The 61,424-nt window shown below is 43.1% G+C and overlaps 1 protein-coding gene across 1 annotated transcript; it reads left to right on the top strand.

Moving 5' to 3' along the window:
• The first annotated feature begins 3,231 nt into the window (after positions 1–3,231).
• On the top strand, positions 3,232–33,806 carry LOC308158434 (cytochrome P450 2M1-like). The gene is made up of 9 exons (XM_080532023.1): positions 3,232–3,517; positions 6,203–6,365; positions 8,718–8,867; positions 12,940–13,100; positions 13,665–13,841; positions 23,244–23,385; positions 24,981–25,168; positions 25,281–25,422; positions 31,135–33,806. Exons 1-9 carry the CDS (start codon positions 3,326–3,328, stop codon positions 31,323–31,325), a joined length of 1,506 nt encoding a protein of 501 aa, XP_080388149.1. The 5' UTR covers positions 3,232–3,325; the 3' UTR covers positions 31,326–33,806.
• The last annotated feature ends 27,618 nt before the right edge of the window (positions 33,807–61,424 follow it).

Here is a 61,424-nt window from a genome sequence, read left to right as displayed (position 1 = left end):
GACCCATGGACTCCTGCCCCATGATTATTTAAATGAGTTGGTCAAACAGGCTGGGGCAGAAATGTGTAGCCACCCAGGACTCGAGTAGAGAAATCCTCAACTAGGACCTTGGAAACCAAAATATGTGTTGATGAACATGAGAAGAAATGCTTTCAAAGGCAATATTCTACATTATATATCATATTATTCAACTATCTTAGACGACATTGAACGGAAGGCACAGTGGAGATGGGGGCTGTTCTCTCTACATTCAAATGAGAGCAAGTCTGTCATCAATGTCAGATTAATGATTCACTGGCCTTCCATGTCTCTGAGGGCTGCATCACGAGGGCTCTATCCCTGAAACGTATTACCCAGCAAAGTAATTTAATACACAGATGATATGTGAAAACATGTGAAAAGACCCTTAGGGGAAAAAAGAGCCAGCAAGAGAGAGAGAGAGAGAGAGAGAGAGAGAGACCATCATTAAAAGCCTCTAATCCCATTCATCAGCTGTATTACCAGTTGTCACTTGCACTCAGGGCCCAGGGTCAAGCAAGGAGTTGGGTAGAATACTGACTGTGATCTACAGTGATGCAGACGTCAGAACAACGAACCCAACCGAGCTATAATCCCGACCTCTATGCGACGGTCTTAGAGTTGTCTGTTTCTCTTAGTTGCATCATATTGAGGGTACCCTTCATTATGTCTGGCTATGGAACACTATGCCAGGTGAAACAGCCTGTATCCATTTAGGAGCAGCTGGCCATGTGCCATACTATGTTCAATTGCCCACAAGCCAGTGTTAGTCTTGTGTTTACCCATTTCCTGAAGTAGACCTTCTTTGATGCTTATAGCATGTCTACAACGATCTGTGTTTATGTTGTAATATTTATAGTGCAACATGATAGCAAAAATAGGATGTGTGTACAACACAGTATAATTTAATTTAAATTTGCCATTTAGCAGACGCTTTTATCCAAAGCGACTTACAATTACGAATTACAGGGACATTCCCCCTGGAGTAACTGAGGGCTAAGTGCCTTACCCAAGGGCACACTAGTAGTGGTGTGGCTTCAGGCGGGATTTGAACTCACAACCTTCCGATCACAAGTCCAACTCACTATCCACTAGACCACCACTACCCACACAGTATAATACATAGCCCCTACCATGGGTCCTGTGGGACGGCAGCCTGAGGCAACTATTATTAACTACTATTATACTCAGGCAAGGAGGAAAATCAAAACAAAAGCGAATTTTAAATTGATCAAATTCTACATCGTACAATTATAAAATCTATTAGCTCTTGGCCAATGGGGTTCCTGTGTCCTTTTCCTTCACTGGTTCTTCAGGCCCATGTGTAAACAGGGAGAGATACTCCATAATCTGTCTCACTCAAAGCATGCCCACTGATACTGTTAGGTTTGAGTATAATTAGTTGAAAAATATGTTATGTATTCAGTGATGGGTGACTAATTATTATCCAACAGCAACATCCATATGACTCAACAAGATGCATAAAAACACAAGGCAAACAGACCCACGACACAAAAGTGGCCAAGAACAGGTGCACTCAAATAGATTCAATAATTGTTCATAACATATTCTTTCCTGTTTAATATTCATTGCTAAATCTCTCTTGCAATGGAATTACTCGTATTTTAAAATGCTCTGAGACCATTCAGGCATGCCTATCCACACGGCCTCCAACATTTAGACAAAACAATAGGCCACAGAGCTCTTATCGACTAATTAAAAATAGCAACGCATTTTGGTCATCAAAGCGATACGGTCAAATGTGTTTATCACATTGTTTCAAAACGTGTATGGCAAGGCGAATTCGTGACTTGTGCGTAGGGGAGAGGGCGTGTAAACCGAACGGGAGAAAAACGCCCCATTGACAAACAATGAGCAACAAACTGAGATGTAGGCTACGGCTGTAGGACTATGTGCAGCTATAGATCTGATCACATCATCAGGTACACATCATCTCTTCCCGTGTATTTCACTTTCTACTGTACGTATAATGCACGAAAAAGACATCAGCCCGCCCCGTGACAATTCAGCCAAAAGCATTTCACATGATCTCCATCTTTGTAGGCTGCTGGCGCTCTCCACAACCAAACACGCAGCCAGGGAAAACAGCAACACAAATAAATCAATGACTTAAGCAACATAAAACGAAATGAGTCGTTTATATTCGACGTCTAATATCGATCCTACCTGAAAACAATCCTATATTGGATTATGTCAAGCTTTTCTTCACGATGGGTATGTTTTGGTCCAGCTAGAGAAGAGAACAGTGATGGAGCGGAGGATGCTGCTGCTGCGAAGGTCTTCTCTCTGCCTGCGTCAAGGCTGGAAACATGCGCAGACACCACTACAAGCTGTCACTCCAAAACAACCAATCAAGCTTTATCACACAGCCTGTTCTACAATTCAAAGTGCAATAAAGCGGATTCGATTGAATTGCGCTCTGTGTTTTGAACTCAAGTGTCTATCAGTGAATTGTCTATAGCAGCTATTGGAGGAGACAATGAATATTGGTATATAGGTATATTTGAGTAGATGGAGGTCTCAATAGAGGGGTAAGTGGTACGTTCTTTTATTTGTTATTTTCATGTTTTGCATGTGTTGCTAGAGATGCTTGTTGTGGTTATATTCCGATTTGACCTATACTTTCATACTAATGAACAAACATTAGTAATGTTTGCTTTCATAGTAAATTCATCATCTTCCCCTAGGCGGGCTAGGCCTACCCTTTAGGTTTTTACCCTTTGTAGGTTTATTTTATCATTACAAAAATACCAAAATAAATATTATTTAAATAATCCTGCCAAGTGTATGTTAGAGGTGGACGACTTAACTTAACGAACTTGACAAACGAATCAAATGACTGAGTTCTGCACAAAACCAAGCATGACAGAATGTGTCTTCGAGGAGTACCGGGTACCCAACAGTGCTTTACCAAACAAACAAACAAACAAAAGAACAACATAATTTTAACAATATGAACAATATGACCTGTTTACACATGTAAGACAAAATCTTCCAGAAATGTATTTTTTAATGGTGATTAAGTAGCGCAACCCTGGCGAAATCCCGTTTTCGCACGTCCTATGATAAGTGGGTGGACACGCAACTGCGTCATAGACTATTGGAGACCAATGAATATTGAGACCGGCCACCGGGAGGTATGGCTATAACATACTACATAAAGCAATGTATGGTAGAGAGGAAATGAAAAGAGAGAGAGGTGAAAATACTTTTTCTGTTTTTGTGGTAGTGGATTCCACACAGCCAAACACACACATTTGATTCCAAAGTCGGGGTGCGCACAGAAATGGATTTGCTACACTTCTTTCAGTCTAATATTATATCCATAATTATGGGTGTAGTGGTTATTATTTTACTCTGGAAGAGTAGGGGAAAACAAAGAAACTTTGATCGTTTGCCACCGGGTCCAGCACCACTTCCACTGCTCGGTAACCTGTTACAACTAGACGTGAAAGCACCCTACAAGTACTATCTGGAGGTCAGTGATCCATTATGTCATTTAGCTGACGCTTTTTATATATGTATATATATATATATATATATATATATATATATATATATATATATATAGCCCATAGGCATACATATATATATTTCTTTTTTTAGGGCATTTCTGCTTTCTGATTGGGATAGAGACAGTAAGGATAGGTGAGAGAGAGGAGGGATGACATGCAGGATAGGTCGATGGCCGGAATCGAACCAGGGACCTTTCACATTGCAGTGAGTGTATGAATTGGTCCCAGCTGGAATCGAACACACTTGCACAATTCTCTACCAACTGAGCCACAGAGGACCTCTTTTGTGTCATTGAATATGAAATAACCTGCACTACTATAGCTTATATATATATATACAGTATATAACTTCTACACACACACTGTACAAAGTTAAATCATTGTTATTATAATACCAGTAGATAAGTCACATTCATCTGTTGACATTGTGGCCCATTAGAAGATCTCAGTTCTTAGGAGAGGTGAAACCGAATTCACAAACATGTGTGAGAACCTCAGCACTGGAACACACTTTGATAGGCAGGGGAACTCGGTGGTGAAGGGGTGTTTTTTCCAGCTCCGGACCATAGCTAGGATTAAGGCCATTCTCTCCCCCTCAGACCTTGACCCTTTGAAAACTCGGACAAACAAACAACGCTTCACTGACAGTGACTGACTGACCGACCGTGACTGAATGACATTCAATGACTTACAATGGCGGGAGTTGGCAAATTTCAGATTTCTGATTTACCACAGTAAGTAATAGACATGTTTCCAAGAATATTTAGTTTAGAAGCTTTTCACCATCAGATATTAGCGAGTTGTTTGTCTGAGTTTTCTGCCTGTAGTGACTTTTGCTGTGATATGATTGGACAATTTCTATTTTGGGGCATGGCTTAGCGATAGGTCCAATCTACCATGTCAAAAAGAGTTGGAAAAAGATAGGCTGTGTTCGAAATGGCATACTAGCATACTGCATACTAGCATACTCAATGAGTATATACTGCATACTGCCTACTAAATTCATAATAAGTATGCCAAAACCAGCCGACCGTTTACACTGCAGTATGCATACTGCCTCCCAGAATGCATTTCGCACCGGCAGGCAGCAGGGAATTTAAATCCTCAATTTTAAACCTCCATTGGCTAAAAGCTGTAATTTTGGCTCTACAAGTCTTTACATGTCATTTTAAGTAAGTTTTAATATGTTTTCAGGCGAGAAAGTAACCATATTCCCAAAATGTGTCCAGTTTATCAAAATAACCTGTTTATATATCTGATCTGACGTTTTCCCCCCTCTTCTGTTCGCTAGCTACATTACGCCTGCGTTCGTAAATTCGCCCTGGAAATCTGATCAGCATTCATGGAATGCCTCTTGTCCCTTTATGAACCCAGTGTGCACTCTGGCGCTCTCAGAGCGAATTTACGAACTCCCCCTACGTTGCGTAGATACCTTCACTGCTGAGTTCAACAGAAACATGGTAACATAATTATAACAAGTTGTAAAATGATTTGGGGGGCCAATATCTTTAGCTAGCTCAAGTAACTAGCTTACTATATTGTTGTCTTAGCATTTGGTAAAAGAACAGGATTAAAATAAATATATATATGAGCAATAACATATCGTGGGCTTGCTGCAGCAAGCACAATAACAACCAACATGTCCGTCTGAAGCTACAATACTGGGATCATTCGTGATTGGGCTACAGGCAGTCAAATACTAGACGAACGTGTGTGTAGGACACGAATAAACTTGGATTTCATGCATTTCAAGCGGCATCTTTGTAATCATGATGACGTAGACATGTCTAAGATTGCATTTCACCATGTAGATTCCCAATAGTGAAAATACCACCGCTCATCCGTGATCAGACTTAGCTGGGGTGCTGCAGCTGAAGAGTATCAAATAGAGTGAAAAAAAACAGCACCTGCACACTCAAATCTGTGCCAAAAATGCGAGCGTTCGGTCTCCAGGCTATTGAATATGAAATAACAATGTAAACAACAGCTGTATGACGAGTTTGTATGACGCAGTTTGACGAGGCTGAAGAGACGCGCAATGCATTTTGGGGATTTAGTACCCCAGTAGTGTCCAGTCATATCATACTTAAATAATTGCGAAAATCTAGTATACATACAAAATGTCCCTGCATACTCAAATCTCGCATACTGTACAGTGTGAACGCTCTCGTATACTCAAATCGACGTCATATCTAGTATGAGTAGTATGCTAGTATGCCATTCCGAACACAGCCATCGGCTTGGAGGATCTATTATGTTTTTAGGTTGTTTTGTTTGAACTTATGTTTTTACGGTTGTCGTTTTTATTTTAATTTTTTTCTCTCTGTAGCACTCTGAGATTCTTTTTGAATTAAAAGTGCAATACAAATAAAATGCATTATTATTATTATTATTATTATGCTATTGCGACTGTCACTTTTTTGTCTTGAATTATTATTGCCTTATGTCTTTTGCTGCAATGCAATGTCAGGAACCAAAGCCTAAGAATTTTACTCCCTTAGGCAATTATTTCAGTTTCTTGTATACATAACACTAATAATAATTCACTAGATGCATTTCAGTTATACACATCGAAAAATATCTCTATTCTAGTAGATTATTTGATTGGATCTTACTACTGTTTTCTTTCCTCTTCTCCTCCCCATCAGCTCAGTAAGAAATACGGCTCAGTCTTTACCGTTTGGCTGGGCACTACTCCTGTTGTGGTGGTGGCTGGTTATCAGGGCCTGAAGGCAGCGTTTGTAAACCAAGGAGAGGAGTTCAGCGGCAGAGCCAACTACCCCATCCTCGTGAGAGTCACACATGGATATGGTGGGTGAAATGAATGTTAACGGAAAAGCGATACACACTATCCGTTGAAAAATACCTTATTTCATGTACATTAAGGTGGAAGACGTGGCGATTTGATCAACAATCACCTTTATTAGACATTAGGCTAACGGCTGGGTAACGCTACTTATGGTAGAACAAAAGCCACACACTAGAACACACTAGAACAGCCATGGGTGGGGTCATTAACACTAGAACAGCCATGGTGGGGCATTAACACTAGAACAGCTATGGATGGGGTCATTAACACTAGAACAGCCATGGTGGGGTCATTAACACTAGAACAGCCATGGTGGGGTCATTAACACTAGAACAGCCATGGTGGGGTCATTAACACTAGAACAGCCATGAGGGGTCATTAACACTAGAACAGCCATGGGTGGGGTCATTAACACTAGAACAGCCATGGGTGGGGTTATTTGAATAAGTGAGTAAAATGTTTTTTATACCTTTGCACTCTATCAAATTTCAGGACCCTCCTTTTATGACTTTTCCTAGATATGTTCTACCACCCAGTAAAAAAATGTCAAAATCACATCAGGATAAGCTACCGTATTTTCCGCACTATAAGGCGCACTTAAAAGCCTTTAATTTCCCCAAAAAACGACAGTGCGCCTTATAATCCGGAGCGCCTTATATATGGATCAATTGGTTAATTGGTTGATCCATACTGGTTGTACACGGCGCTCAAGGCGCTCTGTCAAAATGTTTCAGTACGACTGGTAAACTACAAAGCCGCACCGCTTGCAGCATTACGGTAATCTGTAAACACCGGTACTGTGCTTACTCACAGTCCCACACCACTTGTGTGTGTATAAAGACCCCAAGTAAAGAAGACTAAACAGAGTTTCCGAGGGAACAAAGCGAGATGGCCACAGTTAGAGGACAAACTCGAACAGCGCGTTGTTGAACAGAGAGCCGCAAGTAGAAGCGTCTCTACAGTCACTATTCGAATGAAGGCAACAGCGCTAGTATGGGACATGAACATCGATGAATTTCGAGGCGGTCCTTCTATTATAATACTTCTACTATTCTTGGTGCTTTCAACTTGAAGTTTTAAAGTACCCACTCGATATAATAAACAACAGTTTAACGATCACTAAACACTTATAATTTGTGTATTGGATTCATTATTCTCGTTTGCCGGAGGCTACCGGTAAGGGAGGGTTGACTTGTAAACATACTTTCGTTTTAGGATGTGTTCAAAAGCAAGAACTGTGTGTTCATCTAGTTATGTGTAGTTATGTGTTTTTAGCATGTCGATGTTCTCCCAGTATGTTGTCATGTTATTAAAATACAGTTTAGACCTTCGTAGCGATGTGTTTTGTTTGCAGCGTTCGTAGCTGTGGCTGCGTTCAGAGTCACTTTTCTCCCATTCAGTGTTTGAGGTGAACCAACATTCAAATACGCCTGTCGTGTTCAATCTTTCTCTGATTTGAATGTATGACACATCATTTGAAAGCTTACAATCTGTAGTTTAAGCATGTGTAAAAACTGAAAAATTACGTTGCACATTTCACCAGGAGCTGTCACATATTGGTTGTTGGTTATAATTGTATAGCCTATTGGTTGTTTTCTGGTGTTGTTTTCTTGTTTTGCTCTGTTTGTAGTCTACTTGATGTATTTTTATCAGCTGTTAAATCACCACAGCGGTTAATCCACTAATAGAGATAATACCAGATTGAAAATGCTTGTAGCTAACTACTCTATATCTCGTGGTCGCAGCTATTGCGAATTGCTATTCACGCGAGTCAGCTGTGAATCACCGCAGGTCCTTGACGCTTGTTGCAAAAATGGATGACGAACGGCTGATACTTGAGGTGGAAAAATATATATTTTTTACGTTGACGCTCAGGTGGAGCATGGACAACGGGAAGTTGACACAACACCGATGGAGAGGTGACGCAACGCAGTAGGTGGAGCTTGGGCGTAACGCAACCCCAGTCAAACGTTTGACTGCAGTATCTTCTATTCTATGCGCCTTATAATCCGGTGCGCCCTGTATATGAAAACAGTTCTAAAATAGGCCATTCATTGAAGGTGCGCCTTATAGTGCGGAAAATACGGTAGTATAAAGATATTTTGCAGTTTTTCTGTGTAGGAGGCAGGCTAATTTACAAGAGGCGCCAACTAGTGGTCTTTGTGTGTAAGTAGCAGATTCCCATTCTAAAGACTATGGTCATTTGACCCCCGAGGCAGCGCTTATAGTTACCACTACCATTACCACACACTTACTAGAGTACAAGAGAACAACATCTTAATAATATAATAACACAACCTAACCAAACCGTTGTGTTCTCTTTCTGTGTACCTCTGTTCTACTCATTACCCTAGGGGTGATGGTGAGTAGTGGTCAGAGATGGAAGGACCTTCGCAGGTTCTCCTTGAGTACCTTGAAAAACTTTGGAATGGGGCGCAGAAGCATCGAGGAGCGGATCCAAGAGGAGGCCAAGAGTTTGGTGGAAGCCTTTAAAGAAAGTGGAGGTACTGTTCTTTGTATTGGTCACTTGAATAGGCCTGAGATACATAGAATGTGTACTATATACTATAAGATATGAACAAGGTTTTGTATCTAAAAGGCAGGACCTAGAGTCTTCACTGGTTATGTGCTGGTGTAGTCGGGATGAACTCCTGGCACTGATGGGTACGTTACATTTTTACATTTTTAAATGTTTGGCATTTAGCAGATGCATTATTCCAAAGCGACTTACAATCAATACATTTAACTAAGTAAGCGAATCATCAATCCAACAGTCATAATCTAGCTCAGGCCAGCAGCCATTGGCAGTTGCTAGAAGAAGAAAGATTTTTTCCTTCTTTTTTCCCCCCTTTCTTTAGTAGACACTGGGGAAACAGTTTGCCCTGTCACTTTGTTCATGGTTTGCCCTGTTTGCCCTGTTTACTGTAAGCTCCAGTATTTTGGACTCTTGCCAGGACCACATTCAAGGACCGATGTACAGATTTACAATAGTGAAGCTGTGAACTGAATGAACTTTGGAACAATAGGCTGTAACTCTGGGGGGTATTCCACATACGTTGATTAGTATACACAAGCCTGAATTGGAAATTCTCGATTTGGGCGTGTGCTCGCAGGCAGAAGGAGCCCAGAATGAATGAATGATGAATGAATGAATGAATGAATGAATGGTCTTTATTGTCAATAATACAGTACAGGTACCATACAACGAAATTTAGGAGGAGGGGCTCCCCTGGTGCTTGGAAAAAATACTAAAAACAAGAGGCCACAGGTAAAATAAAAAAAGGGAAAAGAGCTGGTTTACATAAATAAAGGCTATGTACACTATCTACTATACTATACTACTATACTATACAATAAAACACTGTGCTGTACTCTATGCTATGCTATAAATATCCTAACTTTTTCCTATATCTGAACCTTATGTACACAAGGGTTGTCATATTGCACATAGTATTTGTTGCACATTCATTCAAGTGTCGCAGTTAGCAGGTTTAGAATGTTCACAGTTGTATTTCAATATTGCACTTATGTTTACAATCTAGTAGCTGCCATCAAATTGTCTAGATTGTCCAGGGCCTAGAACCTAGGTCTTTGCTGTGTTCAGGGCCTGAATGGCCCTAGGGTAGAAGCTGAGCTTCAGTCTATTTGTCCGTGCGAACATGGTCCTGAACCGCCTGCCTGAGCGCAGCCGAACAAAGTGTTCGTTCCCAGGGTGGGATGGGTCCCTGGAGATCTTGGAGGCCTTCCTGAGGCAGCATGTGTTGTACAGCTCTTCCAGAGAGGGGAGGGGGGCGCCGATGATCTTCTGGGCCGATCTCACGACTCTCTGTAGCGCTTTCCTCTCTACGGCTGTGCAGCTGGAGAACCACACGCAGATGCAGTAGGTCTAGTAGGTCTCTCCACTGTGCAGCGGTAGAAGGTCACAAGCAGCTCCTGTCTGAGGTGGTATTTCCTGAGGACTCTCAGGAAGTAGAGCCGCTGTTGTGCCTTCTTGATGATGACTGCTGTGTTGGTCCTCCAGTATGTGCACTCCCAGGAATCGGAGAGTTGAGACTCTCTCCACGCTCCCTCCATCGACGAGCAGGGCCTCAGATTTTTTCCTCCTGAAGTCCACAATGATTTCCTGGGTCTTTAACTGGTTCAGCAGCAGGTTGTTAACCTTGGACAGCTTGCCCAGCTGCTCCACCTCATCCCTGTACGCCGCCTCGTCCCCCCCCCGAGATGCAGCCCACCACGGTGGTGTCGTCTGCAAACTTTATGATGGAGTTGCTGGGGTGGACGGGGGTGAAGTCGTGCCGATTGTCGAAAAGATAAAAGATACTAGACTGGAACTAAAGAAGATACTAGACTGGAACTAAAGAAGATACTAGACTGGAACTAAAGAATATACTAGACTGAAACTAAAGAAGATACTAGACTGGAACTAAAGAAGATACTAGACTGGAACTAAAGAAGATACTAGACTGGAAAGTGACAGCGCAGTGGTCCTACTTATTGATCTTTATGGAGACGAAAAATACGATGTAAAATAGTGCAATACTGCCGCAATTAACAAGGCGAGGGAAATGGTTTGGCAAGAAATTGCTGACCGATTAAATGCGTAGCTCATACACGGTCAGATCATTATGATGGCATAGTGGTATTAACCGCTGCCATAGTATCAAATTGTTGTTTTAAGACGGGGGTTAAAATTCCTCTTCTGACACACTTTTTACTGCATTTCGTTGTCTGATGCTTGTACTCTATAACAATGAAGTTGAATCTAGTCTAAAAATGTCTGTTTAAAAGGATGGTGTAGGCTAATTTATGAGAACTGACATGATTACAATGGTGTTTGAAGCCTTTCTGACTAGTAAATGATGTTCTTTAAATGGACCCTGGATTTGGCATAGATTATTTTTTCTTATGATTACTGATGGATAGATGATTCACTTACTTAGACAGATGTATATATTGTAAATCGATTTGCATGTGCATTTAAAAAAATAAACATTAAATTATATCAAGTATCGAACCGGCAACCTTCGGACTTCTTGCTGGCTACCTTAACCCCAGCTTTTTACACCTTTTTATTTATCTATCTATCTATCACACTATATATCTAGCACAGTATCAAACTATCTATCTATCTAGCACACTATCAAAATATCAAATTATCTATCTATCTCGTAAAAGGTGGGAACTAATATTTCCCAAAAGACACTTGACGGAACTGTTGTGTCGCGATTTAGTTTTCGCCTGTGAGACATTTTTGACACGCATCTTACTTACCAGACCGTAAACCTGGTCGCCACCAGGTTTGTTCTGAGGGATTGGTTGCATAGCAACCAAGCAGCGAATTATTTGAGCCACATTCATGGAACGGAACTCGAGCTGAAATTATCGCGAATTATCGCCCTTCTAGGAATACCCCCCTGATATACAATACAATACACAATATTTTCAAAGTGATCAATAATAAAGGACCTGACGGTGGACCTTGAGAGTACAAGATGATGTTTTTGTTGACAACACAGGCACAAAAGCAGCAGACAAAACAAGTGCCTGGGACAAAGTTTTAGATCAGTCATTTCTCAAAGTGAATGCACAGGAGAATTCCACAGTGACACCTGGTTCTACTTCAGATTTGTTGCACTGATTGGCCTTTTCTTATGGGAGGAGTCAAAAGCAGCCTATTAGAACATTGTAAAAGGGTGAGCTGTTTACATCAATAACTTGCAGGCAAGTCTGCAGACTTTGACCAAATAATGATACTTAACTAAATCTGTATAATTTGTCTTAAAAAACAAGAATGTAACCTTTTAAAACTCGAAACTATCTTTGTATTCTGGATGTATTATGGTATTTAGAATATTATTATTATGAATGAATGAATGAATGGTCTTTATTGTCATTGATATAGTACAGGTACCAAACAACGACATTTGGGAGGGGGGACTCCCCTGGTGCTAGGAAAGAAAAAAAACAAAAAAAAACAAGAAGGGAAAGGAGCTGGTTTACATAAATAAAGGCTATGTACACTATCCACTATACTATACTGTACAAATAAAACACTGTGCTGTACTCTATGCTATGCTATACCTATTCTAACATTTCCTATTCTCTGCAACCTTATGTACCCTAGGGTTGTCATATTGCACATAGTGTTATTGCACATTCATTTAAAGTGTCGCAGTTTGCAGGCTTGAAATGTACACATTTGTGCCTCAGCACTACACCTGATTTTCAATCCAGCAGCTGCCATCAATCCGACCAGACTGTCCAGGGCCCAGAACCTAGGTCTTTGCTGTGTTCAGGGCCTGGATGGCCCTGGGGTAGAAGCTGAGCTTCAGTCTGTTTGTCCTTGCGAACATGGTCCTGTACCGCCTGTTCGAGGGCAGCCGAGCAAAGTGTTCGTACCCAGGGTGGGATGGGTCTCTGGAGATCTTCCTGAGGCAGCGTGTGTTGTACAGCTCTTCCAGAGAGGGGAGGGGGGCGCCGGTGATCTTCTGGGCCGTTCTCACGACTCTCTGTTAGAACCACTATCAGATAAAGTATTAGTCATAAATATGTATGTGTCTGCTATCTTTCTCCCAGACTCTGCTATCAACCCCAAAGACCTGATGTGTAACTCCATCGCCAATGTCATCTGCTCCATCGTGTTTGGCCACAGGTTTGAATACAACGACCCCACCTTCCAGCTACTCTACAAGGCTGTGGACGACTACTTTGGAGTTCTGAGCAGTCCTGTGGGAGCGGTATAGTAACTCAAATTACTTTCTCACCTGCAGTCACATTAATATTCATTATGGAATCATTATACAGTACTACCATTTGGGTCATTTGCTGCAGATGGGATGTAACTACTCCGTCAGGTTCTATTTCAGGAATACGTTTAATCTCATGAGTTCCTGTATAGAGGACTGTCAACAAGCAAGACCTTTTTTATAAACAGTGCCCAGAAATGATTGTAACAGTGAAGCATGTTTTCTTCGTTTGGCTCTATAATCCAAAAATGAGTTTTTTTATGAGGTTGATTAAAGTGATTGTTAGCTTTTATTTTATTATTATTTTATTATTTATTTATTTTTAATTATGTATTATTTTTTAATTAAATATATTTAGACTCCAAATCCTTATAATCTGAGATATATCCTTTTGATTCTGCGCTTAGCTCCTGACGTCATCAAAACAAACATTCCCTCCTTGCTTGTTTGCTATGTTTCCAAATAGTGTGCATTTCCAAATAGTACAATCCAATATGTACACAAATACCCTCAAATAAAAGCGGAGAATTTGTACTTTAACCGGTCTCTTTCCAGCTATACAACATGTTCCCCAGGATCGTTAGATGCTTTCCAGGCAGACACCTGGAGATGTTTGCGACCGTAGAGAAGGTCAGAAGTTACATACGAGGGGAGGCAGATAAACGGCTGAAGGACCTGGACACGTCTAACCCTAACGACTACATCGACACCTTCCTGATTAAGATGTTGGAGGTAAAAAGAAACTTCATATTGAATGAATGAATGAATGAATGAATGGTCTTTATTGTCATTAATATAGTACAGGTACCATACAACAACATTTGTGAGGGGGGGGGGCTCCCCTGGTGCTAGGATTTTTTTTTTTTTACTAAAAACAAGAAGGTAAAAGAGCTGGTTTACATAAATAAAGGCTATATCCACTATCCACTATACTATACTATACAAATAAAACACTGTGCTGTACTCTATGCTATGCTATACCTATCCTAACATTTCCTATCTCTGAACCTTATGTGCACGAGGGTTGTCATATTGCACATTCTTGCACAGTATTATTGCACATTAATTTAAAGTGTCGCAGTTTGCAGGTTTGAAATGTTCACAGTTGTGTTTCAGTATTGCACTTGATTACAATCTAGTAGCTGCCATCAAATTGTCTAGATTGTCCAGGGCCTAGAACCTAGGTCTTTGCTGTGTTCAGGGCCTGAATGGCCCTAGGGTAGAAGCTGAGCTTCAGTCTATTTGTCCTTGCGGACATGGTCCTGAACCGCCTGCCCGAGGGCAGCCGAACAAAGTGTTCGTTCCCAGGGTGGGATGGGTCTCTGGAGATCTTGGAGGCCTTCCTGAGGCAGCGTGTGTTGTACAGCTCTTCCAGAGAGGGGAGGGGGGCGCCGATGATCTTCTGGGCCGATCTCACGACTCTCTGTAGCGCTTTCCTCTCTGCGGCTGTGCAGCTGGAGAACCACACGCAGATGCAGTAGGTGAGGATGCTCTCCACTGTGCAGCGGTAGAAGGTCACAAGCAGCTCCTGTTTGAGGTGGTATTTCCTGAGGACTCTCAGGAAGTAGAGCCGCTGTTGTGCCTTCTTGATGATGGCTGCTGTGTTGGTCTTCCAGGACAGGTCATCCTGTATGTGCACCCCCAGGAATCGGAGGGTTGAGACTCTCTCCACGCTCCCTCCATCGACGAGCAGGGGCTGGACCTCCGATTTTTTCCTCCTGAAGTCCACGATGATTTCCTGGGTCTTTGACTGGTTCAGCAGCAGGTTGTTAACCTTGCACAGCTTGCCCAGCTGCTCCACCTCATCCCTGTACGCCGCCTCGTCCCCCCCCCCGAGATGCAGCCCACCACGGTGGTGTCGTCTGCAAACTTTATGATGGAGTTGCTGGGGTGGACGGGGGTGAAGTCGTAGGTGTAGAGGTTGTAGAGGATGGGGCTTAGCACGCAGCCCTGGGGGGACCCAGTGCTGAGTCTGAGGGCTGTGGAGGTGTGGGAGCCCACCCGCACCCTCTGGGGGCGGTCAGACAGGAAGTCCTTGATCCATGCACAGATGGAGTGTGATAGTCCCAGGTCTAGTAGTTTGGTCACTAGCCTGTCTGGAAGGATGGTGTTGAAGGCCACAAAGAGCAGTCTCGCGTAGTTGTTCCCCCTCTCCAGGTGGGATAGAGTGGAGTGGAGAGTCGTCGCGATGGCGTCCTCTGTGGACCTGTGGGCTCTGTAGGCGAACTGGTATGGATCCAGGTTGGGCGGGAGGCGTGTGACTATGTGGGCCCGGACCAGTTTCTCGAAGCACTTCATGATGATTGGTGTGAGTGCCACCGGGCGGTAGTCGTTTAGGCAGCTCACCGTGCTTTTCTTCGGGACTGGGATGATTGTTGAGGTTTTCAGGCAGGGTGGGATGGTGGCCTGGGACAGGGACTGGTTGAAGATGTTGGTAAAAACCCCGGCCAGCTGGTCGGCGCAGTCCCTCAGCACCCGTCCCAGGACGCCATCCGGCCCTGAGGCTTTTCTGGGGTCCACCGCCTTCAGCACGCGTCTCACTTCATGCTCTGTAAGGGTGAGGCTGCTGAGAGCTGGAGAGAGTGGTGTTTGTGTTGTGGTTACCTCCGTTCGCCCCTCGTCGAACCGGGCGTAGAAGGAGTTCAGCTCTTCCGCCAGCAGAGGGTTGTCCTCCGCGGCTGTGAGCCTGTTGGCTCTGAAGTTTGTCATGTGCTGAACCCCCTGCCACACCCGCCTGGAGTCGTTGCTCAGGAAGCATTCCTCAATCTTCTCTCTGTGGTCTGCCTTGGCCTCCCGGATGCCACGGTTTAGGTTAGCCCTGTTGGTGCTGTACAGCAGTGTGTCCTTCGCTGAGAAGGCGTTGTCCCTCTCCTTGAGCAGTTTTCGGACCTTCTCAGTCATCCATGGCTTCGTGTTGGGGTAGACCCGGACACGTTTGTCCACGGTGGCTGAGTTGGTGCAGTTCACTATGTCGTTCAGAACCGACGACGTGAACTGTTCCAGGTCCTCATGCTCATATTCCTGCCATGAGGTGTCATTCAGGCAGATCTGCAGTGGGGCGGACCCTGCTGGCCAGGTTCTGACAGTCTTAGTGGTGATGGGAGCACTTTTCCTCATGGGAGTGTAGGCTGGGATCAGGAGGATGGACACGTGGTCAGACATGCCTAGATGAGCTAGCGGTCTAGCCTTGTAAGCAAGCTTGATGTTGGTGTATACCTTGTCCAGTGTGTTATCTCCTCTTGTTGCACATTTAACATGCTGATAGAACTTGGGTAGTACTACCTTCAGGTCAGCATGATTGAAATCCCCCGCGATGATGTGTACTGCTTGAGGATCTGCGCTCTGTCCACCACTGATGACGTCATGTAGCCGCGCTAATGCTAAGCTAGCATCTGCGCTTGGTGCAATGTAAACAGCTGTTATGTACACTGCGTTGAATTCCCTCGGGAGGTATGTGGGTCGGCATTTAACAGTCAAGTATTCCAGGTCTGGGGAGCAGTGGCTACTTACAGTTTTTGTGTTTAAGCACCAGCTGTCCTTCGTAGATATGATCAGGCCGCCTCCGCGCGTCTTCTCGCTTAGCAATGTCCGGTCCGCTCGGTGTAAAGTGCGGCCTTGTAACGCGACCGCAGAGTCGATAATGGAAGCGCTGAGCCAGGTTTCTGTGAGAAAAATCACACAGCTATCCCCCACGGTGTTGTTGGAAGCAACCTGCAGTCTCAGTTCGTCCATCTTGTTAGCTAGGGATCTTACGTTGGAGAGGAATATACTCGGCAAAGCAGGTTTATCCGGGCTCCTCCTTAGCCTAGCTAGCAGGCCTCCCCTGCGGCCTCGGCGTTGCTTACGGTCTCGACGCCGTCGTTTGCGTCTCACGGTTGGGACTGTGTACCATTGTTCTCCCGGTAAGCGAGCGATATCGTGAGGGATCCTTTTTTGTTTCAGGAACTCCGCTGTTACTGTCTTCTCGTTTTGCGCACCAACTTCTAGTAAGTCTAGTCTGCTGTAGGTACTATTTACACAACAGGGGTCGGTTGCACCACTTCTTACTAAGTACAAACTAACCCTAGTTATAGCGTAAGTATTTACTAAATCAAGATTTAGTCACTACTAAACTTGAATGGGTTGCACCAAGCACACTAGTTATGACGTAGAGCTTAGTAACTACTAAATATTTATACATACCCCTAGGGTGGTGTAAGTTATAACTAACTCGTAGCTTACCGTTGTTACCTCAGCGGAGATAAAGTAGCCTGCTGAAGCAGGGGAAACCAGCCTATGGAAGATAGCGATTCAGTTCCTGCATTTCTACATTTATTTTGTTTGTACATTAAAAAGACACATGAGCCGTAGTCATGACAAATTAAATTGTTTATTAATACAATGTACGCAATGTTGGCTTGTTGTTCCACGCTTATGGTAGGATTATGTTACGGTGTTTCTGTGGAACTCTGCAGTGACGGTATCTTACCAGCGTAATGTTGCTAGCAAAGTTTCCCACAGAAGTGGGGAAAGAAACGTCAGATCAGATATATAAACGGGTTATTTTGATAAACTGGACACATTTTGTAACTATATATAGTTACTTTCTTGCCTGAAAACATATTAAAACTTCATAAAATGACATATTAACACCAATGGCGTGTCCAGACCTTTTTCACTGGGGTGGCCCAGTGGTGGCACCTAGTTATGCATGGGTGGCACAATTTTGAGAATTTAACACTTAATTCCCTGCATTCTGGTCAATATGTATGCACCATTTTGTGCTTTTTATTACCATTTCTGTCTCCACTACACATTGTATACTTTAATTAGGCTACTAACATTACAATCCCTGTTTAAAAGTCCCAGTGCTACCAATCACAACACAACAGAGTGGCACCATACAAATGTAATATTAAACTACCATATTTTTTTCTTTAAACAAACAAATCTGGGGGAGTGGTCGGAGTTAACAATATATTGTTCCAATCCATTACCTGGCCATTACCTACCTGTGAAAAGTATGAAAAGTTTGAAAGGCATTTTCTCTGTTAGTTGATTTGGAATGTACCAACATTGAAATATGCATATCTTCTTCAACTTTTCAGATATCAACAGGTGCGTTTCCATAAAACATTCTGATTCGCATGAGAAATTTAATGGAAACAGCTTGATTCACATAAACTCGATGCGAATCACCTCTAATTCGCAGTCGCACAAAGTTGGGAATGCTACTTAAACAAACTAACTCTGTCAAATGGTCGGCGACTCCCAGATCCGTGTGCTATTACTGAGTGGGTAGATGACATTAGCAGGCCTAATATTCAATGGCCAGATATATATACACCTATAACTCAGAACGACACAGGATAAGTTAACCAGACAGATAAGATAGCCAGACTGTGTTTACCACCGCAAATTAATTAATTTATGCCCAGCCAAATCCATGTTTAGAGGTAGCTAGCTAACATTACATTGATCATACTCGTAAGACTTTTCACTTTTCAAAACATGCCGGTCGAGAGAGGATGCTGGCGTTGCTTGTTCGCCACTTCTCCGCCCGAAATCTAGATATACTTGCAATATACAGAGTAGATTGTCCTACAAAGACACTTAGATTTAGATTTAGTAATCTTCTTTTTATTTTACTACTCAATCTTTTCAGTTTGTAAAGCGTCTTTGAGTGTCTAGAAAAGCGCTTTATAAGTCTAACGTATTATTATTATTCGGTGGAGAAGCCTAGCGTGTAGGCCCGTGAGGAATTGAGAGCATATAAATCACTAGATGCCTACAACTACGCAATCTGTGGTCATGTACAGTACATCAAATACCATGACATAGATTCAGACGTTTGTGTCTTGAAATCAGAAGTCCTCCCAAGCCAAAGACAAGGACACAAGACGACTATGTATAACGCACAGATCACACACACACACACACACACACGCACACACACACACACACACACACACAAACACACACACACACACACACACACACACACATCACACACACACATGTGTTTACTAGACAGATAGAACACCAGACAGATAGAACACCAGACAGATAGAACACCAGCAAGCGCTGGTTACTTTGGCTAGGCCTGCCTTAGCTAGATGTTAGTCTAGCTACATATTAGACAATTGTTCATGTAAACAATAGGTTTTCCATTGAAATCAGAGAATAGATTAGCTATAGATTTTAGAGATACTGTAACGTCCCGACTTGGACAGTGGTGAAATAATAAGAGATAGGTTGTCTTACAATCCGTGCGTTTAATTGCAAACTTCCACATACGAAGGATAGCTGGTGCTTAAACACGAAAACTGTAAGTAGCCACTGCTCCCCTGACCTGGAATACTTGACTGTTAAATGCCGACCCACATACCTCCCTAGGGAGTTTAACGCGGTGCTAATTACATGTGTGTATATAGCGCCTAGCTCAGACAGCAAAGTAGCATTGGCGCGACTATATGACGTCATTAGCAGCCAACAAAGCACTGATCCACAGGCTATTCACATCATAGCGGGGGACTTTAATCATGTCGACCTGAAGGCAGTACAACCCAAGTTCTATCAGCATGTAAAATGTGCAACGAGAGGAGAAAAAACACTGGACAAGGTATACACCAACATCAAACGTGCTTACAAGGCTAGTCCGCTAGCTCATCTAGGCATGTCTGACCATGTGTCAATCCTCCTGATTCCTGCATACACCACAATGGGGAAAAGTGCTCCCACCACCACTAAGACTGTCAGAACCTGGCCAGAAGGGTCCGCTCCACTGCAGATCTGCCTAAATGACACCCTATGGCAGGAATATGAGCATGAGGACCTGGAACAGTACACGTCGTCGGTTCTGAACCACATAGTGAACTGCACCAACTCAGTCACCGTGGACAAACGGGTCCGGGTCTACCCCAACACGAAGCCATGGATGACTGGGAAGGTCCAAAAACTGATAAATGAGAGGGACAACGCCTTCTTCGCAGGGAAGCGCACACCGCTGTACAGCTCCACCAGGGCCAACCTAAAGCGCGGCATCAAAGCGGCCAAGGCAGAGCACAGAGAGAAGATTGAGGAATGCCTCCTGAGCAACGACTCCAGGCGGATGTGGCAGGGGGTTCAGCAGATGACAAACTTCAGAGCCAACAGGCTCACAGCCGCAGAGGACGACCCCCTGCTGGCGGGAAAGCTGAACACCTTCTACGCCCGGTTCGACGAGGGGCGAACGGAGGTAACCACAACACAAACACCACTCTCTCCAGCTCTCAGCAGCCTCACCCTCACAGAGCATGAGGTGAGACGCGTACTGAAGGCGGTGGACCCCAGGAAAGCCTCGGGCCGGATGGCGTCCTGGGACGGGTGCTGAGAGACTGCGCCGACCAGCTGGCCGGGGTTTTCACCAACATCTTTAACCAGTCCCTGTCCCAGGCCACCGTCTCACCCTGCCTGAAAACCTCAACTATCATCCCAGTCCCGAAGAAAAGCACGGTGAGCTGCCTAAACGACTACCGCCCGGTGGCACTCACACCAATCATCATGAAGTGCTTCGAGAAACTAGTCCGGGCCCACATACTCACACGCCTCCCGCCCAACCTGGATCCATACCAGTTCGCCTACAGAGCCCACAGGTCCACAGAGGACGCCATAGCGACGACTCTCCACGCCACTCTATCCCACCTGGAGAGGGGAAACAGCTACGCGAGACTGCTCTTCGTGGACTTCAGCTCCGCCTTCAACACCATCCTTCCAGACAGGCTAGTGACCAAACTACTAGACCTGGGTCTACCACACTCTATATGTGCGTGGATCAAGGACTTCCTGACCGACCGCCCCCACACCTCCACAGCCCTCAGCCTCAGCACTGGGTCCCCCCAGGGCTGCGTGCTAAGCCCCATCCTCTACAACCTCTACACCCACGACTTCACCCCCGTCCACCCCAGCAACTACATCGTAAGGTTTGCAGACGACACCACCGTGGTGGGATGTATCTCGGGGGGGGACGAGGCGGCGTACAGGGATGAGGTAGAGCAACTGAGCAAGCTGTGCAAGGTTAACAACCTGCTGCTAAACAAGTCAAAGACCCAGGAATTCATCGTAGACTTCAGGAGGAAAAAGTCCGAGATCCAGCCCCTGCTCATCGACGGAGAGAGCGTGGAGAGAGTCTCAACCCTCCGATTCCTGGGACACCACATGCGGGATGACCTGGCCTGGAAGGACAACACAAAAGGCACCATCAAGAGGGCACAACAGCGGCTATACACCCTGAGATGCCTCAGGAAAGAACACAACAAGCAGGAGATACTGGTGGCCTTCTACCACGGCGCAGTGGAGAGCATCCTCACCTACGGCATCTCCAACTGGTTCCACAGCTGCACAACAGCGGAGAGAAACGCGCTACAGAGAGTCGTGAGAACAGCACAGAAGATCACCGCGACCCCCTCCCCTCTCTGGAGGAGCTGTACAACACACGCTGTCTCAGGAGGGCCTCCAAGATCTCCAGGGACCCGACCCACCCTGGGCACGTACACTTTGTCAAGCTGCCCTCGAACAGGAGGTACAGGACCCCGGCCGCTAAGACAAACAGACTGAAGGACTGCTTCTACCACAGGGCCGTCAAGGCCCTGAACACAGAAAAGGCCTAAGTTCTGGGCCCAGGACAGTCCGGACGGATTGTATGGCAGCTAGTGCTGAGGCACAAAAATGTACATTTTCAAGCCTGCAAACTGTGACACTTTAAAATAATGTGAAAAAATACTTTTGTGCAATATGACAACCCTAGTTGACTATCTGTGCAGTATAGTACAGTGGATTGTGTACATAGCCTTTATTGATGTAAACCAGCTCCTTACCTTCTTGTGATTTTATGCTTTTATGCTTTTTCTAAAATGTGTTTTTTTTTTCCCTTTCCTAACACCAGGGGAGCCACCCCTCCTAAATTTCGTTGTTTGGTACCTGTACTGTAGCAATGACAAATAAAGTCTATTCCATTCCACAAAACTGTCAGTTCACCGGAGCTCTCCTCTCCTCTACCGTAACAACAACAACACAACACCCGCCCCCCCCATTTCTTTATGCTAGTAGCCGTTGTAAGCTATTTTAAGCGTACCTAACTCTGGATCAAGAATGTTGTTTTTGTCCACGCTTCCGTTGCCTAAATGCGCGCACATATTTTGATGACGTCGCCTGTAAAAGGGTCTATACCAGGACTTAAGAAACGAGATGCCCAACATTGGATTTGACAAACTCTGGCCCATTTTGCGCAACAAGTAGAAGAGTTTGAAGCAGCGGAGACAGGGTTGCCAGATGGGCTGGGTTTTGGTGGATTTAGCTGTTTTTAGACTGGTTAGGCTCGAAATTGTCAATCCCATCTGGCAACCCTGAGCGGAGAGTCTACAGATAGTATGTTTACAGATATCGCACTGCTGGAGATGCACACCGCACGTTCTTAAAAGTAATAAAGCTTTATTGTACTTAAAACAATATTTCGTATGTGTTTTTTGCGAGAGTTCTTTACATCAAACTATATACATCATGTCAGCTGTGTGCCAATCAATCAGGGGGGTTGCACCTGGGGTGGCCAATCAGATTTCAGGGGTGGCACGTGCTACCCCAGGCCACCCCCTGGACACGCCCCTGATTAACACTTGTAGAGCCAAATTACAGTTTTTAGCCAATGGCGGCCAACATTTAGGATTTAAAAACGGAGGGTTTTGCTTTGCTCGCTGATTGGCTAATGTCTTCTTAGTAACAACTAAGTATTTACTAGCTAAGATTGGCAAAAGATTGGCGTGGTGCAACTGAAATGAGTAAACAACTAGTTTGAAACTAGCTAGTAACAACTAGGCGTTTAAATGCCTGCATTTAGTCATGACTTACGCCAAATTGGTGCAACCCAGTCCAGTTCCCTATAAGTACTGACATAAAAATGTACATACAAATGTACTTAAAAACGCTAAAACGCACCAACGTCGGGAGCTCTCCCAGCCTCGCGTGCGAACGCGCCGCCATCTTGGAACTGTATTGCATGTTAAACCTCCACATAATGAGAAAATGTCCTGAATGTCCACCTGAATATTGAGATTTGTGATGTATGGTACGTGTGGATAGGTGTGGCATTGTGTTCCTAATGCATGATGTTACCTCTTCCAGGAGAAAGATCTCCCAGAATCAGAATTTAACTATGACAACCTGCTGGCTACTGTGTGGAACCTGTTTGCTGCCGGCACAGAGACCACATCTTCAACCATAAGACAAATGTTTCTGATGATGATCAAACATCCTAACATCCAAGGTAGCCTACCCAGGCTTCCCAAGTCTGTAGTGCTCAAGATTAGGGGTCTATTTCATTTTATTTTAATAAATTCAAGAGATTAATTTGAATTCAAGAATCCAAAGTAAAAAAATAGATTAATTGAATACGGTAGAAGTAAGTTACACGTCTCACTGAATTGGAATTTTTTACTTCATATACTGAATTGACACAACCCTGGTTGTGATCTTGTTCATGTTGTCTTGTACAAAACCAGCAAATGGCACAGTAACACAATACATTGAACAGCCGTGCCTATTTTACCTACTATAAGAGCCGCCTCGAGGGTCAAATGACCATAGTCTTTAGCATGGTAAGCTGCCACTTACACACAAAGACCACTAGTTGGCGCGCCTCATAAATTAGCCTGCCTCCTACACAGAAAAACTGCAAAATAGCTTTATACTAGCTTATCCTGATGTGATGTTGAAAATGTAAGGATACTGGGTGGTAGAACGCACATATCTAGGAAAACTCATGAAAGGAGGGTCCCGAAATCTAATCGAGTACAAAGATGTTGTTTTTACTCACATGGTCAAATGACCCCACCCATAGCTGTTCTAGTGTTAATGACCCCACCCATGGCTGTTCTAGTGTTAATGACCCCACCCATAGCTGTTCTATTATTAAAAGACCCCACCCATGGCTGTTCTTGTGTTAAATGACCCTACCCATGGCTGTTCTAGTGTTAATGACCCCACCCATGGCTGTTCTAGTGTTAATGACCCCACCCATGGCTGGTCTAGTGTTAAATGACCCCACCCATGGCTGTTCTAGTGTTAATGACCCCACCCATGGCTGTTCTCGTGTTAATGACCCCACTCATGGCTGTTCTAGTGTTAATGATACCACCCATGGCTGTTCTAGTGTTATATGACCCCACCTATGGCTGTTCTAGTGTTAAATGACCCCACCCATGGCTGTTCTAGTGTTAAATGACCCCACCCATGGCTGGTCTAGTGTTAAATGACCCCACCCATGGCTGATCTAGTGTTAAATCGATAGTTAACCAACATTCCAAAACGACTTATTTGTTTCCTTGCCTTGAAAGCAGTCCAAAAAATAAATAAATAATAATAAATAAAATAATAATAATATATATGTATATATACACACACACACACACAAAATTGTTGATGTGTTGAATACTTATTTCCCTCATATCACTGTATATTTATCATAATGAAAGCCTTGGTCCATTGTGCTTTGTGGCTCCGAGCCAGCCACGGAGGCATCTCAGATAGATGTCATGAATCATGATCATTATCATGAATGTAAACAAACCAGATACCGGTAGTAGCTATTTCGGGAATGCTAAACTCAATGCTCCCTAAAGCCCCTCCTAGTTTTCAAAACCATGTCATTACCCTCAAACACGTCACTCAGGCTAGTGCTACCTAGATTTTGATCTATATAATGCATTTGGAAACCATTCTCATATGCCCACACATTCTTAAGATGGTCGGGACAACAATTTTGAGGTAAAAAAAAAATTCGAGTTTCATGTGTTAATGTCAGGAGAGAGTTAACACACATCCCTCCAGTGAACCCTCATGGTATGACTTAACCTTCCTCAGAGAACGTTCACAAGGAGATAGACGAGGTGATTGGCTCAAGTCGAATCCCTTCGATTGATGACAGACCTAACATGCCCTACACGGATGCTGTCATCCACGAAGTCCAGAGATTCATGGACCTCGCCCCCACTTCTGTCCCCCACAAAGTAATCAAAGACACAGAATTCCGCAAGTACCTCATACCAGAGGTGAGAGTTACACTTCTCAACTACATGTTGACAGGATTAAAAAGTCATGATTTATTCGTTCCCGTCTATTGCTTTTAGAGCAGGTTGTGAATGCTGTCTGTCATTCATGCAGGGCACCATGGTCCTTCCTCTGCTGTCCTCCGTCCGCACCGACCCTGAGCTGTTTAAAAACCCTGAGGAGTTTGACCCGGAAAACTTCCTGGATGAAGACGGACGCTTTAAGAGAAATGACGGATTCCTTGCTTTTGGATTGGGTAACATGCTACATTTTTTTTTTGTGATGCATTTTTTCCTCTTATTCTTTATCCCCCCCCCCCCCCCCCCCCAGGGAATAATACAAGGGAGTGGTAACAAACAATTAAACACAGGAGAAAAGTATGATGACAAAATTCCGACAAACCCCTGCCCCCTCCTTCCACCCCCCCTTGAATGTTCACCTCAAACCAAATATCAGAGAAACGCTCTCTGAATCAAAACACAGGAAAAACAGCTGCTAATAGACAGTGAATCAAAAACAGCGGCAGACAAGACAGTGAATCAAAAACTTTTTAAAAATATATATATATATTTTTAATTTATTTATTATATATTTATTATTGACTTCTTTTTTTTCATGCACGACTTTGCTGACATGCAGACCTTTATCATAATGCTTTGGCTCATCAGTGTACTTAACAATATACATATACATAACATAAACGGTAATGTAAAACATTTCTCTTTTAGTTTCAAAATCAAATGTTCTGTTTTAAAGAGAAACCAAAACATGCTTTTTGGATTGGAACTTTGCAATAAAATGAGTGTTAAACGTGAGTTTATAAATAAATATAACTATCAAAAAAGTTAAACCGATGAATTACTCTGAAGAAATATTATCGTAAACCATCCTTGAAGTGCTTGGAGTGTGTTTAAGATATCTTTATCAATAGTATTCCTTTGGTTGAGTCCAGCCCAATAGTTTGTAATGGTTTGGTTCAGTGGGATGTAGAACTAGCTCAAAAATCTCCTCACGGAAACAGAAAAATAACATTTGACTCAGTGGCAAAAATGGCACAAAAACACATTTCAGACTTTTGGTGGTCTCAGCCTCAACAAAACAAAAAAAGATTGGCGATAGAGGTAAACAAAGAAGACGAATCGCAGCCCAGGCCCAGCCCAAGCACCGCACCCCCCTAGATGATCGGGAGCATACCCCCGCAATTCAAGCTAACGTGGTGAGAGAACGAAGGGCTAACGTTTCCTTAGAGGCACCGCATCAACCAACCAGCTTCAGTTTTCCTGGAATTTTCCATGCAATTTGGAAAATAAACTTTTTGTCGTTCATTCAATGCAAGCTAGTTCAACAAATGAATGAATGAATGAATGAATGGTCTTTATTGTCATCAATACAGTACAGGTACCATACAACAAAATTTAGTCGGGGGGGCTCCCCTGGTGCTTGGAAAAAGACTAAAAAACAAGAGGGCCAAGGGTAAAAATAAAAAAGGGAAAAGAGCTGGTTTACATAAATAAAGGCTATGTACACTATCTACTATACTATACTACTATACTATACAATAAAACACTGTGCTGTACTCTATGCTATGCTATAAATATCCAAACTTTTCCTATATATCTGAACCTTATGTACACAAGGGTTGTCATATTGCACATAGTATTGTTGCACATTTATTTAAAGTGTCGCAGTTAGCAGGTTTGAAATGTTCACAGTTGTATTTCAATATTGCACTTATGTTTTACAATCTAGTAGCTGCCATCACGTTGTCTAGATTGTCCAGGGCCTAGAACCTAGGTCTTTGCTGTGTTCAGGTCTAGGGTAGAAGCTGAGCTTCAGTTTATTTGTCCGTGCGGATATGGTCCTGAACCGCCTGCCTGAGGGCAGCCTAACAAAGTGTTCGTTACCAGGGTGGGATGGGTCCCTGGAGATCTTGGTGGCCTTCCTGACGCAGCGTGTGTTGTACAGCTCTTCCAGAGAGGGGAGGGGGGCGCCGATGATCTTCTGGGCCGATCTCACGACTCTCTGTTGCGCTTTCCTCTCTGCGGCTGTGCAGCTGGAGAACCACACGCAAATGCAGTAGGTGAGGATGCTCTCCACTGTGCAGCGGTAGAAGGTCACAAGCAGCTCCTGTCTGAGGTGGTATTTCCTGAGGACTCTCAGGAAGTAGAGCCGCTGTTGTGCCTTCTTGATGATGGCTGCTGTGTTGGTCCTCCAGGACAGGTCCTCCTGTATGTGCACCCCCAGGAATCGGAGTGTTGAGACTCTCTCCACGCTCCCTCCATCGACTAGCAGGGGCTGGACCTCAGATTTTTTCCTCCTGAAGTCCACGATGATTTCCTGGGTCTTTAGCTGGTTTAGCAGCAGGTTGTTAACCTTGCACAGCTTGCCCAGCTGCTCCACCTTATCCCTGTACGCCTCCTCGTCCCCCCCCGAGATGCAGCCCACCACGGTGGTGTCGTCTGCAAACTTTATGATGGAGTTGCTGGGGTGGACAGGGGTGAACTCGTAGGTGTAGAGGTTGTAGAGGATGGGGCTCAGCACGCAGCCCTGGGGGGACCCAGTGCTGAGTCTGAGGGCTGTGGATGTGTGGGAGCTCACCCGCACTCTCTGGGGGCGGTCAGACAGGAAGTCCTTGATCCATGCGCAGATGGAGTGTGATAGTCCCAGGTCTAGTAGTTTGGTCACTAGCCTGTCTGGAAAGATAGTGTTGAAAGCAGAGCTGAAGTCCACAAAGAGCAGTCTCGCGTAGCTGTTCCCCCTCTCCAGGTGGGATAGAGTGGAGTGGAGAGTCGTCGCGATGGCGTGCTCTGTGGACCTGTGGGCTCTGTAGGCGAACTGGTATGGATCCAGGTTGGGCGGGAGGCATGTGACTATGTGGGCCCGGACCAGTTTCTCGAAGCACTTCATGATGATTGGTGTGAGTGCCACCGGGCAGTAGTCGTTTAGGCAGCTCACCGTGCTTTTCTTCGGGATTGGGATGATTGTTGAGGTTTTCAGGCAGGGTGGGATGGTGGCCTGGGACAGGGACTGGTTGAAGATGTTGGTGAAAACCCCGGCCAGCTGGTCGGCGCAGTCCCTCAGCACCCGTCCCACTTCATGCTCTGTGAGGGTGAGGCTGCTGAGAGCTGGAGAGAGTGGTGTTTGTATTGTGGTTACCTCCGTTCGCCCCTCGTCGAACCGGGCGTAGAAGGAGTTCAGCTCTTCCGCCAGCAGGGGGTCGCCCTCAGCGGCTGTGAGCCTGTTGGCTCTGAAGTTTGTCATGTGCTGAACCCCCTGCTACACCCGCCTGGAGTCGTTGCTCAGGAAGCATTCCTCAATCTTCTCTCTTTGGTCTGCCTTGGCCTCCCGGATGTCACGGTTTAGGTTAGCCCTGGTGGTGTTGTACAGCAGTTTGTCCTTCGCTGAGAAGGCGTTGTTCCTCTCCTTGAGCAGTTGTCGGACCTTCTCAGTCATCCATGGCTTCGTGTTGGGGTAGACCCGGACACGTTTGTCCACGGTGGCTGAATTGGTGCAGTTCACTATGTGGTTCAGAACCGACGACGTGAACTGTTCCAGGTCCTCATGCTCATATTCCTGCCATCAGGTGTCATTCAGGCAGATCTGCAGTGGAGTGGACCCTGCTGGCCAGGTTCTGACAGTCTTAGTGGTGATGGGAGCACTTTTCCTCATGGGAGTGTAGGCAGGGATCAGGAGGATGGACACGTGGTCAGACATGCCTAGATGAGCTAGCGGTCTGGCTTTGTAGGCAAGCTTGATGTTGGTGTATACCTTGTCCTCTTGTTGCACATTTAACATGCTGATAAAACTTGGGTAGTACTACCTTCAGGTCAGCATGATTAAAGTCCCCCGCTATTATGTGTACTGCCCGGGGATCTGTGCTCTGTCCACCACTGATGACGTCATGTAGCCGGGCTAATGCTAAGCTAGCAACCGCGCTTGGTGCAATGTAAACAGCTGTTATGTATGGAGATGGCTGCATGATATGGAGGATGTTGATTGCGTGTTCTGTTTCAGCTGTGTCAAAGCAGTGAAGAAAGGTATAATTAATGAAGAAAGTGTAGGCTGTTTTGTTAAGGGGGGCTTCACAAACTGGCGGAAGGCCACAGAAAAATTCAATGAACACGAGAAGTCCAAGCTCCACAGGCTCTAAAAAACACCCTGATTATTAATGCTCTTTTATCTTACGCTACCCGCCAAGCTCAGAAGACAGCAAGGCATGTTTTGGAACTGATGTTCAGGTCAGCGCTATTCCTGGGAAAGAAGGGGGGTGGCTTTTCAGGGGGACACGAGCCGTGATGGTATTTTGTACAAACTTATGCTGGAATGTACTTCCAACCTCCCAAACTACTGCCGCCATGCTGCATATTTGATTTGGGAGTTTTAATACTGCTGCCGTGCAACGTGCATTTGTGTTTGGAGTTTTAATAGGCTTACTGCTGCAGTGCAGCATGTCTTTGTAGTTTAATGTGCTTTGGCTAGCCTATAGCCTAGTATGTGCTGTCTTGTTCTTGTTTTTCCGAGTCTGGTCCACCTTTTGAATATTTGTTCTAATGTGGTGCTAGCTCTAGCTGTCATTGGCTTTCCTTACTAGCCCATGTGCGCCTGGGAACATGCTTATTTGTTTATAGTAGCCTATATATTTCAGGGCTGCCAAGTTTCACCCAAAGTTTGGAGTGAGATTTTTTGGCGGTGGATCAAACCAAAACTGTGGACGTTTTGCCAGGGGCGAAAACAATGGAGATGGCTGCATGATATGGAGGATGTTGATTGCGTGTTCTGTTTCAGCTGTGTCAAAGCAGTGAAGAAAGGTATAATTAATGAAGAAGCCCCCCTTAACAAAACTCCCACAAAATTAGTTGTGCTAGTTTCCTGCAATTTTACATGTTGTTCATAATAAACCAGCACAAGAAATGAAAATAATTGGAACATTTGATAAAACAAGACAAATTCAGACAATATATCATATTTATGAAATCTTAATAAACAAATACAGTAGCCAACAGAGTCTAAAAGAACATTGGGCCCCATCAACAGGACTCAGACCCTTGGTCAGCAGCAGAAAGACCCTTGGTCATCATCTTATATACAGTGCATTGCTCATAGATGGCTATCATGTTATACAGGACATACCAGGGTTTTTCCTCGGTCAGAATGAGGCCTTGGCGTTTGATCCCCCCAAAATTTGAGGGACCCCCAATTGTTGTATTTGTATTGTAAATGTTAATTAATAATAATGTACCTGGTTATGTTACAGTAGAGAAACAAAAAACAGTTACCAAAACTGTAAAGTTGCAAAGTAGGCCTATCATCTTACCCAAATTAAGTGAGTAGGAAACTGTATGCCATAGTGTCTCTGAGATAAAGGATTACAATCCGTTTTCACACTCGTGTTGAATAACAGAAGATTAATGGAGGGGGAAAACATGTGTGAGAGGACGGAGGATGATGAACAAAGTCCCATCATGGATTTTATCTGGAATTTATTTCACTGCCAATCTCTCCTCCATCACCCCGAAAAAGAGAACAGAGAAACGTAAACCAGTAACTTATGTTACCGGATGAAACAACTTGCGATTTGAAAGTACCAGTAGGCTACCAGATACAATGTTTTATGCACATATTTTGCTACCAGGGTTGCCAGACGGAATTGACAATTTCCAGCCCAACCAGTCTAAAAGCTGCCGAATCCACCCGTCCAGTGTGACCAAAAGTCCCACAAAACAATTGTTATTTCAGGTATGACTTTATACAGTCATTACATCATATCAGGTATGACTTTATACAGTCATTACATCATTATGATCAGATAATACATAACAGTATACAGTACACACACCAACGGCTAAATGAAAGAGTAACGGTGAAAGATGAGAGAACCACTGAAGAAACTTGAACTGCGCGAAATGCCAGTGTTTCTAGGTTGGGCTCACCACTTATTGGCATCTATCTCCCCTCTCTTGACTCCCAGGGAAGCGGGCGTGTCTGGGAGAAGGCCTGGCCAGGATGGAACTCTTCATCCTCTTCACCACCCTCCTCCAGCGATTCGTCTTCAGTGGCACCGAGCCTCCAGAAAAGATCGACATCAACCCCTCCTGCTGCAGCTTTGGCCGCACACCAGCCATCTACGACTGCTACGTCACACTGAGGCCCGAGGAATGACCACCTCACAGGCTGAGCATGAAGGCTTGTTCACAGGCTGAGCATAAAGGCTTGTTCACAGGCTGAGCATAAAGGCTTGTTCACAGGCTGAGCATGAAGGCTTGTTCACAGGCGGGTTAAAATGATTGCCCACTGTTACAACACACCACACTGTTACAACACACCACACTGTTACAACACACCACACTGTTACAACACACCACACACCATTTTTAGGAAATACTACTATGTTGATACAATAGAAATACCAATACAATGACAAATACCTGAAGTGCTGGTGACTCATCAAGGTCTCATCTCTCAGAACCTCTCACTTCGTCATTCTGTAACACACATTTCAGGTCAGAGGTGTGGACACTTTTATAGTGTAGGCTTGCATGCTTTCCATAGACTCTCAGTGTGCTGTACTTGTACTGTAAGAAGGCTAGTGAAATAATTTCAATCCACAGTATTATTCTACAGCAAATCTACAAATCAATTTTGATTCCACACAACATTACCGTTCATTACAAAAGCATTCACCTTTTCTATAATCTATTATATCTCTATTAATATCTCTATTATATATATCTTACAAAGCTATCTAGCTAGCTAACAAGCTAACACTTGTTTGGCTAGCATAGCGCACGCGCACACACACACACACACTAAAATGGTGCATGAAATATACTGTACAGTATGTCTGCAACATGTCTGCAACAAATGTATTAATTCCTTATGTTTTATCTTTGGCAACCTATTTATTCCTCCCACCATCTATTAGTTTCGTAGAATTCTAAGTAGCCTATAGAGGGAGGCATAGTTGTGGTGAGCACACAGTTTCAGTGGTTTGATAGCTGAACAAAAGCGCTATCTACCTTACTCACAAAACAACAAATAACTGTTTGGCAGTTTCCAACAGAACAGGTTAGGCTAGGTTACGCTAGCCTAGTAAACAACACATAACTCACTAAAACGTACCCAAGAACAAATAAAAGCAGAAGGTCGGCAGACGACTGCCATGAATAGTGAACTGATGTTGAGATCAATGTCTGAAATTCTGTCGTCTTCTTCGTCATCGTCATCTTCAGATTCAGATTCAGAGTTCCCGTTATGTATATAGTCCAATATGAAGGAGTTCATTAATTGCCCACTGTCAATATTTCTACCGGCTTCTGAAATTCTGTTGATAGCATTAGCGAGAGCTTCAGCATCCATCTTGTAAATTTGTCAACAAACAGGTCCACACGCACATGGCTACTTAAATACAGCTGGGGTGTGAGTGTGGCTACACACTAATACAAATAATACCCCCTACCCGACTTTGCTAACTAACTGTAGGTATTTAGTGAATGTAAAACTGTTGGTTATGATATTGAGTGGGTTCTTCATCGCTTCAATTTTCGTCCTATGCCAAAAACCGGAAAACACATTTTTTCACAACAACACTTGCGAGGGTTTCACAATTCCCAACATGAGGACCTTTTTATAAAACCGTGTCACATTTGTTTAAAGGGCTTGACTGAATCGATTTCGAGAATGATGCTTAGATGATGAATACACTGCATCTTAACACTTCACCGGCATTGTTAAACTAAAGGCCAGGAAGCATTTCCAGCATTTCAAATTGATACAGTAACTCAGGATTGAAGGGTCGGCGACAGGGGTCATAGGCCATGTTAAGAGTTTGGTTTGAATGCAGAAAAAGCCTAGAAGCAGGGTTGTGGTGATTCTGAGCAATGGGCCACAGGATAGTCATTATGGGCGCATTCGTAAATTCGATCTGGAATCTGATCAGCACTCATGGAATGCCTCTTTCCAATAATATTTCTTGGTCCCATTATGACGTTGAACCCAATGTGCGCTCCGGCGTTCTCAGAGCGAATTTACGAACGCAGCCTATGTCTAATAACAGTAAACCACAGTAGCCATAGCAATGGACAATGTACTGTATACCAACAGATCACAACGATGCTGTGTTTTCCCTCGTCTAATGCAACACATCTCTGTAATATCACGTACATACACTGAACAAAATATATACGCAACACTTTTGTTTTTGCTCCTGTTTTTCATGAGTTGAAATCAAAGATCTAAGACTTTTTCTATGTACACAAAAAGCCTATTTCTCTCAAATTATGTTTACAAATGTGTTTAAATCTGTGTTAGTGAGCACTTCTCCTTTGCCAAGATAATCCGTCCACCTGACAGATGTGGTGTATCCAGATGCTAGCATATTAGACAGCATGATTATTGTACAGGTTATTGCATAGCCTTAGGCTGGTCACACAGCACAATGCCACAAGTTTTGTCTCAGGTTTTACATGCTTGAAATACAATTATTTCTTACAATTTGGAATAATTGATTTATAATAAATATAATAAACAATACTTTTGTCCAGTCCCGTTTTGGAGTTTGTGTGGAATGATATCAGATTTGGCTCTTTTTTTTTGTGTGTGTTGTTCCAATGCTAACAAAATAAATAAACATCAATACCAACACATTTGTATTCACAATATTTTTCTTTCTTAATTCTTTTTATAGATTTTTTAGACATACACATTAGACAATCCACATTACCTATGAATGAATTAATGAATGAATGGTCTTTATTGTCATTAATACAGTACAGGTACCATACAACGAAATTGTACTATGGGGTGGTCGGGTGAGCAGGTTCATATTAGGCATTATAACAGCATGTGAGCAGCATTACATTAAAAAAACAAGTAAGTAAAAATAAGTAAGTATCCCTCAGCTCCTAGACAGCTTCATATGCCCCTAGGTGTTTCCCACCCACAGTTCATCATTGATAACAAGAAATAATAAGTAATGGTAATGTCCCTGAGAGAAAAGTAATGAAATTAACACATACCAAAAGCATAACCCCAAACAGACAATAAAATAATATCAAAATCATAATACAACAATAAGGGTAAGGAGGAGGGGGGGGGGGGTGGCATCTAATCGTCATCTGGTTGAATGGTGATCTTGCTCAGGTGGTCGGCGAAAGGCTTCCAAGTAATGTCAAAGGTTGTATTGGAATTTCTGAGTGAAAATCAATTTTTTTCTAGTTTGATGTGGTTCAGGATCTCTTTGAGCCAACTATTATGTGAGGGGGGGAGGGTGTGCTTCCATTTAAACAGAATAAGTCTTCTTGCAAGTAGAGTTGTAAAGGCAAGGACGGGGTCATCCCTATGTTCCCGAACATATTATGAACATACACAAATACATAATCATACTGTGGATTACTAATTGATAGACATTTACAGGAAATTGCAGGAACTATTATACATAGGAACAAAATTATTATGTGTACAACATTATTATATGAACAAAATGATTATATGTACAAAACCTTTTGTAGGTAGGACACTATTGGACCTCGGCCCAAATCTAGTACTGAAGCTGACCCCCCATGCTAAACCATTTGGAAGTACAGTATACTAGGACTCCAATTCAGACACACTGGGGGGCTGTCACAAATCTACTAACTCTAATGAATGAATGAATGGTCTTTATTGTCATTGCTATAGTACAGGTACCAAACAACGACATTTGGGAGGGGTGGCTCCCCTGGTGCTAGGAAAGGGAAAAAAAAATAAAATAAAATGGAATAATCCCGAGAGAAGCCCCGACAGGCGCACATAACAGGTGCACCCCTGCGCTATCAGAACGAGATACCCCAATGTCACGTCGGAATTCGACGTTTGGATGCAAATGTCACGTCGGAATTCGACGTTTGGATGCGATCTCACGTCAGAATTCGACGTTTGTCCATAAACGTCGAATTCTGACGTCTGCCGTGTGAGACCAGGTTGCTCTAATTATTTAAAATACAAATAAATAAATAAACAAGAATGTGTTGTGTAACAACTCCCCCAAGATTCCCCTCCACCACAGAGAGACTAAACTGTCCTTCTGAAAGAGACTACACTGACATCCTCCATCCCAGACAGACTACAATGACCACCATCACAGTGTGACATGGGAGAGTTACTCCATATGAGAGTGGAGAAACGTATTCTTCAGGTATGAATGAATGAATGAATGAATGAATGAATGAATGAATGAATGAATGAATGAATGGTCTTTATTGTCATTGCTACAGTACAGGTACCAAACAACGACATTTAGGAGGGGTGGCTCCCCTGGTGTTAGGAAAGAAGAAAAAAAAAAACTTAAAAAAAAAAAACACAAGAAGGGAAGGAGCTGGTTTCCATAAATAAAGGCTATGTACACTATCCACTATACTATACTGTACAGATAGACGACTAGGGTTGTCATATTGCACAATAGTGTTATTGCACATTTATTTAAAGTGTCACAGTTTGCAGGCTTGAAATGTACATATTTGTGCCTCAGCACTACACCTGATTTTTTCAGTCCAGCAGCTGCCATCAATCCGTCCAGACTGTCCAGGGCCCAGAACCTAGGTCTTTGCTGTGTTGCTGTGGTAGAAGCTGTTCTTCAGTCTGTTTGTCCTTGCGGCCATGGTCCTGAACCGCCTTTTCGAGGGCAGCCGGGTAAAGTGTTCGTACCCAGGGTGGGTTGGGTCCCTGGAGATCTTGGAGGCCTTCCTGAGACAGCGTGTGTTGTACAGCTCTTCCAGAGAGGGGAGGGGGGCGCCGGTGATCTTCTGGGCTGTTCTCACGACTCTCTGTAGCGCATTTCTCTCCGCGGTTGTGCAGCTGGAGAACCAGTTGCAGATGCCGTAGGTGAGGATGCTCTCCACTGTGCCGCGGTAGAAGGTCACCAGTATCTCCTGCTTGCTGTGTTCCTTCCTGAGGACTCTCAGGATGTATAGCCGCTGTTGTGCCTTCTTGATGGTGGCTTTTGTGTTGTCCTTCCAGGTCAGGTCATCCCGCATGTGCATCCCCAGGAATCGGAGGGTTGAGACTCTCTCCACGCTCTCTCCGTCGATGAGCAGGGGCTGGATCTCGGACTTTTTCCTCCTGAAGTCTACGATGATTTCCTGGGTCTTTGACTTGTTCAGCAGCAGGTTGTTAACCTTGCACAGCTTGCTCAGTTGCTCTACCTCATCCCTGTACGCCGCCTTGTCCCCCCCCGAGATGCATCCCACCACGGTGGTGTCGTCTGCAAACTTTACGATGGAGTTGCTGGGGTGGACGGGGGTGAAGTCGTAGGTGTAGAGGTTGTAGAGGATGGGGCTTAGCACGCAGCCCTGGGGGGACCCAGTGCTGAGTCTGAGGGCTGTGGAGGTGTGGGGGCCCACCCGCACCCTCTGGGGGCGGTCGGTCAGGAAGTCCTTGATCCATGCACATATTATTTTATTTTTTTTATTTTTTAAACATATAGAGTGTGATAGACCCAGGTCTAGTAGTTTGGTCACTAGCCTGTCTGGAAGGATGGTGTTGAAGGCGGAGCTGAAGTCCACAAAGAGCAGTCTTGCGTAGCTGTTTCCCCTCTCCAGGTGGGATAGAGTGGCGTGGAGAGTCGTCGCGATGGCGTCCTCTGTGGACCTGTGGGCTCTGTAGGCGAACTGGTATGGATCCAGGTTGGGCGGGAGGCGTGTGAGTATGTGGGCCCGGACTAGTTTCTCGAAGCACTTCATGATGATTGGTGTGAGTGCCACCGGGCGGTAGTCGTTTAGGCAGCTCACCGTGCTTTTCTTCGGGACTGGGATGATAGTTGAGGTTTTCAGGCAGGGTGGGATGGTGGCCTGGGACAGGGACTGGTTGAAGATGTTGGTGAAAACCCCGGCCAGCTGGTCGGCGCAGTCCCTCAGCACCCGTCCCAGGACGCCATCCGGCCCCGAGGCTTTCCTGGGGTCCACCGCCTTCAGCACGCGTCTCACTTCATGCTCTGTGAGGGTGAGGCTGCTGAGAGCTGGAGAGAGTGGTGTTTGTGTTGTGGTTACCTCCGTTCGCCCCTCGTCGAACCGGGCGTAGAAGGTGTTCAGCTTTCCCGCCAGCAGGGGGTCGTCCTCTGCGGCTGTGAGCCTGTTGGCTCTGAAGTTTGTCATGTGCTGAACCCCCTGCCACATCCGCCTGGAGTCGTTGCTCAGGAAGCATTCCTCAATCTTCTCTCTGTGGTCTGCCTTGGCCGCTTTGATTCCGCGCTTTAGGTTAGCCCTGGTGGTGCTGTACAGCGGTGTGCTCTTCCCTGCGAAGAAGGCGTTGTCCCTCTCGTTGATCAGTTTTTGGACCTTCCCAGTCATCCATGGCTTCGTGTTGCGGTAGACCCGGACCCGTTTGTCCACGGTGACTGAGTTGGTGCAGTTCACTATGTGGTTCAGAACCGACGACGTGTACTGTTCCAGGTCCTCATGCTCATATTCCTGCCATGGGGTGTCATTTTGGCAGATCTGCAGTGGAGCGGACCCTTCTGGCCAGGTTCTGACAGTCTTAGTGGTGATGGGAGCACTTTTCCCCATGGTAGTGTATGCTGGGATCAGGAGGATTGACACATGGTCAGACATGCCTAGATGAGCTAGCGGACTAGCCTTGTAAGCACGTTTGATGTTGGTGTATACCTTGTCCAGTGTTTTTTCTCCTCTTGTTGCACATTTAACATGCTGATAGAACTTGGGTAGTACTGCCTTCAGGTCGACATGATTGAAGTCTCCTGCTATAATGTGAATTGCCTGTGGATCTGTGCTTTGTTGACCACTGATGACGTCATATAGCCGCGCCAATGCTAAGCTACCGTCTGCATCTGGTGCTATATAAACGCTTGTAATATACACTGCATTGAATTCTCTCGGTAGGTAAGTGGGTCGGCATTTAACAGTCAAGTATTCCAGGTTTGGGGAACAGTGGCTACTTACAGTTTTCGTGTTTAAGCACCAGCTATCCTTCGTCGATATTATGAGGCCGCCTCCGCGGGACTTACCGCTGAGCTGCGTGCGGTCTGCCCGGTGAAGGGTCCGTCCTTCCAAGCTAATCGCGGAGTCCAAGATAGTTTCATTTAGCCAGGTTTCAGTGAGAATAATCACACAGCTATCTCCCACGATGTTATTTTTGGCAACTTGTAGTCTCAATTCATCCATCTTATTCGTCAGGGACCTGACATTGGATAGGAAAATACTCGGCAAAGCAGGTTTGTCTGGGCTTCTCCTCAGCCTAGCTAGCAGGCCTCCCCTTACTCCTCGGCGTTGTTTACGGTCTCGCCTCCGCCGCTTGCGCCTTAGTGTTGGGATAGCGTAGTACTGTTCACCCGGCGACCTAGCGATTTCGAATGGGATTCCCTGTTGTTCCAAGAATTCCGTTGTTACAGTCCTCTCATTTTGCGCACCAACTTCTAGTAAGTCTAGTCTGCTGTAGGTACTATTTACACAACCGTTCCCTATAAGTACTAAAATAAAAATGTACATACAAATGTACTTAAAAACACAAAAAAACACCAGCGTTGAAGCCACTCCGAGCCACGCGTCTGAGCGCGCCGCCATCTTGTCAGGTAGCATGTGTTCCTGATGTTGTGGACTACTCTTTTATCAACAATTTCACAGTATTGCCCATTGGTGGCAGTTGAATTCATACCTATCCCAACAAGTTGGCGTGGTTCCCAAAAACATTTATGATGTAGGAACAGGAGGGTGTCAGTGATGGCTGAGGGTGGGAAGAGAAGCTTTGCTCCCTCCTTGTACTCTTCACAGCCTGTCAGGGGATCTTCTCTGTGGAGTGGCAGGAACACGGTCCCTTCAAACAGGAGCTGTGGATTCTCTGAAAATAAAAGACAAGTATTAAGGTAGGCTATAGATTCCCATCAATATTTTTTATACAAGGTCTTTCAGTAAGACTATTTTACCTGACATGGTAGCCCATATGCCTGGGATTTTCACCGGTGGCCTGTGGTTCCTGTCTTCACCAAGTAGGGTTGGGTTGAGTTGGGTTGGGGTTGTCTCCACAAATGACCCAACTCTGATAGTCTTTATATCAAATCTGAGAATGAAATTCAGTATGCTAATTATAAAAGGGGTATGCTATTGATAATAGCATATCATTTAGATTGTTTTTAATTTATTATTTTAGATAATTCATTATTTTAAAATATTATTTTCTTTAGATAAACAACTAAAATAAAAAAAATCTAAATTAGATGCTATTGATACTGCATAGAAACACATTGATATAATATACTTGTATGTTTCAGGGGACAATGTTGCACTCTGATATTTAGTGTGTCTCTGTGCTGCTTGAGGCCCGTCTACTGAGGCTGAAAGGACAGTATATGCAGGGCCTCAGAGATCTGGCTTCGTACTGGAGGGCTGTCAGCCGTAGCGTCCGTATGGGCTAGATCTTTTTGTTTTTTTAATTTTTCCACATTTATTTTGATAGCACTTTGGCCTATGTTGTTGTTATTATTATTGTTATTGGCCTAATTTTGTTATTGTTATTATTATTATTATTATTGTTATTATTATGTTATTGTTATTGTTATTGGCCTAAATATTGTTATTGTTATTATTGTTATTATGTATGCACAAACATAGTCTATTTTTTTGGGTTGGTTGCAATAAAAGCCTATATTTTGGATTGATATCTCTACTGTATTTATTTGATTCCGTTTGACAAAAATATAGAAAAAATATTTAATAATGTATATATATATATATAACTGGTGTTCTTTTAGGAATATAAGATTTTCAATTCCATCTCGAAAATGATCTATCTAGGGAGTTATATAAAATGCTGAGACAATACTATGACATTGATTATTACATAATATATATTATGTATATTGATACATATGATTATGTATTTGTGTATGTTGTTTTTTAAATTTCAGATTTCAGATTCAGATTCATTTATTTATTCAAGGGACAGTGCATATCAATAAAACAAAAATAAATTGTAAATACGCCAGAGTTAGCCCGAAAGCTAGTTTTCATCCGCAGTCCCTATGCCATGATGTTGTATACGGCTCCCTGGAGGAAAAAAGTACATTTAAAAGATAAAATATAGGTAGACCTAGGCACAAAAAAGTAGACAGGACAAGCATTTAGCTTAAGGGCATAACATAGGGGGTTAAAAGAGCATACATTAATCATAGGCGGTTAAAAGGAGGGTACATATAAGCAGAGGGTTAAAAGAGCATACATTAATCATAGGCGGTTAAAGGGAGGGTACATATTCGGTAAGCAGACTAAAAGCAAGCAACATATACGCACGGTAAGCAGACTAAAAACAAGCACACAGACTGTACAGGTAAGACATGTTAGGCGGTACACAGACAGGCGGTACACATGACATACAGGTATAGGACAGGACATTTCAATGTTGGCAGGTGTGTGTGTTGATCATCCACTGTTTTAGGTGCTTTCTAAATGATTTAAAGGTGCCTAATTCTTTAAGGTGCCCTGGAATCAGGTTCCATTCACGTGCCCCTCTAACTGACCAGGCAGACTGACTAAAGGCACTCCTCCTAAATGGGATGGTGCAGTCCCCTCTGGTGACACCCCTTGTGGTGCGTGCTGTACTTCCTGGTCGTGAGATGAAGGTGTTAAGTGGTGGTGGGGCTAAATTGTGGATAGTTTTATAGACAAGGCAGAGGTTTGTGTAGGTTTTCAGATTGTCCCAGCTTAGAATGTTGTGTTTCTTCAGTATTGTGCAGTGGTGAAAGTGTCTTGGCTAGTGTCTTGGAATGGAATGGAATGGACTTTATTTGTCATTGCTACAGTACAGGTACCAAACAACGAAATTTAGGAGGGGTGGCTCCCCTGGTGTTAGGAAAGGGGAAAAAAACACATTTAGAAAAAGAATAAAATCACAAGAAGGTAAGGAGCTGGTTTACATAAATAAAGGCTATGTACACAATCCACTGTACTATACTGCACAGATAGTCAACTAGGGTTGTCATATTGCACAAAAGTATTTTTTCACGTTATTTTAAAGTGTCACAGTTTGCAGGCTTGAAATGTACATGTTTGTGCCTCAGCACTAGCTGCCATACAATCCGTCCGGACTGTCCTGGGCCCAGAACTTAGGCCTTTGCTGTGTTCAGGACCTTGACGGCCCTGTGGTAGAAGCAGTTCTTTAGTCTGTTTGTCTTAGCGGCCGGGGTCCTGTACCTCCTTTTCGAGGGCAGCCTGATAAAGTGTACGTGCCCAGGGTGGGTTGGGTCCCTGGAGATCTTGGAGGCCTTCCTGAGACAGCGTGTGTTGTACAGCTCTTCCAGAGAGGGGAGGGGGGCGCCGGTGATCTTCTGTGCTGTTCTCACGACTCTCTGTAGCGCGTTTCTCTCCGCTGTTGTGCAGCTGTAGAACCAGTTGCAGATGCCGTAGGTGAGGATGCTCTCCACTGCGCCGCGGTAGAAGGCCACCAGTATCTCCTGCTTGTTGTGTTCTTTCCTGAGGCATCTCAGGGTGTATAGCCGCTGTTGTGCCCTCTTGATGGTGCCTTTTGTGTTGTCCTTCCAGGCCAGGTCATCCCGCATGTGATGTCCCAGGAATCGGAGGGTTGAGACTCTCTCCACGCTCTCTCCGTCGATGAGCAGGGGCTGGATCTCGGACTTTTTCCTCCTGAAGTCTACGATGAATTCCTGGGTCTTGTCTAGTGTTTTGATTGTTTGTTTGTATAGTGACTCGAGTGCTTTGCAGGTTGTGGGATTTGCTTGTGACCAGCTTGTTATGCAGTAGTTGATGTGTGTGAAGATCATGGCGTGGACATACATGGTAGCTGCCTCTGTTGACATGTAGTCCCTTATAAAGCGGAAGTTGGACAGATTGAACTTGACAATTTTACAGACCTTTTTGATATGTGCCTTAAAAGTGAGGTTGGAATCTAACAGCACCCCAAGATATTTGAACTTGTTCACAACTTGTAGTTGTTCCCCTGAGATAATGACATATGCTTCTTCAGCAGAACGGTTTGTTTTGGTAAAAAACATGCTGACCGTCTTGGAAACATTAAGTTGGAGACGACAGTGGTTCAACCATGTAGTCACCTGAGCCATAGATTTGGTAAGTACAGCAGCTACCTCCGTCTTGGTCTGACCATGTACAAATAGTACAGTGTCGTCAGCATACATTAGTGTATCAACCTCAGGACATTGATATTGATATTGACATTGATACATATGATTGACATTGATACATATGATTATGTATTTGTGTATGTATTTGTGTATGTTGTTTTTTAAATAAAATAAAATAACAAATTAAAAAACAGTATGATTATGTATTTGTGTATGTTGTTTTTTAAATAAAATAAAAAAAACGGGGAACATAGAACCCTTTTTCGGAAGCGGGGAACCGGGGAACATAGAACCCGGGGAACATAGGACCCGGGGAACATAGGTACGCTCCCGCAAGGACGCGTCTCTTTGTAAGCGAAAACATGGGTGTTGTAGGCGGTGGGATACCAATTCCAAATAGGGCTGTGAGAGGTTCAGGTTCGAGGTTCCTGCCAAAAACTGTCCCGAGTGTGTCAAATACCTGGCGCCAGAAGTCTGTCAATTTCGGACAAGACCAAAACATGTGGGTGTGGTTAGCAGGTGATTGTTTGCATCTGTTACAAGTGTCGCTGGTGTCTGGATATATTTTTGCCAGTCGAGCATTCATGTAATTCATGTACTCTGAAGAGGACCTTGCATTGTAATAAGCCGTGTCTAGCACACATAGAGGTTGAATGGACTAGATCAAGGATTTGCTCCCACTGATCGTCAGGTATCGGCACCCCAATTTCCTGTTCCCAGGTCTGTTTCAGGTAGGCTGCTGCATGGAGCCGGGTTGAGGGAGTCAATGGAGTCATAGATTATGGAGATAGAGCGTCTCTGAGTGGGCTTTGGACTGAGTAGAGAGTCGAATGGAGACCCGGGTGGATGATTGGGGAAGTGGGGATATTTAGTTTTAATAAAATATCTGACCTGGAGGAAACGAAAAAGGTGAGATTGGGGCAGTTCAAACCTGGATGAGAGCTCTGCAAAGTCTGTAAAAATTCCGTCCTTGTAGAGATCTTTGACACTAGCTAAGCCTTTGTCACGCTAAATACGAAAGTTGGGGTCAAAAGAAGAGAGTGGGAATAAGTGATTTTCATAGATTGGGGCCAGGGTGGAAGGTTTATCCATTCCAAAATGTTTACGGAATTGTAGCCAAATCTTAGTCGAGTTGGTGACAACTGAGTTTTGGGAGATATTGTGAATTTTAAGTTGTGCCGTGAGGAGAGACTGAAGGGAGACCTTTGATGACTGTAGCTCTATCTGGGCCCATGAGGGAGGTGTTTCGGCCCTGTCTTTGAACCAATGACGAAGTTTATCAATATTGCACGCCCAGTAATATTGAATGAAGTTGGGTAAGGCTAAACCGCCAGATTTTTGGGGAAGTTGTAGGATAGCTTTCTTAATTCGTGGGGGTTTATTAGCCCATAAGAACGAGGATATCAGCTGATCTAGTTGACGGAAAAAGGACTTACTCATGAAGATCGGGACGTGCTGGAACAAGTAGAGAAGTTTAGGGAGAATCACCATTTTAACCAGATTAACTCTGCCCGTCAGAGACAGGAAGAGAAAGGACCACCGAGTCATGTCGAGCTTAACCTTATCAATGAGAGGGCGGAAGTTTTTTGCGAAGAGGTCGTCAAATGAGGTGTTGACGAAAACTCCCAGGTATTTATAACATAGAACAGGTATTCCCATTCAACCCTGTCAAATGCTTTTTCAGCATCTAGGGATATTATTACCTCAGGGACGATTGGGCTGGGGGAGCTAATTATGTTGAGCAGCCGCCTGGTGTTAAAAGAGGAATTCCTCCCGACCATGAAACCAGTCTGGTCCAATGAAATTAAGGTTGGTAGGGCTTGTTGTAGTCGCGAGGCTAAGACCTTAGCCAGGATCTTTTGGTCCACATTGAGGAGGGAGATAGGCCTAAAATTGCCACAGTCAAGAGGGTCTTTGTCTTTCTTCAATATGAGACATATAGTGGCTTCAGATAGAGTTGGGGGCAGTCGGCCATTAACAAAGGATTCGTTGTAAACTTTAGCTAAGAGCGGGGAGATTAGATGTGAATATGACTTGTAAAATTCTACAATGTAACCGTCCGGGCCTGGGGATTTGCCGTCCTGTATCTGTTTAATTGCCTCCTGTACATCAGCAGTCGAAATTGATATTCCTAGTTCATTAGCCAAATTAGCGCTAACCTTGGGAAACATGATCAGATCCAGAGGGTTATGGTCTCTCCAGGCCTCAGGTGAGTATTCAGAAGAATAAAGGTCAGAGTAAAAGTTTAGGAAGACTTCGTACACTGCTTTTGGGTCAGAAACAATAGTCCCCTCTGGTGACTTTATCCTGGGGATCACTCTAGAGCAGGGGTCTTCAACCTTTTCAGCCCAAGGACCCCTTGGACGAGAGACAACCAGAACAGGGACCCCCACATGTAATACAATTTTTTAAATGTCACATTTTAAGGCCTATAATAACTTTATTCACCTTATTAACCTATTTTGTCACGACCAGAGGTAGGACCCAAACGCAGACACAGGTGAACAGGTAAGAGTTAAATAATAAAGGTTTATTTCTAGTAACAAGGCTGATGGGAATAGGCAGGTGGGTCGTCAGGCAGGCGGGAGGTCAGGCAGGAGGAAGGGTCGGCAGACAGGTGGGGAATCAAGCAGGAAGAATGGTCGGCAGGCAGGTGGAGTAGTCGGCAGACAGGCAGGGGGTCAGACAGGAGGAGTAGTCGGCAGACAGGCAGGGGGTCAGGTCACAAGGGAAAATTAATAAGTAACAGGCTAATTACTGGGTTATTAACCTATATGTGTTTATGATTGATAAAACGTTCATGCATAATTATTATTGGTTATTATTATTATTATTATTGTTGATGAGGCTTATATTTTCTATTATTATTATTATTATTCAACAATTAAACATTTAGCTTCAGGAAGTCAGGTATGCTTACCTCAGTGAGATAACTGGCCCTGCTGGGTGGTACACAGCTTGTCTATTCTGGGGGAGATGGAGGTTGTCAGGCAGAGCATCATGTCATCCTCAGGCTGCAGTCTTGAACGGTATTTGCTCTTCAGGTAGGTGAGGGAGGAGAATCCACTTTCGCAAAGATATGTGGTTGCAAAAGGCAAGAGGCTCACCATGGCCTTTGCTGTCAGTTGTGGGAAGAATTTTTGGCAATGGATCCAGAACTGGATCAGTGGCTTTGACTCGTACACATGCTTGTGTGTACTATCTGTGGACAGGTCGATCAGCTGATCTTCCTCAGCGGCTGTCAGATTTGAGCCGTCGGGTGCATTCTCTTTGAAAGGAAACTGTATCCAGGTCTTGTCCTTTCTCCAGGACTCAGTCTCAGAAAAATATTTTTCGAATTGCCATTCAAGTGCCTCCAAGTGATTACCAATTGCGCGTTTCACGTCAGGCGAGATCACCGCGGAATCCGCCAACTCCTCCACCGATGGAAACATGGAGATGTTATCTCCCCTGACGCGCTCTCTCCATCTTTTCGTTTTTTTCAGGAAGCCTTCCATCTTATCATACAGCTGAATGGCGTGTGTATTGCGGCCCTGCATAGAACTGTTCAGCCGGTTCAACTCTGCGAAAACGTCCGCCAGATATGCCAGTTTAAAGACCCAGGCATTGTCGATGAAATGCGCAGCCAGCTCCACGCGGTTTTGGCCAATTAGAAATTCGTGGATAGCTGTGCGTAATTCAAATACTCGTGCCAATACGGATCCACGGGAAAGCCATCTGACTTCTGAATGGTAAAGGAGCGCTGTGTGTTCCTCTCCTGTAGCGGCGCATAAAGAAGCGAAGAGGCGAGTTTGTAGGGCACTCTTCTTAATAAAATGTACAGCCTTTACAACAGTGTCCATAACATCGGCAAACTCAGCACTCATTTCTTTAGCGGCGAGGGATTCTCTGTGCAGCATGCAGTGAGTCCACATCACTTTGGGGGCGACTTTTCTGACAAGCGCCATCAGTCCACTCTTTTGCCCAGTCATAGCGCGCGCACCGTCGGTACACACCGCGACACACTTTGCCCAACGTACGTCATTTTCACCGAAAAAGTAATCAATCACTTTCAGCACTTGTTGTGCGTTCAGGAAGCTTCTTCCAAAACAAGAACTCTTCACACATTTCGTCTTGGTCAACAGAGCGCACAAATGCCAAGAGCTGTGCGTCTTTGGACATGTCCACTGATTCATCCAATTGGAGTGCAAATGCCTCCGCCGTTTGTAATTTCTCAATTAACTGCACCCTCACATCCAATGCTATTTCACCAATTCGCCGAGCAATTGTTGTGTCTGACAATGGGATAGTCTTCAACTTTTCTGCATATCCATATCCATCATTCCCAAACATGGTCTTGCACATATCAGTGGCCGCAGGCAATATCAAATCTTCTGCAATTGTGTATGGCTTTTTACACTGGGCAACGCGAAGAGCAACTTGATATGAGGCTTTGGAGAGAGTGCAGACAAGCCTGAAAGTAGTCCAGTGCTTTATCTTGTAAGTGGCCATGATTCGTCTCAAAGTGTCGTTGCAGCTTTGATGGCTTCATGCTTTCGTTTGAGAGCGTCGCTGCACAAACAACACACACCGGCAATTCCACTCCTTCGGTTTCTATGAAAGTAAATCCAAACTTTAGGTACACTTCTGAATATTTTCGGGACTTTTCTCTTTTGCGTTTATCTGCCCCTAGGGCAGGCGCTGCTGGGGCCGAGGTGGAAGGAGTAGGCCTAGCCGTTGGATCTCGAGCTCGAGGTCTCGTTACTGTTACAAATGTATCCATCCTGCTTCACTAATTAATAGTAGTAACTAATAATGTGAAGTTATAATATAATTATTGGACTTGGACAACTTGCGCACGTTTAACTCAACCAGTTTAATCAACACTCAGCTTCAACAGTGCCTCGGGTCATTACCCATAATGCAAATAGTAAACAGTACATTTTTATTGTAAATAGTTTTTTGGTCAAAAGTAGCTTATTATTGCCTATTAATGCTTGTAGTTTACTCAATATACATTTTGTTATATTTTTTAATTGTCACAAATTATTTTGGTGAAAATTGTTAATTATTCAGAAAAAAATTGGCGGACCCCCTGCAGTACCTCTGCGGACCCCCTAGGGGTCGCGGACCCCCGGTTGAAGACCACTGCTCTAGAGAGAGCTGCAGATCTGGCCTGATGGGCGAGGAGTTTGCCAGCCTTCTCACCCATTTCCAAATAACGTTGTTTTGATTTCAGCAATTGTCTTTCGATTTTAGCTGTTGATAAAAGATCAAACTCGGCCTGGAGCTTAAGGCGTTGGCTGTAAAGTATAGGAGTGGGGGAGATAGCGTACTGCGTGTCGACCCTTTGGAGTTCATCTGAAATCCCTACCATGCTGGCTGTATCTGCCTTCCTATGTGACGCAAGAGAAATAGCCTGTCCCCTCAAATAGGCCTTACACACAGGGTGCCTTTCGTAATGCCGGGGGTAGTATTCACAATATTTTTGTCCATGACTGTACTGTATGTGACAGGGTCTGGTGAAAAAGTCCCCAAGTAGGACAAGGTCATTTTTCAGGTTGTAAGATTTCAAATGATGTGTCATACATTGAAATCTGAAAATAGTTATGCTAATTTGAATGTTGGTACACCTCATACCAAATACCAGAGAAAATTGCTCATAATCAAAAAACGTTTGCTACCTAGCAGCTAAGAAAGAACATCGCTATGAACATCTAACTGCATGTTTAGCACATCACAACATGCTGATAGAACATCAACATGCTAAAAACACATAATTAGATGATCACACAGTCCTTGCTTTTGAACACATCCTAAAACGTAAGTTTCTTTACAAGCCATGTATCACTAACCCATTAGCCAATTCAATTAACAAATTATAAGTATTTAGTGGTCCTAAAACTGTTGTTTGTTATATTGAGTGGACTCTTCAACAACTAAAAACTTAAACTTAAACTTTCGTAATATGAAAAGAAAAACTGTCACTTATTGGTCACTTATAAGTCTTCGACTTGAGAATTGCTGGCATGCGGACCTTTTCACCAGACCGTGTCACATATGCCCCCGTATGCCACTCCTACTACAATTTTTATTTTATTTTGCCTGTAATGAAATAATAATAATAATAATAATAATAATAATAATAATACATTAGACTTATATAGCGCTTTTCTAGACACTCAAAGACGCTTTACAGACTGAAAAGATTGAGTATTAATAATAAAAATAAAAGAAAGTATAGGGGCCTAGTTAAGGTAGTGCTGGGGTGGAGATACAGAGTGTGGAGTTATTTGTGGAGGAAAAACCTCCAAACTTGAGTTCTTTTGGTTAGTCACAAACTAGCTTGGCATAATAAAATGATCTCTGAATTAATTTACAGATTACAGAATATACTACATATAAGAGGCCTGGATAATGGACAGGGGGGCGCTGGCCCCAAAAAGGTTGAGAACCACTGTACTAGAGATACCACATGTTGTTACTTTATTTATGTTTGATGCAATGGTGATCTCATTTATATGGCTGTTTTGTTTTATATTATATATAAAATATATTTATAATTATGTTTTCTAGCAATACAGAATGCTGACATTCAGTCAGTACTAGGTAAGAGCATGTGGGCTATTGAGTCATTTTAAAATACAAGATAGTTTTGTGGTGAACCGGGTATTAAACAGGGGGAAAGGTACCTTTATTATAATGCCTGGACATAATTTGATTATCCGGCCTATAGAGATTTTGCTAATCTATGTTCACAGCAACTTTAGCACTGCTATGATACAAGTATGTGGTCGAATTGAGTCAAATTATAATACAAAATGGTTTATTAGATCAAACGGGTAAAAGTACTATTTTTGTTGCGGCTATATTAACATTGACCATATAGTCTACTAGGCATAGAATGTCCTACTAGAGATACCACATTTTGTTACTTTATTTATGTTTGATGCAATGGTGATCTCATTTATATGGCTGTTTTGTTTTATATTTTTATATTATAGAGATTTTGCTAATCTATGTTCACAGCAACATTAGCACTGTTATGATACATCCCAGTGTTTGTTCAATTCAGGGAGTGTTTTATTTCTTTCATTTTTCACAGTTACATGGTAACAACTTAAATCTTTCCATAGGTGAAAGTGTTCATTTTATACTAAAGTAGGAGTTCTTTTGGTAGGTTGTTGTTTTTTTTTCTTGTCTATCGGATAGTTGCCAGAGTAGTTGGTGAGTCGCGAGCGACTATCGAGAGCTGAGATGCAGGGGTGGATAGTTGTTTGTTTTGGGGTTTTATTTGGGTTTTATTTTTCACAGGGACCAGGGGTTATTCATTCAGATAATGACACTCGTTTACAAAATGTAGCCATTTTTTGTTATGACTTAACTCACGATTGTGAGCCTGAATGTCAGGGGGCTTAATTCGCCAAATAAACGTACAACATTTTTGGATTTCCTCCGAAGAAAAGCAGTTGATATAGCTCTAGTACAGGAGTCACACCATCTATCTAATCACCCATCGTCTGTCTAACAGACATTATCATGTGATTGCTTCATCGGCTGCCAACACAAGTTTACTAGTGATGTTTTCTCATCCTGTGACAAAGACCAACTGACTGGTGCCATCTTCATCGATCTATCTAAAGCTTTTGATTTGATTGATCATTATCTTCTTCTTGATAAGTTGTACTCCATTGGTTTTTCTCAGAAGGCTCTTTTTTGGTTTAATGCATATTTGCATAATCGCCGTCAATATGTTTCTTTACAGGGTTCTCAGTCCGATTACTTAATTGTGGACAAGGGTATTCCTCAGGGTTCTACTCTGGGACCACTCCTCTTTTCTATATTTATTAATGATCTCCCTAAGTCTTGTTCTAACTCTGATATTCATCTTTATGCAGACGATACGGTTATCTATACTTCTCACAGAGATCTAACACAAATTCAAAGCTCCTTGCAATCAGATTTTGCATCTGTTCAGAACTGGTTCTTCAATAATAACCTTGTTCTGAATATGAACAAATCCTGTTGTATGGTGTTTGGTGCACATTATCGGCGTCCCCATCTCTTAGATTTAAATATTGTTTATGATGATGGTTCACCCCTAGAAAATGCTAAATTATTTAAATATCTTGGTCTCTGGGTTGACCCTGAACTCTGTTTCAAGCCACATATTGATAATCTTGTTAAAAAAGCCTATGGTTGCCTTGGTTCTTTATATCGTTCTATTGATTGCTTCACTTTTGAAATCAGGAAAAGATTAGTTTCTCAGCTTATTTGACCAATTATTGATTATGCTGATATTGTGTACCAGGGTACCTCTGAAACCTGTCTTCGTCCCCTAAATGTCTTGTTCAACTCCCTCTGTCGTTTTGTTCTCAGATGTCATTATTTTACACACCACTGTCTAATGTATGATTCACTCAACTGGTTTTCACTTGAAGACAGAAGGCAATCTCATTGGTTACAATTTATTTATAAATGTATTTACTTTAAATATCCCATGTATTTAAAAGTTTACTTGGTCCCCCGTAGTTCTCCCTATCCACTCAGACAACATCAAAACCTATTTTTCTGTGTTCCCAGATACCGAAACAAATTTAGGTCGTAAATCATTTGCCTACAAGGCCCCTAGTGACTGGAACAATCTCCCTTCCCCTTTAAGGTCCCTCACATCCTTTCAATCCTTTAAATCATCTTTACTTTCCTATTTAAAAAAGCCCTGCTCATGTTATTAATTATGTGGGGGGTTTGGACCGGCTAGTTTTCAGGTTGTTTGTATTTGTATTTTCCTTTAATGTGCTTTCTGTTGTTGCCAAATTCGATTACTTGCTGATGTCTTCTGATAATTATATTATGTATGTATCTGACTGTTGCATCTATATATTGCGGTTGGGTTGTAGTGGTGGGTTGTGGAGTGATGACGGGCTGTGTGTGTGAGTGTGTGTGTAGGTGCTTTGTATTGTTATTTGTTATGTGTTACTATTATGTTTGTATCGTCATGTGAGGACCCCCTCGAAAATGAGAAGATTCTTCTCAAGGGGCTTACCTTAAATAAACAATCTCAAACAAACACTAGATCTAAGTGCGTTGCGATCGTCTGTCGCCGTACTCTGAAACATCCTGGGAGATTGGGTCGATCCGGAGGGTAGAATAGCCTTGGCTAAAATTCAACTAGATGGGGGAACAATTGTGCTGATCTCTGCCTATGCACCTAACAATTATGATAACTTGTTTTATGATTTGCTGACCAATACTATGTTGGAATTTCCAGATTTCAAATGTATTGTGGGAGCGGACTTTAATGCGGTATGGGATTATAAAATTGACAGAACCATGGCGTCCGAAGCCAGCGACCAGAAACAAGCCTCACTTGCTCTCCGTGCTTTGTGCGTTGTTGACTTATGGCGCTTGATTAATCCCTCGGTTAAAGACTTTTCATGTTATTCAGCGAGACACAAATCATTTTCAAGAATTGATTTTATTTTTGCCTCCAAAAAAAAAAATATATTTTTTCCTGAAATAGCTGACGTGGTCCATGTACCATTTGCTCCTTCAGATCACAAAGCAGTGGTCTGCTCAGCTTCACTTAGAGTTGGGACTAATAAGGCCCCTAGATGGCGTTTCAATAATACACTTTTACGTAGTGAAACGTTTGTTTTGCAATTTAAACCACAACTGGAAGAATTTGTAAACATAAATAAGGGTTCAGTGGATGACCCGAGAGTGCTTTGGAATGCCGTCAGGTTTCATAAGGTCCAACACAATCCTGTTTTCCTCAACCCGCAATAAGGCCAGAGCAGAGAAATTAAATCAACTTGAATCTGAATATGCTCGCCTGGATAATTCACTTCAGCTTAAGTACAGCGACAGCACCGCATTACAGCGCAATTTGGTTAAAAAAGAAATAAACTCTTTACTCAAACAACGATCAGAATTCCTTATTCACCGGGTCAGACAAAATTACTATTTTAACAGTGCAAGACCCAGCCATTTATTGGCCTTGAAGCTTAGGGTTAATGAGCGGTTTGCGGATATTTCTGCTGTTAAGATAAGTAATGGTGTTATTTGCACGGATCCATTGCATGTTAATTCATCCTTTAGGTCGTTTTATGCTGACCTCTACAGCTCTGAGATTGTTCATGATTTTTTCAACATTTGCTTGTGATTCATTTCTGAATGACCTGCAATTGCCTAGTCTCGCAGCAGATGAATCTGCATCTCTCGACCGGCCTATCTCCCTGGAAGAACTCAGAGAGGCAGCTCTAGATATGCAGAGGGGCAAGTCTCCTGGCATTGACGGCATACCACCTGAGTTTTACCTTATCTTCTGGGACATTTTGGGCCCGCTTTTGCATGAAATGATTTTGTTCTCTATTGAGAAGGGCTCCTTTGCTAGAGATGTTAATATAGCGTTGATCTCCCTGCTGCTGAAAAAAAACAAAGACCCCTTGGACTGTGGGAGCTATAGGCCGCTCTCCCTTTTTTTGTGATCAAGATTTTTTATTGCTTTTATCAACACATAACAATGACAAAACAGAACAAGAAGGGAGGGGAGGGAAAAAAGAAAGAAAACAAAAAAGAAAAGGGGTAGTGTAGCAGACAAGTCACAGCCAAATAGTAGAAATACAACACAATCCGGATTGGGGTAAATGGAAAATCAAATCATAGAGCAGTCAGGTTAGTCAAGTTCAATGAATAAGCCTTCCACGCATCAACTGTACTGGGCCTTGCTTTGTTCAATCTGGCCGTTGTGCACTCAAGATTCACAATCCTCTGTAAAGAGTAAAACCAAAAAGTGTTCATACTGAAATCAGGTGTCATCCAATGTTGAAGAATAGTTTTTTTTGCAGAGGTGTAACCAGCAAATAGCATTTTCTTTTGCGTAATACTTAAATCGAAATCAGAGTCATCATTGAGCAAACATAAACATGGATTAGGAACATAGTCAATCTTAAATAACTTGGACATTACAGAATTGACATGGTTCCAAAAATTGGCCACGACTGGACACTCCCAGAACATATGGAGAAATGAACCCGGTGTGGGGGTAGGGCAGAATTGACAGTAGTAGTTGGGTTGTAGTTTCATTAAGTATCTTCTATATGGTGTAGCATAGGCCCTGTGGATGACTTTAAAATGAATTAACTGATGAGCTAAGTTTTTGGACGTTGAATTGAGATTAGACCATATTGTGTCCCAGTTTGGGTGGAAATCCAATTCACCAAGCTCTCGGCTCCATAAAGCCTCAACCGCAAGTGGTTTTTTAATTGCGTCCATTAGATTGCGATATATTCTGGATACACAGCCACGAGAGGTTGGGGTATGTTCAATCCAGGCTATCATGCGGTGAGTTGGAAGTGGGGAGCGCCAAGGCACTCCATAGGCCTTGAGTGAGGACCTCAGCTGTAGATAGACAAAATATGATGACGCTGGAAGGACAAACTTAGTTTGGAGGTGCTGAAATGAAACTAGGCCATCATTGTCATACAGGTCTCTGAGAGTATTTACACCCCGAGAGCTCCATGTTTGCTGTGTGAATGGTCGGTTACCCGACATTAAGTTTAGATTATTCCATAGAGGAGTGGAGGAACAGAATCGCAAGGAACCTCCCATGATTTTCTCAGACGCTTTCCACACCTTAAGGGCGTTATCTATAATGCAACCAAATCTATGACTGAGAGTCCTACGTCCAGTGCCTGAGAAAAGTAAATCCTCTAATCTGACTGGACTGACCAGGCCTGCCTCTATTGACCTCCAAGGTACTTTTGAATTTGGATTCACCCAGGTACGTAAGGCTTGAGTCTGGAAAGCTAAATAATACATCTTAAAATCTGGAATTGCCATCCCACCCGACAATTTGGGTTGTTGCAAAGTTGTAAGACGGATTCTCGAGCGTTTGCCAGCCCATATGAACCTTGAGACCAACGAATTAATATCATCAAAGTATTTGGGTGGTGGGGGTAATGGTAACATGGAAAACAGGAAGTTGATCCTTGGCAAAACATTCATCTTGATTATCGTGGTTCTGCCCTGAAGAGATATTTTGAGGCTATCCCATCTTTGAATGTCCGTTTTGATTTTGTTCAAGGTTACATCAAAGTTGTCTTTAATTATCCGTGGTATGGTTGGGTATATAGTGATGCCAAGGTAAGTAAATTTATCTTTCACTGGGATATGCGAGCGACTAACGAGAGCTGAGATGCAGGGGTGGATAGTTGTTTGTTTTGGGGTTTTATTTGGGTTTTATTTTTCACAGGGACCAGGGGTTATTCATTCAGATAATGACACTCGTTTACAAAATGTAGCCATTTTTTGTTATGACTTAACTCACGATTGTGAGCCTGAATGTCAGGGGGCTTAATTCGCCAAATAAACGTACAACATTTTTGGATTTCCTCCGAAGAAAAGCAGTTGATATAGCTCTAGTACAGGAGTCACACCATCTATCTAATCACCCATCGTCTGTCTAACAGACATTATCATGTGATTGCTTCATCGGCTGCCAACACAAGTTTACTAGTGATGTTTTCTCATCCTGTGACAAAGACCAACTGACTGGTGCCATCTTCATCGATCTATCTAAAGCTTTTGATTTGATTGATCATTATCTTCTTCTTGATAAGTTGTACTCCATTGGTTTTTCTCAGAAGGCTCTTTTTTGGTTTAATGCATATTTGCATAATCGCCGTCAATATGTTTCTTTACAGGGTTCTCAGTCCGATTACTTAATTGTGGACAAGGGTATTCCTCAGGGTTCTACTCTGGGACCACTCCTCTTTTCTATATTTATTAATGATCTCCCTAAGTCTTGTTCTAACTCTGATATTCATCTTTATGCAGACGATACGGTTATCTATACTTCTCACAGAGATCTAACACAAATTCAAAGCTCCTTGCAATCAGATTTTGCATCTGTTCAGAACTGGTTCTTCAATAATAACCTTGTTCTGAATATGAACAAATCCTGTTGTATGGTGTTTGGTGCACATTATCGGCGTCCCCATCTCTTAGATTTAAATATTGTTTATGATGATGGTTCACCCCTAGAAAATGCTAAATTATTTAAATATCTTGGTCTCTGGGTTGACCCTGAACTCTGTTTCAAGCCACATATTGATAATCTTGTTAAAAAAGCCTATGGTTGCCTTGGTTCTTTATATCGTTCTATTGATTGCTTCACTTTTGAAATCAGGAAAAGATTAGTTTCTCAGCTTATTTGACCAATTATTGATTATGCTGATATTGTGTACCAGGGTACCTCTGAAACCTGTCTTCGTCCCCTAAATGTCTTGTTCAACTCCCTCTGTCGTTTTGTTCTCAGATGTCATTATTTTACACACCACTGTCTAATGTATGATTCACTCAACTGGTTTTCACTTGAAGACAGAAGGCAATCTCATTGGTTACAATTTATTTATAAATGTATTTACTTTAAATATCCCATGTATTTAAAAGTTTACTTGGTCCCCCGTAGTTCTCCCTATCCACTCAGACAACATCAAAACCTATTTTTCTGTGTTCCCAGATACCGAAAAAAATTTAGGTCGTAAATAATTTGCCTACAAGGCCCCTAGTGACTGGAACAATCTCCCTTCCCCTTTAAGGTCCCTCACATCCTTTCAATCCTTTAAATCATCTTTACTTTCCTATTTAAAAAAGCCCTGCTCATGTTATTAATTATGTGGGGGGTTTGGACCGGCTAGTTTTCAGGTTGTTTGTATTTGTATTTTCCTTTAATGTGCTTTCTGTTGTTGCCAAATTCGATTACTTGCTGATGTCTTCTGATAATTATATTATGTATGTATCTGACTGTTGCATCTATATATTGCGGTTGGGTTGTAGTGGTGGGTTGTGGAGTGATGACGGGCTGTGTGTGTGAGTGTGTGTGTAGGTGCTTTGTATTGTTATTTGTTATGTGTTACTATTATGTTTGTATCGTCATGTGAGGACCCCCTCGAAAATGAGAAGATTCTTCTCAAGGGGCTTACCTTAAATAAACAATCTCAAACAAACACTAGATCTAAGTGCGTTGCGATCGTCTGTCGCCGTACTTTGAAACATCCTGGGAGATTGGGTCGATCCGGAGGGTAGAATAGCCTTGGCTAAAATTCAACTAGATGGGGGAACAATTGTGCTGATCTCTGCCTATGCACCTAACAATTATGATAACTTGTTTTATGATTTGCTGACCAATACTATGTTGGAATTTCCAGATTTCAAATGTATTGTGGGAGCGGACTTTAATGCGGTATGGGATTATAAAATTGACAGAACCATGGCGTCCGAAGCCAGCGACCAGAAACAAGCCTCACTTGCTCTCCGTGCTTTGTGCGTTGTTGACTTATGGCGCTTGATTAATCCCTCGGTTAAAGACTTTTCATGTTATTCAGCGAGACACAAATCATTTTCAAGAATTGATTTTATTTTTGCCTCCAAAAAAATATATTTTTTTTTTCCTGAAATAGCTGACGTGGTCCATGTACCATTTGCTCCTTCAGATCACAAAGCAGTGGTCTGCTCAGCTTCACTTAGAGTTGGGACTAATAAGGCCCCTAGATGGCGTTTCAATAATACACTTTTACGTAGTGAAACGTTTGTTTTGCAATTTAAACCACAACTGGAAGAATTTGTAAACATAAATAAGGGTTCAGTGGATGACCCGAGAGTGCTTTGGAATGCCGTCAGGTTTCATAAGGTCCAACACAATCCTGTTTTCCTCAACCCGCAATAAGGCCAGAGCAGAGAAATTAAATCAACTTGAATCTGAATATGCTCGCCTGGATAATTCACTTCAGCTTAAGTACAGCGACAGCACCGCATTACAGCGCAATTTGGTTAAAAAAGAAATAAACTCTTTACTCAAACAACGATCAGAATTCCTTATTCACCGGGTCAGACAAAATTACTATTTTAACAGTGCAAGACCCAGCCATTTATTGGCCTTGAAGCTTAGGGTTAATGAGCGGTTTGCGGATATTTCTGCTGTTAAGATAAGTAATGGTGTTATTTGCACGGATCCATTGCATGTTAATTCATCCTTTAGGTCGTTTTATGCTGACCTCTACAGCTCTGAGATTGTTCATGATTTTTTCAACATTTGCTTGTGATTCATTTCTGAATGACCTGCAATTGCCTAGTCTCGCAGCAGATGAATCTGCATCTCTCGACCGGCCTATCTCCCTGGAAGAACTCAGAGAGGCAGCTCTAGATATGCAGAGGGGCAAGTCTCCTGGCATTGACGGCATACCACCTGAGTTTTACCTTATCTTCTGGGACATTTTGGGCCCGCTTTTGCATGAAATGATTTTGTTCTCTATTGAGAAGGGCTCCTTTGCTAGAGATGTTAATATAGCGTTGATCTCCCTGCTGCTGAAAAAAAACAAAGACCCCTTGGACTGTGGGAGCTATAGGCTGCTCTCCCTTTTTTTGTGATCAAGATTTTTTATTGCTTTTATCAACACATAACAATGACAAAACAGAACAAGAAGGGAGGGGAGGGAAAAAAGAAAGAAAACAAAAAAGAAAAGGGGTAGTGTAGCAGACAAGTCACAGCCAAATAGTAGAAATACAACACAATCCGGATTGGGGTAAATGGAAAATCAAATCATAGAGCAGTCAGGTTAGTCAAGTTCAATGAATAAGCCTTCCACGCATCAACTGTACTGGGCCTTGCTTTGTTCAATCTGGCCGTTGTGCACTCAAGATTCACAATCCTCTGTAAAGAGTAAAACCAAAAAGTGTTCATACTGAAATCAGGTGTCATCCAATGTTGAAGAATAGTTTTTTTTGCAGAGGTGTAACCAGCAAATAGCATTTTCTTTTGCGTAATACTTAAATCGAAATCAGAGTCATCATTGAGCAAACATAAACATGGATTAGGAACATAGTCAATCTTAAATAACTTGGACATTACAGAATTGACATGGTTCCAAAAATTGGCCACGACTGGACACTCCCAGAACATATGGAGAAATGAACCCGGTGTGGGGGTAGGGCAGAATTGACAGTAGTAGTTGGGTTGTAGTTTCATTAAGTATCTTCTATATGGTGTAGCATAGGCCCTGTGGATGACTTTAAAATGAATTAACTGATGAGCTAAGTTTTTGGACGTTGAATTGAGATTAGACCATATTGTGTCCCAGTTTGGGTGGAAATCCAATTCACCAAGCTCTCGGCTCCATAAAGCCTCAACCGCAAGTGGTTTTTTAATTGCGTCCATTAGATTGCGATATATTCTGGATACACACCCACGAGAGGTTGGGGTATGTTCAATCCAGGCTATCATGCGGTGAGTTGGAAGTGGGGAGCGCCAAGGCACTCCATAGGCCTTGAGTGAGGACCTCAGCTGTAGATAGACAAAATATGATGACGCTGGAAGGACAAACTTAGTTTGGAGGTGCTGAAATGAAACTAGGCCATCATTGTCATACAGGTCTCTGAGAGTATTTACACCCCGAGAGCTCCATGTTTGCTGTGTGAATGGTCGGTTACCCGACATTAAGTTTAGATTATTCCATAGAGGAGTGGAGGAACAGAATCGCAAGGAACCTCCCATGATTTTCTCAGACGCTTTCCACACCTTAAGGGCGTTATCTATAATGCAACCAAATCTATGACTGAGAGTCCTACGTCCAGTGCCTGAGAAAAGTAAATCCTCTAATCTGACTGGACTGACCAGGCCTGCCTCTATTGACCTCCAAGGTACTTTTGAATTTGGATTCACCCAGGTACGTAAGGCTTGAGTCTGGAAAGCTAAATAATACATCTTAAAATCTGGAATTGCCATCCCACCCGACAATTTGGGTTGTTGCAAAGTTGTAAGACGGATTCTCGAGCGTTTGCCAGCCCATATGAACCTTGAGACCAACGAATTAATATCATCAAAGTATTTGGGTGGTGGGGGTAATGGTAACATGGAAAACAGGAAGTTGATCCTTGGCAAAACATTCATCTTGATTATCGTGGTTCTGCCCTGAAGAGATATTTTGAGGCTATCCCATCTTTGAATGTCCGTTTTGATTTTGTTCAAGGTTACATCAAAGTTGTCTTTAATTATCCGTGGTATGGTTGGGTATATAGTGATGCCAAGGTAAGTAAATTTATCTTTCACTGGGATATGTCTAGGGAGACAGGAGGTTCTTGCTGAAGGACTAAGGGGCATTAGAATTGACTTCGTCCAGTTAATCTTATAGCCTGACAATCTACCGAAATCTTCAAACATTTCTAACACATGGGGGGCAGAAGTATCAATATTATCTAGAAATAATAGAATGTCATCAGCATATAATGAGATGTGGTGGCTATGATCTAGAATTGAAATAGGGGAAATGCAAGTACTCTGTCTGATGGCCTGGGCTAAGGGCTCAAGAGAGAGACAGAACAAGAATGGTGACAATGGGCAGCCCTGCCTAGCCGAGCGCTCCAGTTGGATTGGAGGGGAAATAACATTACCTGTGAGAACAGAAGCGGTTGGTGCATTATACAAAGTCTTAATCATAGCAATGAAATTAACCCCAAAGCCAAGATGGTCTAAAACAGCCCACATGTAGTTCCATTCAAGCCGATCGAAAGCCTTCTCAGCGTCAAGCGAAAGTACTGCACAAGGGCTGAGAGAGCTATCGGTTAAATTGATGATATGAAGCAGTCTGCGCATATTGTCAGATGCAAGGCGTCCCTTCATGAACCCTGTCTGGTCTTCACTGATCAAGGCGTCTGTTACAGCCTCCAATCGTATAGCCAAAACCTTAGCATACAGTTTCTGGTCACATGAGATCAGGGAGATAGGCCTGTAGCTAGAGCACTCCAAAGAGTCTCTCCCCTTTTTTAACAAAAGAGAGATAAGGGCAACTTTTTGATCTCTGTGAAAATCACCTCTAGATATAGCATCATTAAAGGAGTCCATAATAAGAGGACCTATCAAATCCCAAAGTACTAATTACAGTTCTGGTGGAAGACCATCTAAGCCCGGTGATTTTCCTTTCTGTAGAGATTGAAGGGCATTGTGTAACTCCTTTAAGTCAAGAGGGCAGTCAAGAACCTCCCTTTCAGTCTGTGATATCTTAGGTAAATTGAGGCCATGAAGGAACGCCTTGCAGCGAGATGTATCATAATCTATGTCAGATTGGTACAGGTTGGAGTAAAATGTTTGAAATATACTATTCACAGCTTGGGGAGCAGTATGAACAGTGCCCGCAGAGTCTCTAATAGCATTTATAGAGGCTTTGCTTTCATTCTCCTTCAGTCTCAGTGCCAATAAGCGGCTGGGCCTTTCAGCATCAAAATAATATCTCTGTCTCGTTCTATGAAAGATAAATTCAGCCTTTGAGAGAGATATAGCATTATATTCTCCTTTGAGACAAGCGAGCCGTGTGGCTTGATCTTCTGTAAAATGTTTTTTTACAGAAGGTCACCAGTATCTCCTGCTTGCTGTGTTCCTTCCTGGTGGTGACTTCAATTCTGTCCTCGATCCCTCATTAGACAGGTCCTCTCCAGTTAATGTAAGCTCACAATCAACTGCATTTCTAAATTCATTTATAATGGATTTAAACGTTGTTGATGTGTGGAGAATTCAGAATAATAAGGCCAGAAATTATACATTTTATTCTAACAGACATAAATCTTTTTCCAGAATTGATTTTATTTTTGTAAGCCCATCCCTCATTCCCTCCATGTCCCCAATTGATATTCTGCCAATACTGTTGTCTGATCACTCACCTGTGGCATGCAAGATTCAGCTCTCTGCTAATACTGACAAGGCCACTAGGTGGCGGTTTAACACCACTTTGTTGACAAACCCTGACTTTTCGAATTTAGAAATGCAGTTGATTGTGAGCTTACATTAACTGGAGAGGACCTGTCTAATGAGGGATCGAGGACATAATTGAAGTCACCACCTACTATTAAATGATAGCCTGCAGAGTTTTCTAACAATGTGTTACTGATATCTGGTAGAAATGTGCCTAGACATGGCATTAAATAATGAAAACAACGGGATATCAGCAGGCCATCATAATGGTGAAAAATGATAGTTTGAGATAGGGGAAAATAACAACCATACCTCGTTAGACCCAGCGTTAGTCAAAGTAAACATCCATTTTCATAAGCAATTGCATATCCTGGGGGAAAAGAAAGTAAAATAGTCATTTCTATCGTTGAAATCTAAAGCAGTCCCCATGGCAGTGTCGTGGCTGATTAGGTGGTCA

Source organism: Nansenia antarctica (genome assembly GCF_963989245.1).
Source record: "Nansenia antarctica genome assembly, chromosome: 5".
Lineage (NCBI taxonomy): Eukaryota > Metazoa > Chordata > Actinopteri > Argentiniformes > Microstomatidae > Nansenia > Nansenia antarctica.
This window is presented reverse-complemented; position numbering and strand designations above follow the sequence as displayed.

What these genes read in the sequence shown, in the direction of transcription:
- LOC308158434 (XM_080532023.1), top strand. Translation starts at nt 3,326, where the DNA reads ATGGATTTGCTACACTTCTTTCAGTCTAATATTATATCCATAATTATG. An exon ending in AGCCTTTAAAGAAAGTGGAG is followed by an intron (nt 8,868 to 12,939) that starts GTACTGTTCTTT and finishes TCTTTCTCCCAG; the next exon opens with ACTCTGCTATCAACCCCAAA. An exon ending in TGAGCAGTCCTGTGGGAGCG is followed by an intron (nt 13,101 to 13,664) that starts GTATAGTAACTC and finishes GTCTCTTTCCAG; the next exon opens with CTATACAACATGTTCCCCAG.